General features: G+C 47.7%; 1 protein-coding gene, 3 non-coding genes and 2 pseudogenes across 4 annotated transcripts; 1 reads left to right on the top strand and 5 right to left on the bottom strand.

The window, feature by feature from the left end:
- The first annotated feature begins 4,126 nt into the window (after positions 1 to 4,126).
- LOC144122241 (U2 spliceosomal RNA) lies at positions 4,127 to 4,288 on the top strand (annotated as a pseudogene).
- A 17,952-nt stretch (positions 4,289 to 22,240) lies between these two features.
- Positions 22,241 to 24,243, bottom strand: LOC144119882 (uncharacterized; annotated as a pseudogene).
- Positions 24,244 to 24,267: 24 nt separating this feature from the next.
- Positions 24,268 to 26,289, bottom strand: LOC144119883 (uncharacterized). Its single transcript, XM_077652399.1, has 4 exons — positions 26,257 to 26,289; positions 25,611 to 25,820; positions 25,448 to 25,549; positions 24,268 to 24,483 (listed from the first exon to the last, which is right to left on the bottom strand). Exons 1-4 carry the CDS (start codon positions 26,287 to 26,289, stop codon positions 24,268 to 24,270), a joined length of 561 nt encoding a protein of 186 aa, XP_077508525.1.
- A 24,969-nt stretch (positions 26,290 to 51,258) lies between these two features.
- Positions 51,259 to 51,330, bottom strand: TRNAA-CGC (transfer RNA alanine (anticodon CGC)). The gene has a single exon. It is a non-coding gene; the product is annotated as a tRNA-Ala (tRNA).
- A 255-nt stretch (positions 51,331 to 51,585) lies between these two features.
- TRNAA-CGC (transfer RNA alanine (anticodon CGC)) lies at positions 51,586 to 51,657 on the bottom strand. The gene has a single exon. It is a non-coding gene; the product is annotated as a tRNA-Ala (tRNA).
- A 5,157-nt stretch (positions 51,658 to 56,814) lies between these two features.
- TRNAA-CGC (transfer RNA alanine (anticodon CGC)) lies at positions 56,815 to 56,886 on the bottom strand. The gene has a single exon. It is a non-coding gene; the product is annotated as a tRNA-Ala (tRNA).
- Positions 56,887 to 71,776: the final 14,890 nt, after the last annotated feature.

Raw genomic sequence — 71,776 nt, forward strand, 5'->3', positions numbered from 1 at the left:
ACAATAAGAATTCATGGTGCTCCCCAGGAAAACGCATCATGTCTTTCGCGAAAGGGACGGGTATAGACGGAACCTAACCCTGCCTGCAGGAGCAGAGCATGTTGCACTACCACGTGACGTACAAGGTCTCTGGGAAAGGCATTTTGAAGCTTGGCGGCGTCTCACGGCTGCCCGTTCCAGCCGATGACAACGCAAAAATTAAGTCAGTTGTTGACAGTAACTGCAGGCACAAACTGCCAGCAAAGCAAAATTAGTTCGGAACTGTCTCAATAATATCAGCCTTCACCAGCGAACAGACTTATCTGAGAGGCGATGACTACCAGCTGTGCAGCATTCTCCTGCATTTCTGCAGCCTCGTGATCGCTTTTGAAAAACCTCCCTAGGGCATCAACTTTCCTCACGTCATGCAGGAAACGAAGTAGCACCACAAAAAGAAGTTTTCCGCAACCTAACGGAGCTCCACTAATAAACCTCACTGCAATGCGCGTTATACCAGCTCGCTTAGCTTACAATTTAAAGAACTAATAATTAAGATTTTCAGTACTTACATGTTCATAACAGTCCCTGAATTTAAGAGAATAGAGGGCATTGCGCATTAATCTGCATATTCTGAGATCTTCTTCAAAGATATTTAAACGAAATATTTTAGGCAGCTTCAGGACACACCGCAGGTCAAATATACGTGGACAACAAAAAATGGCGCTCTTTATGGTAGCTGAAGTCAGTCATTCGACGTACATAATTTCTGAAATTTCAATACTCAGTACGCGTCAATATCTGTTGCAGCATACGCAGCTTGTACTGGCCGCTTCTGTAATTACGTTCTGGTAACGTTAGAGAGGCCAGAATGACGACAAGAAAGCTTGCGTCCAACTCGAAAACTGTTTATTGGGCGAACTCGTGTCTCAAAAAGAGCGGCGCAGCGATGAAACAAGTGCTCGAAGGTTAGAAGGACGGTCGCTCTAGGCCTTGCAAATTTAAAGGTGACAAGGAACTTGAAACATAAGACGCCTAATGTGCTTACGACAATTGTGAGCATGAAGAGAGATTTGCGCGTGGCTACAATCATTCCAGAGATGTTTGGTGGCCTCTCGTTTCGCAAACAAGAGCTGAAAGGCCGAGTGCCATTGGCTTCGGGAAGAGAACAATGCATTACAATGCTTCTTGACACTTGCACGCACATTAGTAGTTAGTTTCCTTTGGAGTTATCGATACAGTCCTCTCGCCTAAGAATGTTGTGACGTATACGAGGGTGAAGTAAAGTACATTCAGGACGTGCGAAGAGCGATATCGGCGTAATTATGTACTGTACAATTATCTCTCAGCAATCAATTTATTTGACACTTCAACGTTAGTGTGCATGAGTCTGAGTTTCAGCTCTATAAGTGTCGTCTCAAGCCACCAGCTATGGCGCTATCGTATTTACGGCTTACGCGTAGCAGAGAATTTTTTCCGCGATAGAGTAAATTTCTATGGGATGAGCGCAAAACTTTCGTTCTCTGAGTTTTCATTCTCGTCACGTGAGAATCAACTCGTCATTTAATCACTGACCATGAGATATACGAGAGAAAGCGATCAGAGTATTTCCTTCTGTGTTTAAAACCACAAATGCTCGAGATAGTTCCGAGAAATGTGAGTGATTCCTTATTTTAAATGTTTTCATCGATCGAAGTTTGTGCTGAAGAATCAGCGCACATGTGGACAGTGTTGAAGATACGCAGCTTAAGCTTCTGCATTTTGCTTTCTTTGATTTCGGTGCTGCGCTCACTATGAACCAGCGGGATACAGCGCGCCGCCGCAGATACAGGCGTGGAGCCAGCGGTAGGGTCGTCGCGCCTCTAGCGGCGGCGGGCGGCGTAACTCCCGGAGAGAAAAACGCATTGCTTCCGCGGCGGATGCGAAGGCCGTATGAAAGATCGCGCGCCCCCATCGAGACCGGCCGTGTCTACAGATGGAAAACACGTGTTTTGAGCGGTGGCAGGCGCTGCTGACCAGCGATAACCAGGAGGACCAACGGGCCCTCACACAATAAGTCCGCGGGTCAGCTCAAGCCAGTGGAGCCCTGGAATGAGGGCCCCACCCATAAGCTCGCCCAACTCCCCTTCACCTTAGTAAAATTTTGTAGCGATAGCTACATTACGGTAGCATTTTGAGCCTTCAGCGTGGTGGCGCCGCCACCCTCTGGCTGTCACGTGGTGCGGAGCAGCGGCCGGCGGCGCGGCGCCGTGGCTGATCACGTGGTTGGTCACGTGACCAAGTTCCACTCGGCCAGCTGTAGCTATCGCGTCACTCCAGGTTTAACCAGAGCCAGTGCCTCCGGAGGCACTGCCAGAGCTTAACACCATTTTTTCCCCTCCTCCAGCTCCTCCTCTCTTGGCCGTGTTTCTCGCCTATGAGAGCTGCTTTTCTGGCATGGTGGTGGTGGTGTATCGTTCAGGGGTCGGATTCTATAAGGGTCCATTTCCCAATTCACTTGGCCTAATGTGAGCATCAGGCGAAATTCGCAAGCGAACATTAATAGAAATCACAAAGCAACGAGCTACACACGTCGACGGGGGCGACGGACTTTATCAAAAAACGAACAGAATAATATAAGTAAAAAATAAATACTTGAAATGGCAAATTAAATAGAAACAATTCTTAGGGCATTTAATGTTGAATTCCAATGGCAGATCGAGAGCGCTCCGCCGGATCACAAATGGAGCGCGTAGTTCAGGCGGAGATCACTCCCTCCCATTTTGCCAATGGAATGCATGCGCTCCCGCGGGGGCACTTCAGCGCAAGAATATAGCTCCAAGTTCAGGCAACATGGCGGCGCCCTTCGAAGCGCGGCCTCTCGCTTCACCAGCGATTCGTCTTTGCCGCCACTCTGTCTCTCGCGTTCACGGCAAACAAAAGGCGCACGAAGCTTTCGCTTTGTGTGATGATGCCCGCACCACAAAATTCTAGTGATGAAACGCGCCAAGTTTTCAGATTGCTTCCTTATTTACAGAGCTGCTAGGCTTAGAAAGTTCGCGTCGTCTGACGTCAGAAAGCGCGGGAGGTTCAAACAAGTCAACGATTTTGGTCTAAAAAGCGGTCACAAAGAATTGACCGCGATGGAATTGACATCCTGTTAAGAAAATTATTTGTTTTAACTCGAGCGGACGCGAATAAAACGAAAAATAATTACATCTAAGGGGAATTCAATTTAAAAAAGTCAAAAATACTGCTTGTACGTTGCCCGGATCACCGCGTAGCGACGACAGGAAGTTCGCGTATGCGACAGAACGGATGCAGCCGGTCATGACCGGAAGCAGACGCAGGAAACTAAAACGTCGCGCGGGGTTCCGGTCAAATCTGCCGATTTCGGCGGAGCAAATATCGCTGCTCCACGGAGCGATCCGGGATCGATGTCTGATCCCGATCTGTCATTGGAACAGACATCTCGCACTCCCATTTTGCCATTGGAATACGATTGCTCCCAACAGAGCAGAAAAACTTGATCCGGATCTGCCATTGGAATTCAACATAAGTCTGCTTACGTGGAGAAATGCGAAAGCATGTGTTTTGAGGAAAGGAAGGGACGCAGTAGCTCTCAGGTCTCGACATCTCGGTGGACGCCTCAACTGCGCCTTAAAACATGCAACTTAAGCTGCCTATGCGCTTGGCTACTGATCATGAGTTCCCGGGTTCGAAACCGACCGCGGCGGCTGCGTTTTTATGGAGGCAAAACGCTAAGGCGCCCGTGTGCTGTGCGTTGTCAGTGCACGTTAAAGATCCCCAGGTGGTCGAATTTATTCCGGAGCCCACCACTACAGCACTTCTTTCTTCCTTTTTTTCACTCCCTCCTTTATCCCTTCCCTTAAGGCGCGGTTCAGGAGTCCGCCGATATGAGACAGGTAGGTACTGCACCATTTTCCCTCCCTACAAACCAATTATCACTATATTAAGAGGCCCATGTAATTGGTCCGAACCCCTATCGCAAGCTGGCCTCCAACTTGACTAAAACTTGTAAGCTATATGCAAACAGAAATGCTGTGACACCACCCACAATGCTCTTTGACGAAAGTTGCTCAGAATTTCGCATTCGGGAACAATGCGATCATCCAGTGATGGCATCGCTGGGATTTACTCTGCACCCGCGATATCTCTTGCGCAAGCGCGCGATTGTCCGGACCCGTGGAGTATCTGTTACGGGTCCAAGTTGGACTTATTATTGGAAATGTGGCGGAGAGTTTGAAGAATGCTTCACTCCCGCCACCGGTTGGCCCGGTATTGCACTACCTCCGGGATCGGCCTTGTCTTTAGCGCGTCTTATCTATCCTGTCTTTCTATCCCATCTTTCAACTCTCCTACTATCAGCAAGTGGTAGCGATTGTGGCTCGGCTTGAGCCAGTGAGCAGGCCTGTGCACTTTCCTTTCTTTGTTCCTGGCAGTAACAGCATCTCTTGAGCACCACCATCTTATCTGATACCTGATTTAATATCTGTTGGGGGTCCTTGGGCCCAAGATATTGATCTTATTTTTGGACCGACTGACTGATGTTTCTGAGAGGAAGAAGGAAAAGGAAAGTGCACGGGCCTGCCTACTGGCTCAAGCCGAGCCACGCTCTCTGCCGCGTGCTAAACGTAGGAGGGCTAAAGGATGGGAGAGCAAAGAGTGAAAGAAAAGACTCGCCGCGTTACTATGCCCCGGGCCGATCCCGGAGGCAGGGCAATACCGAGCCGACTCGTGCCAGAGTGCTTTAAGCCAAGCACTCCGCAATATTCCTAAAACAAGTTTAACATCTTAGGTCCAAGGACCCACTGCAGATATTGAATCAGGTATCAGGTATGAGTCACTTATTTTTGGAATATGGCGTAGTGCTTGGCTTCAAGCACTCTGGCACGGGTCGGCCCGATATAGCACGGTTTTCGGAATCGGCCCGGGGCATATTAGCGCGCGCCTTTTCTTTCTATATTTGCTCTCCTATCCTTTAACACTCCTGCTTGCAGCACGCGGCAGCGAGCGTGGCTCGGCTTGAGCCAGTAGGCAGGCCCGTGCACTTTTTTTCAACGACAGCAGCAGCATCTCTTGCGCAAACCAGCGTCGCTGCTTCGGCAGATGCGGTTTTGCGCCGCGCGTCTTTTTACATCATTAATTAGTGATGGCGTCATCGCTTCAGATTATTAACTCATTTTTCTTAATCACACCGATATATTTTGTTTAAAATTACTATTTTATGATGTGACAGCATTCTTCACCAATGCATGCAACACCAATAATTTCTTACTCGTTATTATTAGGCTTTACACTCATTTCCCCTAATGCTAGCTCTTACGTCAGAACTAAGCAAAACAAGTCTGGACGGTTTTGACTGACTACACAAGGATAGTGAAACAGTTTCTGTTCGTAACACGCATACCCTAATGAAAAAAAAAATGCAGCTGTGAACCGTATACCCAAGTGCACCTGGCTCACTTTACGGGCACTGTACTAGCTCCAATCAACTTCTGAACGTGATAAGATCAAACTTACCGAGTCGATTGGAATGGTGTAACACATAGCTTAGCGATATGAGCACGTTGCAGTGTCTTTATACCGTTTTCCTTTTCAATGCGACCTGCATGCTCTTACATGCACGAGCTCCCCTGCCGAGGTCTGTCGAAGGCACACGTGGCGGGCGTCAGTTAACTGGGCCACGTCGAGAGCAGCTTGTCCCTAAATAATAATAATAATAATAATAATAATTGGTTTTGGGGGGAAAGGAAATGGCGCAGTATCTGTCTCATATATCGTTGGACACCTGAACCGCGCCGTAAGGGAAGGGTAAAGGAGGGAGTGAAAGGAGAAAGGAAGAGAGAGATGCCGTAGTGGAGGGCTCCGGAATAATTTCGACCACCTGGGGATCTTTAACGTGCACTGACATCGCACAGCACACGGGCGCCTTAGCGTTTTTCCTCCATAAAAACGCAGCCGCCGCGGTCGGGTTCGAACCCGGGAACTCCGGATCAGTAGTCGAGCGCCCCAACCACTGAGCCACCGCTGCGGGGCCCTAACATACTTTTGGAATAGGTGGTTCCTATCGATTAGGGAGACAAGGGAAATCAGCAGCGCGGCGTTCTATTAAATCCGCTTCCCGCCAGTTGCTTTCGCCTGCACTGTGGAAGCTGCGCTACACCATCATGGCACCCATGACATCACTTCCAACCAGTGCATAGAAAAGCAGCCTGCATTACCTGCTCTGTACTTTCCATGCAAATATATTAATTGTTTTACTGTCGGCGAATCCTATCAAACAAAATACGGGGATTCATTCAGTCTATTGTTCTGAGCGTCCATCAGGCTGCGGATCCATTAAATATCGAAGAATATGGCCCGTGGCCTTTTAGCATTGGTTCAGCTTATTAATTAGGCCTCAGAGTGAAGTATATTTCTGTTAAACATCAAATGATCAGTATAGCTGTTCGAGCTTTGGAGATGTGGTTTAAAAATCTGCAATTATTTGATCAAACCAGAAAACATGGCTGTCATGCATTCTAAAACACTGCTTCTCCAGCTGTTGGGTGGTTTTTCTACGGTTGGATAAAATGCGAAGGCATGTTGAGGAATGGCGTAATTCATTGGAGTGACCACTTACATGTCATCAAGATGAAGCAAGGAAAGTCGAGCCTACACTTGAGCAAAATAACATTTATTTTCTTCCCGATTAAATCCATGGAGCAGAAGCCCCATTCAGCGCAAGCTTCGCCGATCGCCGGTCACGTACGATGTTCACTGCATCGGTGACGGCGATGCTTGCACCCCGAGGTGATGACGCTGCAATAAGTAGTACAGCCACCACAAAGCGGCGCAGTCATCTTGTGCGGTCGTTCACATCAGCCGACGCAGCTTGGCTAATGGCCGGCACGTTGCAGCTCCACGAAAGGCGTCCGCAACCGGTCTCCACTATGGATGCACTGTCGCTATAGGACGGCAGTCCTTGCACGGTTCCATGACGTCAACACGCGGACACTGCAGTAATCCATGAGCAAGAGACACGAACATAAGAGGATTCAGAAAAAAACGACAAGCTTCATAAACTCGTAGCGGCTTGAAATCTACATGACATCACTGATGCAGTCGTCAAGAGGCGAAGGGGTGTTTGCTGACCATGCAATGCAACTAACAGGGAGTGGGTGGTTGTATGTGTGTGCGTGTCGGGGGGGGGGGGGGGGCTGCGCAAGCAAAGCCGGCTTGAAACCTCGCAAGAAAATACCGTAAAGGGGGCAATAAGAGAGGAACAACGTCCGCTCATCAATGACTAGCGGTCGTATACGGTGGTCCCTTCTTGCATCATCAGTAAAGCTTCGTGCAGGGATGTTTGCTTCTGCATGCAACCACAGGAAATGTTTACAAGAACATGAAAGGACGGAGATCAATGCGTTCGTGTGTGCCGTTGCATGTTTATGCGGCTGTATCTGGTTCTTATACTCTGGTAAAACAATTACCTTATTATCCGTTGTCTTTTGTGAGTAGCAACCGCATAAGTCGCTTTTAACCCCTTCACCGGCTTCCAGATCTGCGTGGGTGAGAAGCCGCATAGAAGACACACTCCATCCCCGTACAGCCAACAGTATACACAATCAGTAATAGGCCAGAGCAAAGAGACGCCATTTTCCAATTTTTACTGACTTTGATACGAAACGTGAGGCTCGTGCGTAAAACTATAGCCCTACTACTCGTTGCCTCAAACGCGTTCAAGGCGCGCAATATACGCAAATTCCGAGAAATACGTAACAACTATGCGCGTGCAGAGAGGATGATCAGAAACGACACAATCAGAGGGCGACAATTAAAAACGCACAAAAGCACATCAAATATATCATCGGACAGAACTCAAGGAAATAGCGGCAAATGGGCCCCAAAGAAGTCCCCCTCAGAGAACAGCCCCACGTATTGTGATGACGTCAATGTTATGAGCCTTATGGACCTCCTTCACCCCGCGACGTCACGAAGATGCGGTGGCGCTGATGTTAGCAGCGACTTTCGCATGGTAGGCAAAACAGGTTCCGCTTGCCCGTGCCTACCGCAGCTACGGGCGGCTGCTTCAAGCCTGTGCACTGCAGAAGCAGCATGTATTGACCAGCTGCGTCACTGCTGGATCCGCGTAGTAGCATAGAAAATATTAAATTAGCCTCGATAGGTTTCTCGCGCATAAATGCCGCATTCGGAAACTGGCTAACAGGCATTGGGCCACGGTAGTAAAGCGCGAAGTCTGGGAGTCGATAGGCACTGCCACTCAATGCACTTAATAGCAAGTAAGTTACTGCGTTCATTCACCTGAACTTCAGGATAGTAGGCTGATAATTGCTGAAGGAAAAAAAAGACATATGCAGCTGCACACGTACTTATCACCTTGAGCCGGAGTGCACGGGGCGCCGACAGGTTCACTCGCCCCCAAGGAATGCGTTTTTTTGTTAATAGCACCCCATGTTTTAATGAAGCGTTTTATGACATTTAATATTTACTTCAACTGTTTCTTGATATGACGACGTAATTATTTCATTCGAGTAGAAAGAAGTCTGGTAAGTTGTGTCAATCTTGCGCGGTCGCGTTGGTGTGCTTAGAATAGCGTACCTTAAGTGTGCTAAACGCCATATGCTTTTTCATTGCATCATGCATGTGTCATGTTTCATGAGGTAGTACATGATCGCGAAGCTTGTTTGGAAAGAAGCAGCCGCAGGCGTGCTACTAACAGACACGTGGCGAGATTGAGAGGGGACGTGGCAATGAAAAGTGTTTTCGTTATTCATGCATGCGATATGTAACTAAACTTGTTGCAAATATGAAATTCCTACGCTAGTTTCAGTAATTCCTTTTATTTATAGCAATACCTGGTGCAGTTCTGGGTAATTATAATTAACACCGTCGTCAAGTCCCCCCAAGGTCTCAAATAATTGAGTAGATAGTGCGGCAGTTTTTTTATGCCAGCATGTACATAAAGCCCTGTTCTGTACGATGACGCGATTAGTTCTTTTCCTATATGATCAATACTTATGCATGCATAGTTACATGAAAACGTTTCTTACAAGAAATAACTAACACAGTACTGCACGTGTAGGGAAAAAAATCGAGAGATTTATTACGCTCCTCAACGTCTCAGGAATAGTTTGCGACAAATGGAATCATTTGATTTTCATGCGAATTACGAAGGTGAGTGATCCAGTCGCAGAAAATGTGAGAGGTCACAAAACGAACCTTAAAGTTTGTGGCATCTTCGCTTTCGCTTTGGTCAAAGAAATGCGGCACTCAAATCAAATAAATTACCTCCCAATTTTTGACGACCACACTTCTAAATAATAATAATAATAATAATTGGTTTTTTGGGGAAAGGAAATGGCGCAGTATCGGTCTCATATATCTTTGGACACCTGAACCGCGCCGTAAGGGAAGGGATATAGGAGGGAGTGAAAGAAGAAAGGAAGAATAGGTGCCGTAGTGGAGGGCTCCGGAATAATTTTGACCACCTGGGGATCTTTAACGTGCACTGACATCGCACAGCACACGGGCGCCTTAGCGTTTTTCCTCCATAAAAACGCAGCCGCCGCAGTCGGGTTCGAACCCGGGAACTCCGGATCAGTAGTCGAGCGCCCTAACCACTGAGCCACCGCGGCGGGGCCACTTCTAAAAAGCGTAATTTATAAATTTGTACTTAATATTTTGCTATAATTTTTCGTCACGAAACTAGACTTCAGGGCTAGGAAAGAAATAATTCTAGAAATAAAAAATTTTCACCAAATCGACCAGCTTAACAAGAAGACAAGTCGGCTTGGCTGGTGAGTGGTCATGCGGCTAAAAACAGCGCTAAGCGAGACAGGAGATCAGAGGCAGGACGCAGTCCCCACTTTTCGCACAGCGCGACACGTACGTATGTCAGCAGACGATGAGCGCATGTCTGCTCCGACGAAACAAGTCCAGCACTTCCCCTCACTATTGTCCCGAAGTAAAATCATTCCGGCTAGTGCAGAGTGTCAAAACTTGTTTTATTCAATGCCTAGCGCATAAATAAACGGCAGGAACGCTTTCTACATGTTTACTACTAACCATATATACAATACAGTGGCAAACTATTTCACTTTATAGGCCGCACGTGGCCAACGCGAGCTCGTGTACTTCAACAAATTACCAAGTTGAAAGCTTCGACCACTGCTATGATTCGCAGAAACTGGAAACGCGCCTACAAGCCTAGAAAACCCGTGCTCAACACCTATCCGCGACGCCACTCCCCGACCTTTTGCCTACCACGAGCTCGCTAGCGACTGCAGCGCCACCTCGTTTGTTTACAAACATGCAGGAGGTCCATACGTGACAGCCACGTGCGATGGCATGCTAGAGCGAGAAAGGCTCTTTACCTGAAGACTGCGGTTTCAAGGCTTCCATTGCAGGACATTTGCCGCTGTCCTCTTAGGCAGTACTTGGCTGTACACCAATAGCGAATATATGCTTGCTAATTAGCGATAAATTTCAGTACCGTCGCGTGAACAGCGTAGAAGTTAGAAACGCCTCGTAGAAACTGTGGACTGGGAGAAGCAGGAACTCGGCAGTTCGGAAAGCGTAGCGACTGGCGATGTCACCTGCACGGAATTAATTTATAATATTTTTAAACAGCGGTACATATGCAACATTTACTGCATGCTATACATTATCCAGGCATCACAACTATTGCCAACAACAGAGGTTTCGCGCAAGGAACGCGGGTGTATAAGGTCAGCTGCATTCCTCTGCACGAGTATAATAGCACTGAGCACCGATTTGAAGCTAAGAATGAAAGACGAATGCACAGGGCTTCAACGCTGTGCGAGTGTACGCAAACTACTTGAAACGCCCAGGAACTAATGAATGCTTTGCATATCTTTAATTGAAAAATACCGCAAAACATCGAACAATTAACAAGACGAAACAAATCGACTAGGTTTTGTGCGTCCGATGATCAAGAACGGGGTATTTAAATAAACGCAAGGGTCCACTGAGAGACATCATGTGGCAGCAATGGTGAGACAGGTTTTGGGTTTCATAACAATGTAAATTTAAGCGCTACATTGGACGTTCGAAGTTCGCAGGAGAAATTACTGAAATCGGAATTTAGAACACAAGTTCACTATGCATGAAAAAACTAGCACATAAGACAATACCGCTTCCAGGCACCTTCACGCAAGACTTTTTGAAGTTGGGTCTTTGCTCCCGCAAAAATTGCATTTTTTTTTTGTGCTGAGCTTGCCATGAGACTGAACCACACACCGTGGATTGAACGCGTTCTCCTATCACTCTGTTTATTTTTTGTTTGTCGAGAAGAGCTAGAGGAGAAACTACAAGATTGATCGAAGGAGAAGTTTTGAAGCCCCACCTACGCCTGGTGGCGACCTGTTGATGTTAACTTTAGCCGCGCCTCGTCGACACCTTTGATACTCCTTTTCTACTGTTTTATACTGTTCTTTTGCCTTTATTTATATACCCTCTTATACGCCCTGTTAACGAAAAGTGAAGAAAGCCTGGTGCAAGCAGAAGTCTCCAGGATCTAATAATTATTTCATGGCCGCACGTCCATCGCACACGTGTGCAGGCCAATCACGCCATGTATTGTTCCAGGCGCATACACCGACGCCGGGTGATTGCATCACTTGTGGACGGAGGTCTGCGCAGTGTTAGGTTAACTGCTGTTTCTATGCTTCCTGCAGCGCTGCGACGGGAACAGAAGCAGAACTGCGGCCACATTTTGCCGAAGGCTGCGCCCTCTGGAGAGAACACACCAAGACGCCGTCAGCTTGTAGCTCTTCGTCGCGATCGAAGACGACGGTTCTGCAAAATCCCGCTGACGAGTGTCTCAGCCTGAAAACAAGCCTGTCCTTCTAGCTGGGCTTGCTCGCATGACTGTCTAATTAATCAGGATAAAGTATAATGTTATGATGAATTAATCATCGCGATAATTGATTCGGCACTTAAAAGCCCCTGCTGGTATAGTGGGCCTGAAGGGTGGAAGCAGTACATAAGAAATAGCAGTGGCATATTGTCAATAAAAAAAAGACAAACACACAGCTGCATCGTAAATGAAAAGAGAGTTGTCATTAAAAGAAACAAGCAACAAGTCATGCAATAATATAAAGCATTATGGGTTCTTTAAATCTTATGGGAGCACCCTAAGTGGGAACTGGGTAGAAAAGCTTATTCCATTCTTTGTTCTCGGCTTCTGAAAAAGATTTGTTAAAGATTTAACAACTATGCGCTGGATACACAAAAATTCAATGTTGCATCGCGTCGAATACCTTAATTGGCGGCTTGTTCCGATGACTTCTAAACGCGTTTAGAATAGTAATCGCGTGAAATCCCGAAGCAGCACAAGACTCGCGTCCGATCAACGGCAAGCAGGGCAGAGCGGTTGGCTGGGGTAGGGTGCCTCGATGCGCGAGCCTAAATCCTCCGCTACGTGGAGGGTGGGGACAACCGCGTCTTCTGCTACGGCGTCTCACATAATTGTGCCCAAGCTATTCATCGCGCTTCGTGAGCGCGTACTGGGGCCGAACGCGCTTCCTTTAAAGTGAGCTGCTTTACTCACGGAGCGACACGTATCAATATAAAAAGAAGGCGTATGACTCAAATGATAGCATTCCATGCTTGTGGCCAAGTCAAGGACCTCTGTGGCTGCCTATTATAATACAGTTATTCTTCGGCAGCACACACTGAAGCACACAAACACACAAACGATGCTTGAGAGCGGTATCTGGAACACATTTGTGACATCCAATATTACACGATATTTTTCAAAACCTGTTCATGTAAGATCGGCATTTATCAGGCCTCAATATAATAATTCTGGCTGTAGGAAACGAAAGGCGGAGTAACTCTGGCTCTCTTTTAACAAGACACCTCAACCGCGCCGCGGGAGAAGCAGTAGAGTAGGGAAAGAGAATTGCCGTAGTGAAGGGCTTCAGAACAATTTCGACCACCTGGGGATTTTTAGCGTTCGCTGATATTGCACACACAAAACCCCATTTTGCGTTTTTCCTCCATTGAAACGTTGCCGCCGCAGTCCGGTTCGAACCCCGGTACTCAGGTTTAGTAGTGGAGCGCCTTAAAGGACTATAGGCAGCAAATTTTTGCTTGCGTGTTTTCTTCTTTCAAACGATTCGTTAGACATTCGTATACATGGGGCCCTCTGTGGTATTTGCGTACGACTGCTAAATAGTTTATAACTGAAGTTCTTTTTGACGCTGTTTCAGTTTCATCGACCGAACGACTACTGTGACGTCAAGTTGATGTTTTTGTCACGTGATTCACTACAAAAAGTAATATAATCTCTGACAGGTTATTTTTGTCAATACAGGTCTTGGAAGAAGCTGCATTAAAGGTCGTAGCGAATTAAGACTACATATAAAAGCGATTATATTTCGAGTACACTTTTTATAGTGGATCACGTGACAGAAACATCAACTTGACATCGCAGCCGCCATTCAGTCGATAAAACCGAAACAGCATGATAGAAGAAATTCAATTATCAATTATTTAGGGGATGTAGGCCCAGGTAATCCATGTATTACCTCAAGGTAATCCATGTATTCTAATGTCTAATAATGTCTAATAAGAATAATTCGCGCAATAAAATTAGATGCCGATAGTCTTTTAACCACTGACACACTGCAGCGAGGCGGCGTTGAACAGCATTTTCTTAACCGGTCAAAAAAAAATTTGTTGGAAGCGCAGCTGTTAAAAATTCTCCCAATCAAACGAACAATTATAGGCTATTGAACTATCTCAAACGTCGCGTTAGCTGACTTTTCATTACAGCAAGCCACTTATGTGGCAATCACGGACACAATGCGCAAAAAGTATAGTAGTGATAAAAAGCTTTTCGACACTCCGTAAATGCATTACAACAACATGCGAAAAATATGCAAGTCCTTCTCGAAAAAAAAATTGCATAAAGTACACACAAGCTTTATGCACACTATCAAAATTGTTGTGTCACTTATGAGTTTACTCCAGCATACGTTTTGCTTCCGCGGCCGTTAACTTTTTTTAAAGCTGACGCAGGTGAAAGCGTAACCTCATTTGGGCATAGGTGGAGATAAGAAGCGTCTGAAAGATTGCATTGTGTATTTGGCAAGGCCTCATGTTGAACTTTACTGCTTTTAGCAATGTACGTTACAACAGCCCGTAAAGCAGATTTTACAGTTAGAAGTATTTCGGTCTATTGCGTGATCCCTTGAAAAGTTCCTCGTACTATTTTTTCATACTCATTACTTCGCCACTTGGGGTAATGTAGGTTGTCGTCATGCCGGATGTATCAGAGTATACCACTTCGATACAAGTTCTAAAAACCATGCTGTGGTTTCGGCTTCATGCTTCAGTATTTTTTCTTTCACCAAGTACCGGATTGCAGCGGGGGTCTCTCTGAAAAACACACTGCAAGTCCCGCTTTCACCCTTGTGAAATGTCCTAAGGAAACATGTGCTTCAGAAAGTTCCGGCACGAGCTTTAGCTCCCTTTCTTTTTCGAACTCTAGGACAGCACGTACAAGTTCTAGTTTCGCAAGAAAAGTGGTATGAGGCTTAAAATATTGGAAAAAGTCCAGGAGGGCACTTTGTTGACCTAAAATGCGGTGAGGCGAAGGCCTTTAGCACGGTGTTTGTTGCTGCTTGTGCCACTGATGCCTGGTTAAGATGCTTATTAAATAAAATTGTTACAACATATGCGCTGGCAGGAAGTAAGTGGCGTACAACAAAACACCAGGCCTCCTTACACCTGCATGACCCCTCCTTCCAAACATCAAAAGTCTGGGAGGCACACACATGCATCCAGATAGGGGAGCCAGCTAGGCGTCTCTTGCAGGCCAGCATATGCACGCCGCACCAAAGCGCGTTGTTCACAAAACAAAGATTTCGACGACCGAGGTGATTCAGCGTGGCGGTCCATCATGCGGCTCTTCCAGAGACTAAATACTTCCAACAACATAAATAGAACATATAGCACACTGTTTTTCTCCACAGGCAAAAAACGGATACTGTAGACTTTTCTTTTCGTGCAGTACTATTTCCGTGCAATAATGAAAAAGAGAGGAAGAAAGTGGCGTAGTCGTTAGCACGCGCGGCTGCGGAACGGAAGGATGGTGGTTCGAATCCCACTGTGCGCACGGATATCTTTTTATTATCGAGTGGACGTGATTTGATTGACAGCTATAGTGTGACATTCAATAAAAAATTTTGCTGGGCGAGTTGGTTCATTTTGCTCGAGTTGTTATTCAAAAAAAAAAAACACGATCGCAACATTTATACATTTCCCCTTCTTCTTCAAGAACATAATCACCCGATCCCACATGCGAATGACACGCAAATATCACGCTTGAATCAAATCAGTTTATCTAAAAACCTGTACTCGTTAGAAAACATCGTCACCGAAGGGCTGCGGACGCATTCCGACCCTTTCTTTTTGATATGGAACGCCTCAATTAGTTCACGCGTCAGCGCATCTTTGCTTCTGCCAATGACCTCTGTTCTGTTTAAAAATGTTGAGCATTTGCATGACTTGCAGTGAACTACCATATTTGTTCCGCTCCCATTTTCGAGGCATTTTTCATGCTCGCGCAGGCGCTTGTTCAGGCATCGTCCGGACTGGCCAATATACACTTTGCCACATGAAAGTGGAATCTGATAGACAATTCCCACCTTGCAATCAACATATCGGTGTTTATGCCTCGTTTCGCAATCCTTTTTTGCTTTTTCCTCATTCACCTTAGGACAAAGGCTTTTGAGCTTGCAGGGCGCTGAAAAAACCACAGGAATTTTATATTTATTCGCCACTTTTTTCATGTTGTGGGCCACGCGATGCAAATACGGAATCACCTGTGGCCTTACGTTATTCACCTTTTCTCTTCTAACTTTCTTGTTCTTTTGCAGCAATGTTTCTGCGACCATAACCAACAGGGACAAAGGAAAGCCTGCCGATAGCAGCCTAGAAACTTGGTCAACAAAACTTTCCTGGACAGCATGAATACAAGACTTGTTGATGGCTTCTTGAATGTACATGGTTGCAACCGGCGCCCCTGAGCTCCTGTCGTTGAACAGGCGCTTAGCTTCCAGAGCAGAATCCGAGGACCAAGAACGATGCCTTCTCGACGGTGTGGACAGCCTCTCTAGAACTGTTTCAAAGAACGCGGTGCGGCGTAAGGACTCGGTGCGCAATGTTGTGGCCTATTTCAAAGACAATTCCCTTCGAATCCTGCAGAGTGACAAGGAAGGAGGTATCGTAGTGCTCACAGCGGGGATGTACAACGAAAAAGCCATGTGTGCCGTCAAGAAGAACTTCATTGCCACGAAACGTAAGCCTGCTAATGTAAAGACCGCAGCTGTTTCCCTGTGCACCAAATTTGAGCTGAATAAGCTTGCAAAAAGCATAGCAGATTGCAATGAGAATAACCTAAAAATTTTTTTCACTGCTAAGACTCATAAACCGGGAATACCTTTCAGGAGTATCGTGAGTGAACGACACACTTGGCAGCAAATGCTGAGCCAGTACCTCCTCAGAATCTTGAACCCTCTCTGTGTCAAAGATCCTTTTGAGACCAGGAATTAGCATGTCATAGCTAGTTTTCTACAAGACAACCGTTCAATTGGCAGCATGTTCTCCATAGACGTTGAAGACCTTTATTATTCTGTTCCCCACGAAGAATTGTTTACCTCCGTTCAGAACTGCATTGAAGAGAATGGTGTGATAGCATTTCAAAATTCAGCTGGCATAAATGTTGGAAACTTCATGTCACTTCTTGAATTTTATCTGGGTGCAATGGTGGTTAATTTCGAAGGCAGAGCGTATGTGCAAAAGAGTGGCATATGTATTGGTTCATGTGTGGCGCCTGTGTTGTGCAAGATTTTTCTCTCTTCCATTGACCGCGATTTAGACCAAGTTTTAGACAAGAAAAAAGTAATTAAAGTTTTTAGGTATGTTGACGATTTTTTTAGTGTTTTTAGAAAAACTAGAAACTGTGACCTACCACGAGACTGTGGTGGAAATTTTATCTGCTTTTAGAAAGTTTGGAAGGGGGCTTAACTTCACTCATGAGGTTGCCATAGACAACAAGCTGCAGTTTTTAGATCTACAGATTTCTGTGAATGATGTGCATGCTTGCTGGGGCTATAAGCCTCGTGCCCTCAAGGAAATAATGCCGTTTGACTCAGCCCAGTCCAAGACAGTAAAAAGAGCCGTTGCAACCATGTGCATTCAAGAAGCCATCAACAAGTCTTGTATTCATGCTGTCCAGGAAAGTTTTGATGACCAAGTTTCTAGGCTGCTATCGGCAGGTTTTCCTTTGTCCCTGTTGGTTATGGTCGCAGAAACATTGCTGCAAAAGAACAAGAAAGTTAGAAGAGAAAAGGTGAATAACGTAAGGCCACAGGTGATTCCGTATTTGCATCGCGTGGCCCACAACATGAAAAAAGTGGCAAATAAATACAAAATTCCTGTGGTTTTTTCAGCGCCCTGCAAGCTCAAAAGCCTTTGTCCTAAGGTGAATGAGGAAAAAGCAAAAAAGGATTGCGAAACGAGGCATAAACACCGATATGTTGATTGCAAGGTGGGAATTGTCTATCAGATTCCACTTTCATGTGGCAAAGTGTATATTGGCCAGTCCGGACGATGCCTGAACAAGCGCCTGCGCGAGCATGAAAAATGCCTCGAAAATGGGAGCGGAACAAATATGGTAGTTCACTGCAAGTCATGCAAATGCTCAACATTTTTAAACAGAACAGAGGTCATTGGCAGAAGCAAAGATGCGCTGACGCGTGAACTAATTGAGGCGTTCCATATCAAAAAGAAAGGGTCGGAATGCGTCAGCAGCCCTTCGGTGACGATGTTTTCTAACGATTACAGGTTTTTAGATAAACTGATTTGATTCAAGCGTGATATTTGCGTGTCATTCGCATGTGGGATCGGGTGATTATGTTCTTGAAGAAGAAGGGGAAATGTATAAATGTTGCGATCGTTTTTTTTTGAATAAAACCAGTTGAGAGTGGCGCTTGTCCCGTTCGTCTCTGTCCCTTGTGTTTTTTGTCGCGCTACAAGCATCCCCTCGAGCATAGTGTGACAGATTTCGTGAATGGACGGACGGAACGAAGCATTAAGCCGACGCATTCGTTCATTGATCTTCTGTCGCTGCGTAGCTGGGGAAGTAGCACAACTGCGTTTCCCGCATTCTGAAACTGCATTGAAGCAAGCGCTAAGAGGAAGGTTGCGCGACAGCCCACTCGGTCGACAGCCGCGAGGCGTTTGGCGCGGGGGCGGTGCGCGCGCCGGTGGCGCCACCTCGCGCGTGAGCAGTGAACTACCAATGATGCAAGAGCGTAACGGCTGGACGGACGGCGTCGCGAGCATGAGCCATGAAAGAATTTCGCCTTAATACATTGCTGCACCCATCTTCTAGGCCGGGCCGCCGTGGTGAAGGGACGGTGCTGTTCAGGAAGGTTGGCATTCGGAATTTTGCAAATGGTGTATAAAACAATCACTAGTCTAGTATTAGAACTACTAATTACCACACCGGAGGTAAAAATAAACTCGAAATATTTAGATGTCATTATATTGCAGCTCAACCGGCTGAATCTTAAACTTGAATAATTTGTCGCGCAGCCTTCGCGCATTTACCTGTCATCTTCAGAACCTCGGATAAAATCTACGGTCTAACGATCCCTGATGGACTCGCCTTCTTATCCATTTCGATCAATAACAAAGACATTTGCAGCTTTCGGCAAAGAAATTGCTAGCGGTAGAGGGCTAGAGCGTACCTAGTATCATGCGCGAAATAGAAACGCTTGCCTATAAAAACTCTAACGAAGTTTTTGGCACAGGCGTTGAATATTAAGTTAAAGCAGCACACGTAACAGTGGGGCAAGCAGCAAGGAAAAGAAACAAAGAGCTTTGGCCGGCTTCCACTTGTCACGTTTCACCTTTACAGTCCACAGGAGCTTTTTTTTCCCCGCATCTCTCGGAAACGCAAACATTCTCCAGCCATTTCGGGAGTTATCTGTGCACGCAACTGTAGTGCCTAGAATATTCTAGACACTGTAAAGCAACAGCGCGGCATGTCTTCCTCGTCTTGCGGCCAAGAAAAATTGCAGTCTACGGGAAACAGGCCGCCGAACGTGAACTGATGCTGGCGGGAGTTAGCATATACATGGCTCGCGCTTCTGCCGAGGCGGCTCTGACCCTTTCAGAGGATGTCCCCACCCTCCACGGAGCGGTGCAGGGGGGCGCACGCATCGAGGCGCCCTAGGCTGGGAGTTCAAAAAGCGCCCTCCTGCAAAAATTTTGAATTTCGTCCACTTTTCCTCTCAGCGCAGAAAGCGCTTTGGCCTAAAGCTAGCGGTGCTCATATCACTTCGTTTACGGCTTCCTGAGGTGCTTTTCAACTTCGCAAATTAAAGATGCCATATATGGCCCTGGAATTTCCTAAGGCGGCAACTAAATGCGCCTGCAGTACGAAATGCCAAGCCGTCTCTCGAAGCGACTGTCGGCAAGGGAGGTGTGCATTATCTGTTTCGCTACGGTCACCAGTTTACTTTCAACATTTGACCTTGGATCTAATCCCGATGTGATACACTGATGCAGTTTCTCACCGAACGGACGGCTTCAGGGTGAGGCGGCCTCGTTGACGTCAATGCTACCTCTACGCCGAAACATCGCTTCTCTTTGGCCAACACATGGGACGTAGTAATGCCGCGGCGGGAAAGACGTTGGACCATGGAGGAAAAGGATAAGCGGGGACTTCGTCTCTCGAGCACCACAGCTTAGCTTACCGGCCGCGTTACGCAAAAAGTTCAAATAGCGCGTAGGACACGCTGTGCGCCATTCAGATGATTTCCGAGGAGTGATGAACGGCCGCAAGACGCCAGAGTCTCCTCTGCTAAATGCTGAGGGAGCACTGAGAGGCCGCCGTAGCTAGCATTCCTTGCTACCCGTTCTCTCATGCTGAAAAAAAAAATAATAATACGGGGCTTTAGGTGAAAGCGGCCTCTATGCCACCTAACGGAAAACCTGGTGCCTGCATGGTTATGGCTGAGGCTGAGAGCGCGCCAGTTTTACACTCGGGCCCGCATCCAGTGCTTTGTTAGCAAGTGTTACAGAAGGCACACAACAATTAGTAACTGCAAATTTGTGAATTCTGGCTTTTAAAAACCGAATGAAAAATGAGTATAGCAATATTGGAGGCCAACTGGAGCGAATCAATTGCTAATAGAACAATCTCTACGTCGTGTTCTGCTTAAATCTACGCCGTTCACAAAGGGCGACAAAGCATAATGAATATGCGTTTATTTCCAATGCTGTTCTCAGAGTTTGAAGAAAGTATTGAAGGTCTATTTCTGGAAGCTGTTAGATGCTTTGAACGTACTGACTGGCATTTCGTATATCGGCGTAAGAGTTCCGGGAGGGGATGAGATGGTAGTCGAAAAACCACTGCGTCCTACGCATTATTCGGAAGTCATCAATTTTAAAAAAAAAGTGTATTTCATATCTGAAATAGCTTTCAGTGTGCACTATTAGAATCACTCGCCGAATCGAACAGGGTAATAATTTATTCTGCAGTATTAGAAAAAGAACGACAGAAAACATTAGAGGGAAGAAATAGAAATCGACGCAGCGTATCTGAAAAAAAAAATAGACGCACAAGATATAATAGGTAGATCCCAATTATCGCCACCAAATTACCGGTGCTAATGATCTGTCCACAACTAAACCTGTGCTCAACCGTTTTGTAACGTCTCTGAAACCCATATGGTGTGCCAGACTAGTTGATTGCAGACCATACGCAATTTCTACAGCGACCATGAAAACCGACACAAGGAATAAAATAATTGAAGACCGACAGTTGAATCGGTGTGCGGCGGCCGTAACCACGTCCGAGTGAGCAAGACATGCCCCTTAACCAGTAAAATTACGCCAAGTTTTCAACCTGGTCAGAGATGCTTGTGTGACACAGCATAGGAGCTCTGCCGTGACACAGCGAGCGTGTGCCGACAACTTGCGCCGAAGTTTCATGCATGCGAGAGAGTATTTGTACGCATATGCAGCGCATGAAAGGAGTCGTTTCTTAACGGCATCCCATGTTAGCAGAAGAAAGTATGTTTGCTAAGCTAAGGTGATCATCATGCTCTAAGCTACTGATTAATTCGGTGCTGCGACCAAGCTTTAACGTTTTTTGAGATTCGTATTGAAGGTGCTAAAAACAGGCTTGGCAAATGATTTAGACAAAAGTCTGACCTGTATTTCTGAAGAAAAGAATGATATCTTCGAAAATTCGCTGACAACATGCCGTGGACGGGTTTTCTTTCAAAATTGAATACACAGTCGATCCTAGACAAAATAGCTCTCTACGCTCCGTACGGTTATCGGGTTCATCTGGTGCGTATGGAAGAAAGGGTCTGGTAATCTCGTTACCCTAGCCACCCCCTTCCTTTTCTGTTTCTTCGCTTCTTTCTTCGAGCCATTCACCGTGAAATGTCTTGAATTAACCGCATAAAAGCCACCAGAAGATGCAATACATTTCGCGTTATCAAGGTGAGTTTACGTAGAAAAGAGATGTTTGGATCCCTGAAGAGGCTATGGACATCGAGAAGCGTTCAGAATGCTTACAGTTATGTGCTCACTAAGAAGCAAGATCCATTGATGTACATTCAACAGCTCATTCTGCGTTGCGTCAAAAGGCAGAGCTGGCATGGCTAGGGTGTCTAGAAGGGGAGGTGTGAAAACCGGTCGGGAAAAGCTGGCCCCTTCCGCGTGACTGCCGAGCGGCGGCGCTGTTGTCAGCGGCGCCGTCAGCGCGCGCAACGCGTCTGCTTGCGCGAGCAAGGAGAAGGCTGTAGAGGAAACGAGCTTTATTGAATTTTCGAGGTTTTGGCAGACACCGCAGTTTTTTAGACATTATAAAGTTGAAACGACGCTGCTGTTGACGCACAAACATGGAGAAACTCAACAGTATCTTTGGGAATCTGTGCGAACTTTGCGCGAGTTTTCTGCTGCCGAAGGCGTTGGCCGAAGGCACATATTTTAAAAATCTCTGCTAAAGGCAGTGAATTTTTGTGGTGCTTATCTAGGGTTAAATGCATTCTGCAGAATTGTATAAGCAAATTCTTTTCCTCCTGGGCGAACGCAGTAGGACGCAGTAGGAACGCAGGAACACCGGATTTTTTCGTCCGTTACCTTTTGCGGCGGTGTTATCACGTTCGAAACGGGTGGACTGTTTCTACCTGCCAAAGCAGCACTAAACCATCGCAAGCACGCCGTTGAGAGGTTTCAGGGTCATTTCAACCACTTCTTCCTCGACAATTCGCTGCTTCTGCTGTGGGGGTGTCATGCAGCCTACGTAACCGAAATTAAGCGTTACCCGTACAGGTACAGGGTCGAGTGCTGCGACCACGATTCGTGCACTTTTTATTACAAGAACCAAATAAACACATGCAATATGTTCCTGGACAAGCCAGGTTTATTGTCAGCCAGCAGATCAATTTTGCTCCTTGGGTCACATCGCACAAGGCTTTGTTCTTTTTCCTTTTTTTTCACTCATTTCTTGGTTGAGGCCCTTCAAAAGAAAATGAATCCTGGTGAGGCAGAAAAACCTTACTACAGATTTTGTGAGCTGAGAACAGTGCTCCACACAACCAATCTGTTGCACGTTTGTGCTCACTTTGTTAAGTATGTTGAAAGCAAATCTAGGATGCAGACGGGTTCTGCAGAATTCGTTGGTTAGCCGGCATTCAATAGTGTTAATCAAATCATATAGTGAGGCCGATGGGTACAGAAGCCCACCCAAGTCCCACTCTTTGCACACATCAGCTGGAAGATCGTCAGGAGCAGAGTCCTTCGCCACAAGGCAGGCATCTCTGCATGCTCGACAGTTTGTAGACAGGACACGCTTCCTGGCCACGTAGCCCGCAATGTAATACACGAGGCGAGCATCACCTCTCTTCTCTACACAGTCTGCATGGTCCACTGCGACTTCAACAGCCTCCATGGGAAGTGCATCATCTTGACTATCTTCACTTTCAGCTTCGTCAAGTGCCTCATCCGCAGAAAGTAGAGATTCCAGAAGTCCTGCTGGCACACTTCCACTTGTGGGACTTCTTGCTAGGCTGTAAAATGTCAAGCACCTGCAAATGTTCAAATTACAAGTGTTTAAAAATTTGGTAACATTCATTTTGCAGATACCTTATAATAACAATGAATTGTGCAGGGGTGGGGTGATCATACGCACCGCTGGCCTGCCGTACTATCCCGAACAACCGCTCGAGGCAATCCTGGCTCAGGTGCGATGTCATAAGGTACCTGAGACCAACTTTTTCAGTAAGGTAACGGAGGAGCGCCTTCGTTGAATGCACTGTAACGCGCAAACCTTCCGATGTACTTCTGCTCAGAAAGCCGAGACCCTTTGCATGGGCTTCCCACTTGTCAAGGAGCTCTAGAATTGCATCTAGTGCAGCTTCCTTAGCACTGGCTGGTCTGAAGCAGTACAGGTTTATGCATTTAATTTTATTTGCTTATGACAGATTGACAGATGATATAAAAAACAGACCACGCTGCAAATACCTTAATGCCTCTGCGGGAAATCTGGAACTCGTTGCCTCAATGAGCTTCGCCATCATGGCAATAAAAACCCTCGTTGGTTCAAGATTGGGGTACTTGTCCTCAATCTTCTGTTTGTAGAATCTCATCGCATGCAGTACTGGAGTGCTGAATACCTGAAATGCTAAATTCACCCGCATTTTTTCAAACCCATTCGGGTACATGTGCGACCGTGTTAATTTTGGCGCAACTCTTAGGGCAACAATGCTGCTGTCAAGCTTCCAAGTGGTAGCGACATGATCCCAGTGCACCTGCAACATGAAGCACTTATTAGGCCAATTTTAAACCACAAAACTGCCGCAATACAGGACAAAAACGTCTAAACCATACCCTGCCTATGTGCGTGTTGAATCCACGTTTCATCATTATGTTCCGCACACACTTAGCAAGATGTGGAAAATCTGACTGGAAGTGGAGAAACCTCTCTTTGTCACAAGGATGAATCACCTTGCACCTCACACCTCTGGAGCTTGCATGAATGCCGATGTTGTGCCACATTGCACGGTTCCATGCTGCTCCATCACAGCAGATGTAATCTACGCTGAGGTAAGCTTTCTCGCACAGTATTGTGGCCTCCAAAATGATCTTAGTTAACAATGCAGCCTTTACATTTCCTTTTTATGCAAAGACACCTGTAGAAGACAAAAGCAAAAAAATTAAAAAGAAGCATCACGCATCTGGGGGGTGATAGATACCTATAACCTGGTTCCATTTTCCCACAAATGGTTGAAACATAACCAGGCCATGGTCAGCCTTTGTGTACATGTCCTTCTCTTCAGTAAATGGCCCTAAACCGATGAAGCCTTCAATTTCCATTGATGACTTCAAGTCCAGATGAGTGGAAAGTTTGATTTCATCGACTACTATACTCCGTTTCATACTTAGCTGTCTACGCAGCCAAGGCTACGGTGCCTGTTTGCGATCCTCGTCCGCATCATAATATAGTGCGTCAAAAATAAAAGTAGAAATGAATTGACAAGCAAAGTGAACAGTAGTTGATATTATAGTAGACCGATGGAAGTGTTTTATTTTGCAAATAGATTGATTTTTTCTTTTATGTTTTCCAGAACCGAGTGACGCAGATTTTTCGTTTTCTCAGGCGCCGGCTGTATCAGGTTTTCGCAGCTGAGCCGGCAGGTCTGTTTGTGAAAATGGCGTCGCTGTCACCTGCTCGCTTGTTTTCTTCCCCCGCTTCGACTTCGAAAACATCTCCTGTTCGCCTCTTTTCCAAGGTGAAGTCTCCAAAGTTTTCTAAAGACTGCAAGGCGGTGATAGTTAATGTCTACGCAAGCATAAGGAAGCTCCACCCCGAGAAGACTGTGCGTGACGTTCTCGCAATTGTGGGCGAGATGACCGGAGTGAGCCCTCGGACAGTTGTGAGGTTTAAGAAAGAAGGTCTTTCTGGCAGAGTAAAATAATTGAAGCCACACTGAATTCTATCACCCCACAATTAATGATTCATTGTGTGCAGCATGCGAAAAAATCCGTGAACACCGAAAAACAGCGCCTCTCAGCACGTCCGTTGCCAACTCTCAGTTCACTTTCGTTTCCCTGCGGAAAAAGTTAACAGCACGCTTCTTATTAAAGGAGTCATTTCATTTTGATAACAAAAAAGGCCACTTATATATGGCTCGCATTTAGACTTTCTATCTAGAGATTCGCCGAAAAAAGATAAAAAAAGAACAAACCTACGCTAAGGATCGAACCTGGGCCCCCTCACAAAATGAACAAACATGCCCGCGCTTCGTACCACTCAGCCACGACGCGAGGCGGAGTGACACATTTTGTTAGTTTTTTTTTGACGGACTACTTCCGTACCTTTGGCTGTGTAGACAGCTATGTATGAAACGGAGTATAAGCCGCCATGCCTTTCTGTGTCATCTAGTTGAGTGACCTTTTCCTTCACACAATCAAGAACCTTTTGGTTGAAGCCATACGTTGCTTTGAATGCCTGTAAATCCAAAAAGAGCTTTAGCAGCTTCTGCTTGAACTTGGAGCTCACTGGCACAAACCTTTATGCACTTCTGCAGGCACACACGACTGGGCAGAGCAAGGATTTTGTGGCGCCTTAAGTGCTCGTATAAACGAGGGCTCTTCATTCTTAGAATGACGCACTCCAAAAGCCATTCTTTTCTATATTTGTACCCATGAGGGGACCGTCGTCTTGCAGCTTCGAAGCACGTGCGCACAGCATTCTGCTGTTTGTTGGGAAGCTGACTGATCTAGAAAAGGAACATACGGAATTAGGCACTGTGTTGCATATAGGCAACGAAAACGGGATGCAAATGTTGTACCTTTTGTTCAAGACCAGTTGATTCCAGCGCAGAATTCTCTTCTTGAAGTTTCTGCAGCTCACCACGCATAACACATACCTTCTTGTTTCGGCGTCTCAAGTTACGCACAGCATGTCTCAGCCTCGTTTTTGCACAGCAAAAAAGTGGCCGTTGTACTTTCTTTTTTAATCGCCGCATGCGCATGAGTGCAGTTCTTTTTACTCTTTTGCAAGCAGAGCATTGTTGGGCCGCATGAGTGGACAGCCCTGCATTAAAAAAAGTGAAATTAGCCCACACAAAACAGCATTGCAACTGCTCGTTGCATTAGAGCGTCCTTGCCATTAACCTCTATTTATGAATTCAATGGTAAGAGCAATATAAATACCTTATGACACAGATCCATCACAGGCATTGGCATGAAGACTTTGCCCTGATAATTTCGTCAGACTCGACAGGTCAACTTGTGGAAACTTGCTTGCCCTCCCAATCCCACAACAAACTCTTAGTTTCACTATGTAGGCAAGGGCTTGCTGGGCTTCTTCTTTTGACTGAATGTCGTGTCGAGAGTGCAAAAATCCTGACAGGAAGATGCTGCATTTTACTACGTCTTTTTGTTCTTCCAAGTCGAACAAAATAATCTTCCGAAACAGTACCGGCAGACTCTCGCTGCTGGCATACTCTGCCGTTTGGAAAGAAACTGCGTTTCTATTTCCAAATGTCTGCATCGACCAGTGTTCAGATGGAACTTTAACGTCGTAAAGAAGTGCACGGCAGATTCATCGCCAACCATTCCTCCCATATCTGCTTCCATTCCACCTTCCCGCGAACGTGCTGATGTGCATTGTTCCGTGCGAGTCTTCTTCAATGGAACAGCGTTCTGTGCGTTGTTTGTCCGCCTTTTTCTTTCCTTTGGCAATGTTTTTGAAATATAACTGGGCAGGCTCGGGAAAAGGGTAGGCACTGCACCCTCTTTCAATAGCGGAACGTCGCGCGGTATTGCTACCTCCTTTCCGTTCACAACGTGTTTGAACTCTCTTTGTATATACCTGCCGACAGAAAAAGAGGAGAAAAATCAGTGCGTGAAAGACCCCTACAACACGAACAGTAAGTTTAAAAATGTAGAGCACGTCATAAGAAGTGCTTTCAGCTTTAAGGCGTTGTTGTTACATCAGTTTGGAAAGCATTAAGATGCGTAGAAATGCTGGAACTACGTACCTTGCGTCGAAGTGCTTTTCACAAACAGCTGAATTCTCTTGCAGAAGCTTGTCGGCTCTTGGTATGGCGCGCGCCAACTTAGAGAGCTGATCCGGGCAAGAAGGCGCACGGAAAAGAGACTTTTTCCGAACACCATTTGTAACCCGAATCGCACCCGGGAACAAAACACCACCTCTGAGTTTTTTTCTTTGACGTCGGCGACATTTCTGCCAGCACGCAGGACCGGTATTCAAATAGCACACGCCGAAGATCGCAACGAAATACACAATGACGACTGCCCAAACCACGCCGCGACAACCACCTCCCCGCCGTCTCCTTCGGAATTCTGACAGCGCCCTAGTGTTCCTATACAGGAACACTACAGCGCCCCAGACCGCAGCGCTCGGTTTGGCACTGGCGGCCGTAACGCGCAGGGGACCACCCCTCTCAATGTGCCGCGCGCCGCGTTCTTCACACCTCCCCTTCTAGACACCCTAGCATGGCGCAGTTGTTTTGCATCCCTTTTGTAGCCCTCTCCAATGTATGTATTTAATTTTCATTCTCTTTACTTGACCCCCTCCCCCCCGCGCGCTGGACGGCGATTCGCTCTTTGCAGCGCCTACGGCAGCAGCACCACTCGCAGCTGGGAACGGCGCTGCGTCAAGTCCTAAACGGCTGACATGCGCACCCGGTCGCTCTGCGCGGCAGTTTGCCGAATCTGTTGCCGATGGGTGCCCGTCCCGCTATAGTGGGCCGTGCGCGTAATGCACAGTGACTGGACACGATGCACGTCCGGCTTGTTTACAGTGACCGCTCGACCACGGTGCAGGACCGGGGGCAGGCTTTGCCAGGCTTAACGCCTGGCAAAGCGTTGGTGCTCCAGGCTCAGTCTCTCTATTATGTTGTTATTACATTTTCTGAGAGCACCAATAAAAGGGTTTGAAACCGGTACCCTGGATCAGTAGCCGAGCGCCCTAACTGCTGGGCGACCGTTGCCGTGGGAACGATCCGGGCAGTGGCTACCGTGGAACGTAATGAAGAAAGTAAACTGAGGAGAGGGGCCACCATTTGAACCGAGTGTCGATGGATACTGGATATAATAAATGAATTAGAAGAACAAGTGCGCAATAAAAGTGGACGTAAAAAAATGTCTGCGATGTGTTATGTCATGCAAATGGGAGCTGGAGGGGTTGCTTTTCCTGCAAGGTTCTCGAAAGCACTTGTATGCTGGCGCGATGTAGCCAAAATTTGTTAGGCCAGAGCGCCGAGGGTAACCATGTTTTCGAAAGTCTAAAAACTGATATGAATATTACTTATGATTGGCTACATGCCTCTCAATTATTAAGGGACCTAACAGTGATAGTTAAAAACTTAACTGTTCAGTATTAGTTAACAATTCTGTTAGCTAGCTCGTCTGAGCTGTATTCTGATGTACTACACCGCTGACAGTGCTATGCGAAAAAAAACGCTCTTCTAACCCAAGAAGCCTACATCTAAAAATTGTGTAAAACCTCAGGTGAAACACCCTGTGTACAGGTATATCTGAAGCCTATTAAGAGCACGTCTATGGGTACCCACTACCTTTTACTTTTTCAGCTGTTTACCTGCTGCTTTTCTATCCGAACTGGCCAAATGTTTTGAGTGGAACTCGCAGGAAGCGCAACTCTGCGAGCCTGCACATGCGACTCTGTCCAATAGGCACGGGCATTTTCCTCACATCGAGGACGTTTTCCTCTCCGCGCGGCCTTTGTCGTGTTGAACAGGTACAGTATAACAAAATTTGAAGGCTACTGCATTATTTCAGTCCTAATGGGACAAATAAATTTTTTTCTGACATGGCGATCACTTACCTTCTAATAAAAATGATGCTGTCAGATATAGCAACCAAGTAATTCAATAATCGCATGCACATCTGCCAGTCCTCTTGCAGAAAGAAACTGAGTTAGAGCATCTTAACCGCAGTATAGTTTAAGCTCAGATCGGCTCCGAATCGCGTCGCCCGCCCAAGTATGCTACGCCTGTTACAGGGGAAAAAATGATCCGAAGGCCACAGAAATACTGACTGCTGCAGATCAGCTGGACTTATCCTTATGGCGGCTGGTTGCTTGCGGAGAGTAAAACTGCACACTGTTTCCATTTTTTTTTTGGCGCAGGATAAACGGCGTTCAGGCCGCCGTGCTGGTGGCACTAGTTCTCTCCGCTGCGACCGCTGCAGAGGAGCAGTACTTCCTGGGCTGCCCGCCTGTGGACGACGTCCACGACTCGGACACCATACTGCCCAACCCTCAACTGCTCAACATTTTACACCTGCGCGCAGGTGAGCCAGAATAACCCCAGCCGATTCCGCCTGTTCATCTGTATAGGTACTTTGGACTAATGGCTGCTGTACGAATGCTTGCACCTATACTGGACATATAAGAGTCTCTTTAGTCGGTATTAGCATAGCGGATGCATACTGGCTTCTGTTAAGAGACAAGAAGAGGGCAAAGTGGGCCAAGGATCAAGCACGGGTTAATGACATTCTGGTTGAAATGAAGAGGAAGAAATGGGCTAGGGTAGGGCATGTAATGCGAAGGCAATATAACCGAGAATAACCCCCGCCGATTACACCTAGCCATCTGTATATGTACTTTGGACTAATGGCTACTGCACGAATGCTTGCACCTGTATTGGACATATAAGAGTCTCTTTAGACGGTATTAGCGTAGCGGAGACATACTGGCGTCTGCTAAGAGACAAGAAGAGGGCAAAGTGGGCCAGGGATCAAGCACGGGTTAATGACATTCTGGTTGAAATGAAGAGGAAGAAATGGGCTAGGGTAGGGCATGTAATGCGAAGGCAAGATAACCGATGGTCTTTAAGGGTAAGAGACTACATTCCAAAGAAAGGGAAGCGTAGCATAGGGCGGCAGAAAGTTAGGTGGGCTTGAGGTTGAGAAGTTTTGCGGGGATAGGGTGGCCGCAGCTGGCACAGAACAGGGTCAATTGGAGAGATATGGGAGGGGCCCTTGTCCTGCAGTGGGTGTACTCAGGCGGATGACGATGGTAATGACTGGCTCCTGTACAATCCGCGTGCGTGCTGTGAACGCGCAGAGGTGGAAGGTGCGCATCCCGGCCTGGCAATTGCGCACGCGCGAAAAACACTTGCCTGGTCGGGTACACGTGTCTACTACTAGTCCTCGCTATGCTGAACATCTTCATTATTGCGAAAGGCAGAAAAGTGCACGAAATGTTTCGTTAAATTGCGACTCCTGTTAAAACAAGGAAAGCAGGCGGAAGGGACACAGAAAGCAGTAACTTGTCTAGAGTTGCAGCCAGATCTTCGCGCAAGCTGCGAAAAACACGATGTGGTTGGTGCGATTTAGTTGAGGCAGAAACGAAAAAAAAATCGTGAGAAGTGAAACAACCTTTGGTCCAAAGTTTACAGATAATACCAAACAGAAAAAAAGCGATAAGCTTGTTTACGGCCCGAGTTTTGCAGCTTGATAACGAGAGGCGCACTGGGCCCGACGCACACACGAATGCTGAGCGCACAGTTGAACTGTAAGCAGCATACCAAGGCTCAGAAAAAAAAATTCTTGCTCCGTAGCTCCCATCAATCGTAATCTTTTGCGGCCAACGAATATGCGGAAGTAAACGAGGAAATTCTCTCTAATATCTTGTTGCTGAAACCGATCAAAATTTACCCTGTAACAAATGAGAGTGCTGCTCAGGAAACAAAGGCCATGCGCACCAGTTTCCAGGCCGCATTCAATTTCAAGAAGACAGCGTTAAATGAACTGCAGTATTATGCGGGATTTTGAACGGAGAATAACGATGCCATAAGCTTATCGCTTTGCTGCAGGGAACGCCACTGCTGTTTCATTGCCCGGGCAACTTGCACTTCAACTACGAGCTGCAAGTATGCGACTATCAGGAACGAGCGAACTGCTTTGAGCTGCGGCGGTACCCAGAACCTGTACCGACGGTTCAGCCTGTGCCGCAACCCGAGCCTGAACCTGCGCCTGAAGTACCTGAGCCGGAACCAGAACCGACGCAACCGCCGGTAGAGCTCACTCCTGAACCTGAGACAGAGGCTGCACCGACTCAACTGGCTCCTCGTCAAGGATTAGTGCCTTCTCAAGGACCGGTTGAGCCCGAACGTGAGCCAGAACCTGCAGCACAGCCAGCCGAGAGCACACCTGAGCCTGAACCTGTGCCAGAACAAGAGCGATCCGAGCCTCAGACCCAACCAGAACCACAGCCTGAACGAGAGCGAATTGAGCCTCAGCTTCAGTCAGAAGCAACTGAACCGGCAGCACCGGAGCCAGAACGTGAGCCAGAACCTGCAGTACAGCCATCCGAGACCGCACCTGAGCCTGAGCCTGTGCCAGAACAAGTGCGAACCGAGCCTCAGACCCAACCAGAACCGGAGCCTGAACAAGAGGGAACTGAGCCTCGGCTTCAACCAGAAGCAACTGAGCCGGCAGCACCGGAAACAGGACGTGAGCCAGAACCCGCAGTACAGCCAGCCGAGACCACACCTGAGCCTGTGCCAGAACAAGAGCGAACCGAGCCTCAGACCCAACCAGAACCGGAGCCTGAACAAGAGGGAACTGAGCCTCGGCTTCAACCAGAAGCAACTGAGCCGGCAGCACCGGAAACAGAACGTGAGCCAGAACCCGCAGTACAGCCAGCCGAGACCACACCTGAGCCTGTGCCAGAACAAGAGCGAACCGAGCCTCAGACCCAACCAGAACCGGAGCTTAAACAAGAGCGAACCGAGCCTCAGCTTCAACCAGAAGCAACTGAGCCGGCATCATCGGAGCCCGAACGTGAACCAGAACCAGCAGTACAGCCAGCTGAGACCACACCTGAAGCACAACCTCAGCCTGAACAAGAGCGAGTCGAGGCTCAGACCCAGCCAGAACCGGAGCCTGAACAAGAGCGAACCGAGCCTCAGCTTCAACCAGAAGCAACTGAGCCGGCAGCAGCCGAGCCCGAACGTGAGCCAGAACCTGCAGTACAGCCAGCCGAGACCACATCTGCACCAGAACCAGAGCCTGCACAAGAGAAAGCCGAGCCTCAATCCGAACCAGGGCCTGAACAAGAGCAAGTGGAGGCTTCCCAAGCACCAGCCGAGCCTGAACGTGAACCAGAGCCTGCAGTACAGCCAGCTGAGACAACGCCTGAACCAGAACCAGAGCCTGCACAAGAGCAAGTCCAGCCTCAGCTTAAACCAGAGGCAACTGAGCCGGCAGCAGCCGAGCCCGAACGTGAGCCAGAGCCTGCAGTACAGCCAGCCGAGACCTCATCTGCATCAGAGCCAGAGCCTGCACAAGAGAAAGCCGTGCCTCAACCAGAACCAGGGCCTGAACAAGAGCAAGTGGAGGCTTCCCAAGCACCAGCCGAGCCTGAAAGTGAACAAGAGCCGGCAGTACAGCCAGCTGAGACAACGCCTGAACCAGAACCAGAGCCTGCACAAGAGCGGGTCCAGCCTCAACCAGAATCAGAGCCTTCGCAAGGGCCAGCCGAGCCTGAGCGTGAGGCTAAACCTATGGTGCAGCTAGCCGTGGCCACTTCTGCACCAGAAGCCGACCCTGGACAAAAGCAAGCCGAGCTCGAGCATGAACTGCAACCTGCCGGAGAAGTAGCAGCACATGAGTCGGAGCCAGAACAAGAGGCAGCCACTCCAGAACGTGATGTAGAACCCGCTGTGGATTCAACTGAGTCCGCCATTCTAGAACCTGCGCAGGAGACAGCTGAGGAGCTACTTGAGGCTCAGGCTGAATCTATGCCTCAGAGTAAAGAACCCGTGCCAGAACCGGAACATGAAGTAGAAAGGCAACTAACGCAAACTAACGAAGAGACTCAGGGCTCACAAGAACAAGCTGAATCCGTGTCCGAAGCGGCTGAAGCTGCTGCTGATACAGCACGGGAACCAGAGTCGGCGACAACATCACCTGAGCCCGTAGCTGAGCGTGTTGAGGCTGCCGCAGAACCACAGCCACAGCCGGCAGCAGCAGTAGCTGAACCAGAACAGGAGGCAACTCCGAAGCTCTCCGCCGCTTCTGAAGAAGCAGCGAAAGTTGTGACCGAAGTGGTCGACCCTCGCCTGAACCACAGAGGTCTACTGATTCCGTAGTGGCCAATAAAGAAGCGGCCTTTACTGACGACATTAACGGTGGCGCTGACGATCTGGCAGGAGAGCCAGCCTTGGTCGATGACGTCGAGACTCCGCCGGAGGAAGAAAAAGGCAGAGCGAGCAGGGCTATTGACATCGACTACTACGCCTAGGTACGGCTACAACGCATTGTGGCGCCCAACTGAGAGGGAAACAGATGAAAGAAGATAGACTGCGTGCCCTCTGCCCCTTTTCTATGCGTGGTTCTGGTTTTATTTATTCAAAAAAAAAAAACAGTATTAAACTTGTGCTCTGCATTTTTCTGTCTTTTAATTAGTGTTTCACGTCATGTGTGTCGTAACAGCACGAGAATAGCATTACTCTAGAGTCTTTCAGTTCGCAGTCACGCACATCATAAATGTAAAAAAGAATCTAAAATATTATGAAGTCTGATAGTGCAGGTCATCTAACGAATAACAACCCACATAGTCCAAGTGCAAGCTCAAGTTTATTCAGCATTGAACTTAGAACCAGGACCCAAAGTGAAAAGTGCCTCAGGGAGCTCCAACAGTAGGCACATTGAAGGCTGATACAAGATGCAGCAAACAGTGGTGACATTAGTACATTATCTGAATTTTTAAACCAGCAATAGAAGGAAATAGCCAAATGAAGTGAAGTAAGAAAACTAATTATTTCACTAAGAATCAGCCAATTTACTCCTGAAATAATGCGTATTATGACGTTGAAATGAATTTACAGCACATTAATATTTGATTTCAAGGGGTGACGTGTTCAAGAATGGTATGACGGCAAATTTAGCAGTACATTTTTCACAGCTCTAACTCTAAGAAGAAAATTATAGCCCTACGTAAATGCACACAGGGCGGACACCAGGGTCACGATTTCTAACTGCCATTCGAGACCGCCTCATCGCATGCAAGGCAATAAGAAACAGCACATCTCGCGGTTTATTACATAGGAGGCAATTAGTCCCCCATGGCAGAAACACGCCTCTCTTGTAGCCAAGTTTTTACAAGCAACGTGTTGGTATGCAGTTTGAAGAAAAAGGTTCTAGAAACATGATGTCTATTACTCGTATATATGAATTCACCTGCTTGCATTTCACATTGGTGAGGTACTCCATTGAAAATTGCGCTGTCAGAAATCTACAAGCACTCACGACTTCCCTCAAGTACCCGCTAATTCTGAGGCCGTCTTTAGAAGAGATGATTACGTTTGGAAGTGCAGACAAGAAGCGCAGCCGCAGGAACGTTCGAGGGAAAGGGTCACGTCGGTCTCTGAGAAACAAAAACCCGGACACCAGTTGTTTAGAATGAGATTAGGTAGCGCCAGGCCTCCATCAGCTAAAGGCATGAAAAATGTTGTCACGGCTTGTTCTTATTGACAAACAAACGTCGCAAACACTCGGTGAATTTTCCTTACATTCGCTCGATTGCAAAGCAAGACCTACAGGGTGTACCACAATTTGGCAAATAAGAACACATTGCAAATGACCACCAGCGCAGATATCGGCAAATCTCCACCTCCCCATTTATTCATCTGCTCTTGTAGTTGCCAGGTTCTCGCGTTCCAACGGGGAATTATTCTTATAATGAACCAAGGGAATCCCAAGGCAAGTGAACGGAGTATGTGAAAACTTGACATTTTCGTAAACTTCAGAAGGGCAGCTTCAGTCGCCATGCCACAACCCAACACATTTATGTAGTTTAATGCGACAACCGGCCAGATCACAAAACCTTTGGGCCAGTCTCATTGCATTACTAACGTTCAGTTCAGTTCAGTTTATTTCCTTAAAGACCCCAATTCAGGGGTATTACATAAGGGGTGGGGCTACGGATATAACATGAGGTTCTAGTCTAACATCATCTGCGTTATCTCCTGGTGGAATCTTGATGGACAGGTAATGGCGGCGACTTGGTGGGGAAGGCCGTTCCAGTCAGATGCTGCTCGGGCAAAAAACGAGGCCGAGAATGTAGTAGTACAGGAGCGTGGACGGACAACTTGGAGCGGATGACCAGTACGCTGAGATATGTGCATGCGGCGTACGATGTAGGGTGCTTCGTGCAATGAACCGTTGAAGAATTTGTGAAAAAGGCAGAGGCTAGCAATGCGCCGGCGATGGGAAAGAAGCGACAAGTTAATTTCAGCTTTCAAAGACGATACACTGATGTCGTATGAGTATGCGGAATGAATGAATCTAACAGCGCGATTTTGAACTCTTTCGAGGTTAGCCTTCAGATAGTTTTGATGGGGATCCCAGATGGCTGATGCATATTCAAGTTTAGGCCTTATCAGTGACGTATATGCTAGTGATTTCAAGTCTTTTGGTGCATCACGGATGTGGCGTTTGAGGAAACCTAGTTTTTTGTTGGCCGATGAAATGATGTTGACAATGTGCGCATTCCAGGATAGGTTAGTTGATAGTGTGATGCCTAGGTACTTAAATGTTAGCACAGATTCTATTGGTAGGTTGTCTATTGTGTAAGTAGAACGACTTCGGGTGAATGACATGAGCTTGCATTTGTTAGGGTTAAGAGTCATTAACCACTGATCGCACCATTCTTGTACACTGTTAAGGTCAGTCTGAAGAGCGTGTTGGTCTGGGATGTTAGTTACTGTACGATAAATGACACAGTCGTCAGCAAACAAGCGGATTGAGGAAGATACATGCAAGGGTAAATCGTTAATGTATATTAAGAAAAGAAGGGGACCCAGGACGGATCCTTGTGGAACGCCTGAGGTTACGGGTAGGGGGCTAGACGACTGGCTGTTTATGAGCACAGATTGAGTACGATTAGTAAGAAACTGTTCTAACCATCTTAAGACATGAGGGTGTAAATTTAGGAGGGAAAGTTTTAGCAGCAAGAGTCGGTGGGATACTTTATCGAATGCTTTAGCATATCAGTAGAGTTAGTTCTTGGGCTAGTTGGTATTGTTGATTGAAGTTCATAGTTCTTCAGCGCAACGGCACGTTTTAAGCCAAGGAAAGGAAGACAGAAGACAGAAAAGAAGAAGGACGAACAGGGACGAACACAGCGCTGTGTTCGTCCCTGTTCGTCCTTCTTCTTTTCTGTCTTCTGTCTTCCTTTCCTTGGCTTAAAACGTGCCGTTGCGCTGAAGAACTATGAACTTCAATCAACAATACCAACTAGCCCAAGAACTAACTCTACTGAAGTACATTTCTTATACATCGGGCTCGCCTTTCCTCTGTGTTCCTGGTCTTCAGGATGTGAATGTGCTCCAGACCAGCATTGCAAGAGCGACGTACCGTGCTAGGTTCCTGGCATTCTGCTTAAAGAAGAGAGTGACGCCCCCAGAAGTGAGTGCCTTGTTTGGTGCTGTTCCGCCGTCGTGGGGGCATGTGAAACGCGTTTGAAAAAAAAAAAAAAAAGAAGTGAGTGCCTTGTTTGGTGCTGTTCCGCCGTCGTGGGGGCATGTGAAACGCGTTTGAAACAAAAAAAAAAAACAGCGCTGTGTTCGTCCCTGTTCGTCCTTCTTCTTTTCTGTCTTCTGTCTTCCTTTCCTTGGCTTAAAACGTGCCGTTGCGCTGAAGAACTATGAGCTTTAGCATAATCTAAAAATACAGCGTCAGTCTGGATGTTACAGTCAAGGTTTGCATGCAGGTCATGTAGAAAAAGTGCCAACTGTGTTTCACATGAAAATCCTTTCCTAAATCCATGTTGTGAATGATGAAAGAAGTTGCTAGTATCTAAGAAGTTCATGATCTGTGAGTATATGACATGTTCCATGATCTTGCACGGCACGCTGGTTAGTGAGATGGGACGATAATTCAAAGGGGAATTTTTATTACCTTATTTGTAGACGGGAACGACCCTTCCCACCTTCCAGCGTGTGAGGCAAAATACCTGTAGACAATGACTGCAAAAATATGAGGCACAAAAATTTTGCAGAGGTATGTTTGATATTCTCTAACACTTTCGAGTTGATTTCGTCGATGCCGGCCGATGATGAGAGTTTAATATTTTCAATTTGGGAAACAATACCACCTACAGAGAAGGTTATGGCCGGCATGTTATTCGTTATGTTTCTGGGAAGGGTAGACGCAGAAAGTATGCCGGTATCCTTAGTGAATACAGATGCAAATGCGCGATTGAATACGGCAGCACTGTCAGCATCTGCGATTATTTCATCACATTCGTTAGTGAGAATAACTTCACGGGGCTGTTGCGGGTGTATTATTTTCCAAAATTTTTCTGGGCTGTGACGTAGGATGTTAGGCAAATCATTTCGGAAAAAGGAGTGTTTTGCGTCGCGGGTGGCTGCTAGATAAGCTTTTTCGGCTGCGTAGTATTTATTCCATGCTGAAGTGCTCGGCCTATGCTTGGCTGCGCGGAAAAGTCTTTTTTTCTTATTTTCTATTCGTTTTATGGACCTTGTGAACCATGGTTTGTGGCGATTTTCACGAAAAGTGGTTTTCGGAATGAATTTGTTTGTTAGTTCGTGTACCTTAGTTTTAAAGATAAGCCAGTTGTCTTCAGGAGATCTGTTATGAAATGATGCTGCAAAGGATGGAAGAAAGGCAGTTAGTTCATTATCTATGGCCTCATAGTTCCCTTTGTCGTACAGAACAATAGTTTTTTTGTGAGTGACACGTGGTGTTGGAACAAAGGAAAATGTGGCATGGATAACCTTGTGATCATTGATCTCTGGTAGGAAGCAAATAGACGTTAGGCTTTCCGGATGGTTTGTTAGTATCAGATTTAAAATACTGGCGGAGATTTTTTCTACACGTGTCGGTTATGTAATGAGTTGCGTAAGGTTAAAATTAAGACACACGTCAAGAAAATAATTTGATTCAGTGTTAGCAGCCGTTTGGGTACACCAATCAACGTTTGGAAAGTTAAAGTCACCGAATAATAGAATATGTGCGTTAGGGTGTGATGTAGCAACGTCACACAGTATTTTATTTAATTTTGTGCAGAAATCAGGATTGCTGTTTGGAGGGCGGTAGCAGACGCCAAGCAATACTGTTTGGGGCGAGGCTCGAATGAGAAGCCAAAGAATTTCCAGATCTGAGGCAAGGCTATGTGGCGTACATGACAACTGTTGGCTTGCTGCTATTAACCCCCCCCCCCCCCCCCCCACCTCGTGTTTCCTTACGATCTTTGCGATAAATATCAAAACCAGGAAAGTCTGTCTGTATTTCATGGTCGCTAACATCGTTGGTCAACCAAGTTTCTGTCCGATAGCAACCAAGCAGGTTGCTATCGGATGATGACATGAGGTTGAATACGGTATCGCGTTTCGGAAGAAAGCTACGAATGTTAGTAAAGATAACGGAAAATGAGAGCTTATGCTGAGGCGTGGGATGAGAACAGTTTCTTACTCTGGTATCACGAGATGATGGCTACGAGATTTCTTTGACTGTTTCTGATGATGCATCGTAGTAATAGCGCTTGGGGCCAATGAAGAGAGTTTTGAAGGGAAGGGTGAAAGCTACTTTTTTGGCTTTTGCAAACGCAACATGGTGTTTGCGAGCAGTTCTAACAGGCCGTGAAAAATCTTCATCGATACTAACATTGGTACCCTTCAACTTGCGTCCATTAGCCAGGATAAGCTTTTTGGTTTTGTGGTATGTGAGCTTTACGATGATTGGACGGTCTGTGCTGTCAGAGTGGCGGCCGATTCGATGAGCGCGTTCGATTTCTTTTGTGTCTAAATTTATGTTTAAAAGGCTACTGCATTGATCAATGATTAGTTGTTCCGATTGCGCCGAGGTTTCAGATGGGGTTGTATCGCGTATGCCGTAAAATATTAGGTTGTTTCGTCGGGATCTGTTTTCTAAATCATCAATACGGTTTTATAAACTGCATATGAGCTGGGCAGTTTGAGCTGTATCACCTTTGACGCTGTGAATTTCTGTTTGCAGAGCCATTAGGTTTTCGTACTGACTTTCTACTTGAGCCATCCTTTGGCTCAGATCAAGTAGTTTCTTATCTGTAGCTATGAGTTGGTGCTTCAAATCTTGCATTTCCGCGATTAGAGTGTCCTGGCCGGCATTTAATTTCTGTAGTTCAATTAGTACGGCGGCATTGTCATTAGGGCCGGGGTTGGTTTCAATATCCCCCGACAATAACAGCAATGAACGAATCACGGATACGCATTCAGTTATAATGGCAAGACAGATCTGAGGGCTCGGTAGCTATATCAAAGCGTAATTGCTAGATTTTTTAGAAAAGGATTCCGTTTTACTAACCTGCATGGCGAAAACCATAGGGTTAGCTGGCAGTGTTGTGGCACAGCCACCGAGCCCACAGAGTGTTGCTGAAGGTCGCTGTTCTTTTATATGCTGCTGGTGGATTGCTGTTCCTGTCGCTTGGGCCGCCCAACGTCGGTCGAGTTCCCAGGCATCCACGGATGTTGCTTGAGCACGTGTTGCAGCGGCGATGACAGTCACGAAGTCGGTGTCCAATGTGCTTTTTTTCCACTCCGGCGCATGCCTCGACGGCACACTCCAGTGCGAAGTCAGCAGAGCAGGCAACACGCAAGTGAATGCGGCGATGAGCACCTGCATGGCGAAAACCATAGGTTAGCTGTCAGTGTTGTGGCACAGCCACCGAGCCCATCGACACAAAAATCAGCCAAGTGACCAGCATAGCCTAAAATTTTGATTTTGTATGATTCTATAGTGTAAAACATCGTACATTATCACTCGCAGTTATTCCAACGGTTCCATGTATAACGAAAACAAAATGGGGGAGAGGGGGCATCCCTGCCTCACTGACGAGCGTTCTGGGATGATTTCACCTAAGTCCTTGTTAATAATTAACCTTGTGGTGTATTCGTTATAAGCCATGCGAACACCTTTTCAAACAAGATCTCCGACACCTATGTGTTTAAGAATCAAGAAAAGGAATGCTCTTTCCAGATCTATTTGCACCATGGCAACTCGTCGGTAATCAGCATCGCAACATTCCAGAATACTTTGCGCAACATGAATATTAGTAACGATGCTCCTTCCTCTGATGCCGCAAGATTGATGCGGACCCACGATGTCGGAAATCGCGTACTGCAGTCGTCTCACCATGAATTCCATAAAAACCTTGCAATCTGTGTTTGTAAGTGTAATCGGCCTATAGCCAGATGAGATTTTAAGTTTCGCGGGTCTGACATTTTTCAGAATGAGCACTGTGCCCGCCCGGCCAAAGGAAGGAGGCAGAGAACCAAACGAGAAAGGTTCGGCGAGTAAACTTTCGAGAATTATTGCTATGTCACCTTTAAAAGCTTTTAAAAAATCTGCAGTAAGCCCAGCAAGGCGAGGTGATTTGCCCACTTTGAGATTATCTATTACCGCTTCTATTTCAGACGCACGCAATTCCTCCGACAATCGCTCTCCTTAATTACAGTCTAATTTTGGCAAAAATTTCAAAAACTCCTCCTCAAAACCATTTTCCTTTAACTTCTTCGTCTCAAAAAGCTGCGTGTAGTAATCTGTTAAGGCGTGCTAAATCACTGCCGGGCCGCTTTCGATTTTACTCTTAGGTTCAATTTGAGTTATTTCAATTTAAAAAGTGGCACATACAAATGTTATAGCGTGTCGTAAAGCACTGCACCACACGGTCCGCCTGTTCTTGGCTTTGGACTTTTGTCTTCTGTACGGCGATTATGTCTAGTTCATTATCGAGGAAGATCAGGCTTAATTGGTACTACCTTTTCTTTTAATCCAGTCCACTGACATTGTTGCTTTAGGCGACGGTGTAATAGTGTCGGAGCCATCTAATTTAGGTACAGGAGCCGTATGGTGCCTACCTCGGTTAACATGGCAACAATGCAGGGTGACTTGCCAGTCCAAGGTTGTCGGTGGGTACAGCGCCGGTATTCCTACGTCTCTTGAACCGTGCACTGTCTCATGCGTACGGACTGGAAGCACAGTCGATGCACTCCACCACCAAAAGAGGTCAGTTCGTGTCCACAGAAACCCTTCACAGCGCAATCCCATAACTCTAAGGCGGCGGCTTAGCCGCTCGTGGACCGGATGGTATGTTCGGCCGCGGTTTCAGCGTCGCTCGCCTTACTCCAACAGTCTTGTGCGGTGGCTCGTCGCCCCCGCTGACTTCCGGCTCACCGTGCCCACTGTTTTCGCGCGATCGCTTCCCTGCTTGGTTGCTGGTAGACACATCTGTCACATCCATGCTGTCCCCATGCCGGGGACCCACGGAACCTGACGCCCCGCTGCCCAAGAAGCCTTAGTCCATTGACGCCTTGAATTCTGCTGGCTGCGCTACCTGTTGCTGCCGCTTACTGCTTAGCTTCTATGCGGTTGTGGATGTTTCCGGAGGAGACACAGCTGAGAATTTTTCCTTCACCAGCCCGTAATCTGGCTCTGCTGCAGCGTCTTCCGCGTCAGCCTCGTCCACGACAAGCTCGCACGAGATGTCAGTGTTGACTGGGACGGCAGCACTCGCGTACGTGCGTACGCAGCTGCTATCTTCATGGCCCGTAGCGGCGACAGGTGCCGCACCGCGGAACCTTGCACTCACGGCGAATGTACCCAGCACCGTGGCAGCGCCGACAGAGCGGAGCTCTGCTCGGTACAACCACGAGAGCCAGATCACCGCCAACCCTGACTTCGCGAGGGAGGTCTTCCAGCTTCACGCCAGGATTGATTTTCAATGAAACGAAGCGCGTCGTTGCTCAGCGACATCCGGAACGCGCCACCATTCCTTGGTGACATCGCTCACCTTGCCGTACGAGCGAAGGCTAACCTCATGTCCTCGTCAGGCACGTTGTGCAGCAACCAGCGTAGCTCGACGCGGGCGTCCTGGTTTGCCGTGTCCATGAAAAGACAGCGGCGGTCCTTGACTTTAAATTCGCCGGCAGAGACAATCCTCATCACTGCTTCGGCATTCGTGAACGTAATATCCCACACATTGCTCTTGCGATACGCCCAAAGCGATAACCTCGGGGAGCAGCATCAGCCCAGCCCGCGTGTTCGTGAGGGCGGCCCCAGACGTCGACATGCGAAAAAAAACAGTAATTAACAAAACACGTCCTCCAGGAAGAGAAGGCAGAATCACCTGGTATTCTTCGTCCGTTGAAAAAGGCCAGTTTCCGCGGGCAGACATAGCAGACTACCGCGGCCGAAAGCAGAATCCCCTGAGCTACATCCCCAGGACGAAACAAACGACGCCACTGCTGCAATCGCAACTGTCACTGAGACACGCTTCGGGGGAAACAAAAAGCAAATGAGGCTTCATTGTATGATTCCCACAATGCAGTCCCCATCACTCCTTCAACAAGCATTATGACCTGCACAACTCTACAACCCTTCTACTTTCGACTCGCGCCTTAGCATGACCTCAGCGGAGCGAACTTTTCGCTGAAACGCACACGTTACACCTAAAGAATTAAAAGGAAACGCCTTATCTTAAGTAGTCACAAGCGAAGCGAGCACGCTACCACTGAGCTACAACCCCAGGGCTTTTGTTTCTTCATTGCATGAAAACACATCCACACTGACAGGCTTCAAGCCCGACTTAACCGGGTCGAATCTCGCACCCTGTCATACCCAGTCACACCAGCATCGTGCTCTTTGCTCGCACATCAAAATTCCGGGAGACACTCACATGCATCGAGTAAAGGCAGCCTGGCAGGAGGTCGATCCTGCGCAGCATATACCCCCACACCATAACACACTGCTCTCTGAAGAGAGACTTCGATGAAGGGGGCGGCTCTCGCGGCGAAATTTCATGCGGCTCTTTCACAGGCTAAAAACTTCGATGAGCACTAAAATATCACATGGAATCTTACAACCATTCATTTTAGGCAAAAATCTTATAGTATAGGGCCTAATGTCAACGTCCTTTTTGAGGGTCCGTTGAAAAATTTGCCAAAAGAAAAGACGGCAACACGACAAACCAAACAGCAAAGATCATTAGTTTACGGCAGCTGACAGAAGCGACAGTTCACAGACCATGGCACAAAAGTCACTTTTCACGAAGCCACGCTTTGACAGGTAAGGTTGACGGGTGAAGTTTAAAAAAGAAAGTCTTTCCGGCCGACTGAAGCCACACTCGTTGCACCCGCCTTAATACGCTCTTGTCTGGAAAAGAGAGGTAAGGCTGCCAATACATTGGTAAAGGAAACAACGTCTCAATCAGAACTTCTGTCATTTGTCTTGTGTACAGGCTGTATAGAAATTCTAAGGAAAACCGTACAGTGAGGGAATTGAATGTGTCGGCGACTTGTTTAAGAAAACCCCACAAAGGCCTATCACTCCTATGAAAAGTGGGCGGAAACAGAATGGGCAAATGGGCACTTGATCGTCTGTTAAACACAGCTAAGAGGAAGGGATGGTTTGATGTTTGAAAGAAGAAAAACCTTGAAACAAGCTAATGAAGGCCAGCTCCATCAGGGAGAAACAACTGTCTCGACGCGTAGGCTGCCATTGAGAGCCCCACACAAAAGCCGCAAAAATTCTTCACAATGCAACCCATACATGAAATAGATAAGCTTCGAAACCAAGAAGATATTCCAAATTTGTGCTCGTGCAAATAGAGACTGCTTCCTGAACATCCAAGCCTGGGTTCGTCCCGTAACTAACGAGAGCTGAGAATTGGCCCACTATTACGAGACTGATACAAGGGAAACCTAAAATACTGTAAGTCTTCGGAGTCCCACCTGATGCCGCCAGAAATCCTGGTTTTGTACCCCAGTAACCTACCCAGAACCCCTTTGATTTATCAAGTTTAAGAGACGCACTCAAATTATCACAAACCTGCTCAGTTACACGCACAACGTCAAGCACACTCTATCAGAACAGAAAAGGGCAACGCCATCAGCACAAGCCAAAATCGTAATTTCTCATTGCGATAGTTGCAAGGCACGAAATGTTGTGTTCTTGATGATACTACGACATAAGGGCTCAAGACATAAAACGAATAACAAAGGCGATAACTGGCTGCCCTGTCGAACAGATGTCTTAAGTGGAATAGGTTTGGTAACTTTTGATTAACAATCAGTCTTGTAGTGGCCGCTTTATTACATAGCTTTATCTTTTAAGCAAGACATCACCAATGTTTTCACACTCTAATACATCAAATAAAAAATCACGACGCACCTTCTCAAAAGCTTTTGCCAGATAAATCTGAATAACAGCCACTTGACTGACCTCATCTGACCCTATATCTAACCGGAACGTGCGCTATGGTTGTGGTTTGGATGCTACGGGCTTTGATTCCGCATACTTGGTGCGGACCTAATAAATCTAATGCCACAAGCTGCAGACGAGAACAAAGAACCTTCGCGAATATCTTATAATCCACGTTTCATACGGATGTCGGGCGATACCCTTCAACAGTTTTCGACTGATATGCGAATGTGCTTTTCGGGATTAGTATGATGTGGCCAGTGTAGAACGTGGGAGGCAGAGTGCCCATGTCATAAGCTGCACCGAAAACTTCCAACAAGGCAAGTGCTAAGCTAGGTATAAACGCTTTATAGAACTCACTACTTAGACTGTCCGGGCCAGGAGACTTCAGGCCCTGTAGAGAAGATTTATTTTTATGGGGAATTTAACGTCCCAAAGCGACTCAGGCTATGAAGGACGCCGTTGTGAAGGGCTCCGGAAATTTCGACCCCCTGGGGTTCTTTTACGTGCACTGACATCGCACAGCACACGGGCCTCTAGAATTTCGCCTCCATCGAAATTCGACCGCCGCGGCCGGGATAGAACCCGCGTCTTTCGGGCCGGCAGCCGAGTGCCATAACCACTCAGCCACCGCGGCGGCTCCTGTAGAGAAGAAAAATCCGATTTGATCTCATCTGAAGTAATAGAACCCTCATTGACTGCATACTGCTTATCTTCAAGACGAGGAAATGCTTCTTTTAAGTGACTGAAATCGGACCCCCTGATCGGGCTAATACTACCACCAAAGAGCCGCATATATTAGTTAAAGAAAGCCCCACGAATGCCTGGTGTGTCGGTGTACGTATCACCCCTGCAACGAATTTTCAAAACCTCCTTAGGAAGAGCAGCCTGCCTTTCGTCATTAAACGCGCGGCGAGACGGTTGTTTCATTTCATTTCATTTCATTTCATTTCATTTATTTACCCTCAGGGCCGTTAGGCGTTACAGAGTTCGCGACCTAATCAAGGCACCCTGATGTTTTTCTGCGCTAAACTGTTGTAACTGCGCTTTAATATTGTTAATATCATCAAGCTACGATCCCGGAGCAATCCTTTCCGACTGATGCAATTCGTTCAGCGTGCGTTTCAATTTACGAAGGTGAAGGCGCTTCAAGAATGTGATCCGTGATGATGCTTCCGTAGCTAAATTCTTAACCTCCTGTTTAAACAGATCCGATGAGAGATCTGCACGTTACCAAGTATCTTTGAGGCAAGCAGCTACAGCGCACTTAAAAAAAACATCTGAGGAAAGGGAATTATTTAGCTTCCATAGCTCCCACCGCTGTTGGAGAAGGCGCCGAGTGCACCTACCTACCTGAACAGACACCATGCAGTGGTCGCTAAAAAATATCATAGCCGCCGCGGTGGCTGAGTGGTTATGGCACTCGGCTGCTGGCTCGAAAGATGCGGGTTCGATCCCGGCCACGGCGGTCGAATTTCGATGGAGGCGAAATTCTAGAGGCCCGTATACTGTGCGATGTCAGTGCACGTCAAAGAACCACAGGTGGTCGAAATTTCCGGAGTCCTTCACTTCGGCGTCCCTCATAGTCTGAATCGCTTTGGGACGTTAAAACCTCATAAAGAAATATCGGCCTCAACCAATATCCATGCACAGTGGTAATGTGCCAGCAGAAACGTAAATCCTCTCAAGTCGAGCATTCGAAGACAAGTGGAAATGTGTGAAATGTATACCATCCCTTTTTAGTCGGCAAATGTCAACAAGGTTGTGCTCACAAACTAAGCTGGTGAAAACAGCAGAACTGGGGTCATAACGTCCGCGATATACTGATCGATCTTCATAGTTACATACGCAATTGAAATCTCCCAGCAGTAAAATTTTCCGATCCGTGCGCGCGAGGTTTGCCAATGACAAGAAAAACACTTTTCCATCTTACTGCTCTAAAGGCGCATGCGTACAAATAATTCGCCACTGATGACCCGAAATGGCGAAGCCACAACATATGAGCCCCCTATCATCATCATTGAAATACGATAGGTCATTCAAATCCAGTGTATTGCTCATAAAAGCATGCACCCTCCAGACGAGCCTTTCGAATGTCTGACGATAATATTGTCACGTAGTGGTAACGGCAGTCCGGCGTGCAGGAAGAGAGCGAAAAGGGTTGCCAAACGGATCTTTATTAGGCTGACTTGCGCCCAGAATGAACTGAATGACTCGGCGGCGGCGTAGCAACAAGCGTGTTCGGCGGTCGTCGAATAGAACAACCGCCGCTCTCGGCCGTGCTCAATTTAAAGGTGATAGCGAACTTTTGAGATACGGCGTGGAAAGCTACTACAAAATTATGAAACAATCTAGAATCGGCTCCTCATAGATGCGATCAATCGAGATAAATCTGGTCGCGTCTTGCATCCCCCCCCCCCCCCCCCAAAAAAAAGCGATAAAGCGGCGTGCTGGCATCTTTGAAGAATGAACACACAAACAATACAAATATTGGTGGCATTACTCCCCTCTCAAAGAAGCATCGACCCGATGCTTTAAAACGAATAACCGGGCTAGAAAAAAAATGGATTGAGCAGAAATGCACCGAGTGTGAAAATACAGCGTCCATTAGCGCGCATAATAGTGCTTTAGACGGACGACATGGACAACTTCTGGTCGTACGCCGCGTCGCTGGGATGCAGTCATTTCGTCAGGGGCGACTTCATAGTCCAGTTCACCTAGCCGACAAAGAACCCTGTATGGGGAAGCTGTGCTGCCAAGGTGGCACTGCAATTGTTCCATTCGGTGATTCAAAACTGCTTTTGTGAGCCGCTTGGGCTGCTGCAAACGCGAGAACGCATTCTGCGCGATTAGATACCCGCGTTTGGCTGACAGCATTCATTGCCCAGCTTCTGTCGGCGTAGCCCAGATAGCTGACGCACGGCACGTGCGCCTTCGACAGAGCGCGGAGGCTCACGCCAAAGAGCGCCTGAAGGTGGCGCGGAAAAGTACTCCCAAAACTGCTTGCTCTTCTCGCTAGGCAGTGTGTTATGGCGCTACAATCGGCACCGCAAACTTCAGCGCAAGTTCCCCATAAGCCGAAATAGCGGCGCAAAAGCTTTTCACTCAATTCGCGGCGGCGAATGGGCGTCCAAACCTAGACTCGGTCTCCTGGCCTGTATTCCGCGTTGCGCTGGCGTCGGTTCGCTGCTTGTATTTGACTCGTAATCCGGCAAGTCTTCGTGCTTCTTCTGCGCGCTGAAGGTAGGCGGCGACGTCGATGTTATCTTTTTCGGTAGCATTGGCCACCATGGCATCTAGCGTGGTCGTGAAAGGTCGAGAAAGAGCCCCTATATGACAACACTAGGGGCAGTGGACTGTTGTGCGAAGCTAGGAGCGGTGTGCTTCGCACCCGATGTCTTCGAGCAAAGTACACGGAGAGTATGAGCACGACGTGTGAACTTTGCGGAGGCGCTGATGAAACCATCGAGCACATCGTGTTGCAATGTGCAGGCCTCCACCCGTCGGTTTCGGATGCCAAGGACAATTTCTCAGTAGACCCCATGCCACCTGACGCGATCAGCGGACCCAACAGCCTCGGGGCACTAGCGATGGCACTCGGTTTTCGCCGACCGGACGAACCACCGCAATGGAAGCTGGTTGAGCGAACGAAGCGACGTTTGGAACATTGGTGGCGCACACGACACGGTCACGCTCCTTGAAGGCTCAGGGGACCAAAACGTGCCATGAGCGTGTGTTTGGTGTTCTTATTCTTCAATTTTTATTTTTTGTTACCTTCTTGGCTTGATCCGGTTTTTAGTGCCGTTGATTTCCCGATACAAAGGAATAGCCAGTATCATCATCATCATCGTGGCCTCCCTGCATGGACGAGCCTATAAGCGTCATCTGGGTGGTCTCCCGCATTGCGGTGTTGTAGGCGAAGATGATGTAAGGCAGGATGACGTACCAGGTCCTGTGCACGGTATCTACATACATAGCGAGAATGTCAGCGATGGTTTTGTTCAGGCGCTAGGTCAGTCCGTCGGTCGGCGGATGGTATACAGTTGTCCTCTGGTGGCCGGCTTGGCTGTAACGTAGTATGGTTTGCGTCAGTTCCGCCGTGAACGCTGTTTCTTTGTCCGTGATAAGCACATCAGGGGCGCCGTGTTGCACAAGAATGCACTCCACGAAAAACTTGGCGACTCCAACCGCTGTGCTGTTCGGTAAAGCTTTTGCTTCGGCGTAGCGGGTCAGGTAGTCGGTCGCTATGATGATCCACTTATTGCCAGACGTTGACTTCGGAAAAGGGCCAAGCAGGTCCATGCCGATCTGCTAGAAGGCTCTTGAGGGGGTTTTAATAGGGTGCGGAAATCCTGCTGGTTTTAATAGGGTGCGGAAATCCTGCTGGTTGGGTGGGAGGAGTGTTTAGCCGCTGATAATCTCGGCAGGTTTTCAGAGAATTTGCGACATCGCAAGACAGTCGGGGCCAGTAATACTTGTCTTGAATGCGCCGGAGGGTGCGAGAAAACCCGAGATGTCCAGCTATCGGCTCGTCGTGTGACGACTGTAGAACTTCTTCGCGGAGATTTGCAGGTAAAACAATGATGTAGGCTGTTTTGTTTTCGGCGTAGTTTTTCACGAGGACATCATTCTGTACACAGAAGGAAGACAGTCCTCGCTTGAATGAAACGGGGGGTGAAGAAACCTTGCCTTCCAAGTACTCGATGAGGTCTTTTAGGTCGAGGTCAGAGCGTTGCTGTTGTGCCGCGATAAAGCAGCGCGCCGGCAGCATTGAAGAATGAACAGACAAACAATACAAAAATTCGCGGCAATATTGTGTGGCAGTACAAACACCTAATCTGTATCCTCATTCGTAGTCAGCTTAGTTTCCTGAATTGCAGCTACATTCATGCTACAGCTTACAAATAGGTACTTTAATTGGTACTTCCGCCGCCGATTCCGCCAGACTCTAACGTTAAGGGTAGCGACCTCGAAAGCTGTGATCTCCGCTTTTTTATACGTACATAATTCAACTCATCTGCCGAGCGCCACCGGCGAATTGGCAGCCTTTTGGGCTATCAATGCCCCCCTTTTACAAGCCAACCTTCCTTTGTCCTCCGCCACTGATACCTTGCTCGGATCTCACCTGACACCATGCTCCTCATCCGCGCGACGCTTCAGAGGTGCGCTGCTGGTTATGAACATCTCAAAGCTGTCTGAGGCTTCCGCCCATGAGGTCTGGAGCACCACCTCACTCGCGGCTGAAAGGTCGGCGGGGAGCTCTTTGCAGACGCCGGTGGTTGACCCCAGACGCGAAGCACTACACCTAAACGAGGCACTATAACGAGACAGCAGCCTGGAAGCGCATCCGCTGGCTCCTTGGCAGCCTCCGGTGGAAGATCTTCAGATACTTCTGCGGTAGAGCGACGCTGTTTAGCCAGCTCAAGATCAGGTGCGCCTTGCTGAAGCTGTCCAGAGTCCGGAGGCTTGGGGTCGGGGGGTTTAGTAGGTGGCGGCTTGATGTCTTGCGAGTTATTAATGGACATTGCTTCACGTAGAACCTAATCGTTGGGCTCTACGAAAGCGTCCACAACATCCGAAATGTTCATGATGTGCTCTGACACTACATTGTTTTCTTTAAACCAGGAGCCTTGAAGTAACCTATCGGCATACGTCACGACACAGGTACCCACTGTATGACCAAAACGACGACACTGGGTGAATCGCGGCGTATGGAACTGCCGCCGGACGTGTCCAACTCTGCTGCATCGAAGACACAGTGGAGGCTTGCCCGGTATGACAACCAAGGCCTGAATCCCGAATACACTAAGGATGTGGGGAATACTGGAAGATGAAACTCCACCTTTCAGCGTGATAAACACTTCAAGGTTTGCTGTCTCAATGTGCCCCATCACAGTACAGCGCCACCTTTCAAACCCTACTGACTGAACAGCTAGCGCCATACGGATCCAAAGCTTCCACAATACGATGATACTCAATGTGGCACGTGAGCCAAAGCAGCTTCAAATTAATGTTTCTTGCTTCCGGATCAAATATCATGCACCTCAGCCCTTACACGCGCAGCACCACCAACTCCCCAAGCTTCTGTTTTTAAAGGTATTCTCAGAAGTCAAAATCCAAACATGACTCATTTGATATTCTTCAACGCAAACAATAGCACGAAGGTGAATAACACGGACGAGGGCATCCCTGAAGTCAGGAGCTCGATACGGACGGCCACTTAAGTCACCATGCAAAAATACGGTGTTGCCGGACGGCAGACGAGGCAGCACTATCTTGTAGGCGCCCATGTCGCTTTCAGAGTTTGCAAGTCCTCGTCCAAGGGCCGATGCGCTGTGTACAGCAAAAAACATAGTGCTGTTGTTGGTGTTGCTCTCATAAAACCGCACATACCCAACAGAGAGAAGGGCCATAACCAGACGGTGGCTACCTGTATTGCAAAATGCATGCGGCAAAGTGAAACATGGACGTTGTTGTTGTTGTTAGTCTTACAAAGGATGGAACATGCCCTCACTGGGGGGTCGACCAAGAATCGGAAGGCAGAGGTTGCCATTCACCTGTACACAATGAAGGCAAAAGAAAAGCACGCAGGAAAGCAACCCCGGTGAATTATACTTCAAGTAGGGCACGGACTGAAAAGGGATAGCAGTTTGTATAAAAAGAGAGACAGAAATAGACCGAACGCCCTCTTCTTCCTCCCTCTACGTCCACAGGACGAAACAAAAGATGCCGCTGCTGCAGTCACAACTGTCACTGAGACATGCTTCAGGGGAAATAAAAAGCAAATGAGGCTTCATTGCGTGACCCCCACAATGCAATTGCAATCCCTGATTCCTCACGAATTGTGACATACAGCACTCTGCGACCATTCTGCTTTCGACAAGCGTCTTAGCATGGCCTCAGCGAAGCGATTTTCTCAGTGCAATCCACATGTTACACATAAAAAGGAAAGGCCTTAAGTGGAGGTGCCGGGGTTTGAACCCGGGGCCTTTCACATGCGAAGCGAGCGCTCTACCACTGAGCTACACCCCCAGGACGATAGAAAACACGCCACTGCTCCAGTCCCAACTGTCACTGAGACATGCTTCAGGGGAAATAAAAAGCAAATGAGGCTTCATTGCATGACTCCCACAATGCAATCACAATCACTGATTCCTCACGAATCGTGACGTGCAGCACACTGCCACCATTCTGCTTTCGACAAGCGTCTTAGCATGGCCTCACGGAAGCGAATTTCTCACTGCAGTCTACATGTTGAACCTAAAAAATAAAAGGAAAGGCCTTAAGTGGAGGTGCCGGGGTTCGAACCCGGGGCCTCTCACATGCGAAGCGAGCGCTCTACCACTGAGCTACACCCCCCCTTTTTTTTCTTTATTCCCGGTAAACAATACATAAAAATCTCTAGCCACACTTTGGCCGAGACAATGGGTTAAAACTTTTTCATGTTAATCAGTTCATCCATAACTGCCACCCAGTCCGGCGGCTGGGGTTGACTGCGGAGAACATCTCTCAGGAAAACTGCACTTTCTATAAAGTTTTCTCTCACTGGTCGCACATTTGCGTCGGCGTGCCTGACACCATTCTCGTTTTCCAGATGCTGTGGAGGCCCAGTAGCATAAACATGTCGTAAGGAACCTCCTCACTTTCTATAGGTAGAAACCGGATGCCATAAGGAGTTACAGGTAGTTCTTTCTTCAATGTTCTTTGCAAGATGTCCCAGTGGAAAACCGGGTCCCAGTAGTCGATAAACACATGTTCGATGGTCTCGGGTTTTTTGCAGAGTATGCAGTCGGTGGTCCAGGGCACAAAAATGCCTTTATCGTTTAGCCATGTTTTCACCGGAAGGGTACCGGTATGAAGTTTAAAGAAAAAGGATTTGACAGTCGGTCTTACCGGCATCTTCTTAACTCGCTTTAACACATCTTTGCCTGGGCCTCCGCAGCAAAAGGAACGGTATAAGGGAGCAGGTATAAATATATCTAGAAATCGTTGTACAGTTTTCTCCTGGGTACAGCAGATAGATACTGTGTAGAAAAGTGAGCGCTCAAAGTGCGAAAGGCTGCCACAACTTCACGCAAAAAACCTGTTACAGCACGATTCGTGGCCGGGTAACTGGACACAACAAATTCCGGCAACACGTTGCCTAAGCGCACCTGCAACATTGTGCGCAACAAGGGATCGGTTTGATCACGTAGAAACAAAAATCTTGAGACAACTTGCTTCAGAAACAAATTAGAAAGTCCAAGGCCGCCCCTTTTGACCGGAAGGAACAGATTAACTCGACTTGTTCGCTCCCAATTTGAGCTCCAGATAAAGACAGCAAACACTCTATGCAGCTTCTGCAGGTTTGCTCGGGTAATGAGCACGAACTGCAATATATACCAAATTCTGGTTATTAAAAATACATTGCACACACTTGCGCGCGCGAAAACAGAAAGGTCACGTCCTTTCCAGCCATCCGCTTTTCTCCTTGCACTCTGCGTTATCTCACCCCACAACTCCGTACTGCTTTTATAGTGCTCCAAGGGTACCCCCAAGTACTTCGCAGGGGCGGTCGTCCATTTCATGTTAGCAAACACGGCAGGTGTGCTCTCCCAATCACCGTGCCAAAAACCTATGCACTTATCCCAGTTAATTTCGGACCCAGTCTTTTTGCAATATTCCCCCGCAACTTTCCTAACTTCTTTAACGCTTTCTTGATCCGCGCAAAAAACAGCAATATCATCAGCGTAAGCAAGCACTTTTACTTGCGCCGACAGAAGAGTGAAGCCGCAGATCCCATCATTGTGCAACAGTGATAACAGAAAAGGCTCAAGGTAGATCGCAAAGAGCAAAGGCGAGAGCGGGCAACCCTGCCTGACCGAAGGACACACAGGTACAGGTTCAGTCAGCTGTTTGTTCACTATAATTCGGGTAACACAGTTGTCGTACGCCATCTGTACACCTTGTATTATCACAGAGCCGACGTTGGCATATTCTAGAATGGCGAAAAGAATGTCGTGCGACACTCGATCGAAGGCCTTTGCAAGGTCAAGCTGTATCATGGCAACTCAGCCCCCGAAGGCATCGCAGCATTCAAGAACAGTTCTAGCAATGTGCACATTTGTTCCAATGGTGCGACCTTTAATACCGCACGTTTGGTGGGGCCCTACAAGGTCCTTTATGACCTTTTGCAGTCTGTTGGCAAGAATCTTCATAAACACTTTATAGTCAACGTTGGTTAGGCTTATCGGCCGATAAGCCCCAACGGACAGAAGTTTAGCCTGGTCCTCACTCTTGGGTATTAAAACCACGTGTGCTGTTTTAAATGATGGTGGCATTTTCTTTGTCTCATAAATTTCGGTGAAGACGCAGTGGAGAGCTTGGGTGAGTTCGGCTTTGAACTTCTTATAAAATTCACTACCTAAGCCGTCAGGACCGGGAGATTTTCCGGCACTCACCTCTTCGATTGCTCTTCCCACTTCGCTTACGCTGATTGGTACCTCCAGCCCTTGTTTTATATCGTCTCCTAGTTTTGGCATACGGGACAAGAACGTGTTTGCAAACCCCTCTTCTTCAAGCCGTCGCCGCCCAAGCAATTCCCTATACTGCTCAACAAACGCCAACTGAATCACTTTGCTATCATTCGTTACCTCGTTTCTGTACCTGATTTGTCTTACTTCGTTCTGAGTCGCGTACTTCTTTTCGTCACTAAGCGAGCGTTTAGTAGGTACTTGGTCAAGCCAGAGACGTTCAGCACGGGCCCGTATCATGGCAGCTGTATACTTGTCTTTTTCGATAATCTCAAGTTTACTTTTTGTATCTCTTATTTCTTTCTTATATCTTGCCGGCTGGGAACTTTCCAGGCTTACGAGCAAGTCAAGTTGGCAATGTAGTTCTTTTTCTTTAACACGTTTATCGTGGCATATGATGCTTGCCCTTTCAATCGCGTTTATTTTCACTTGTTCTTTGAAATCTTCCCACCTAATTACCCAGTTCCCAGGCTCTGCTGATAGCAATGCTTTAATGCATTCATTAACTTTAATGTCAAAGCGTTCATCCTCGAGTAATTGTGCGTTAAACTTCCACAGGTCCCACGAGAAACGAGATTTCTTGTCTTTGTTCCCCAGGGCAAACGTAACTAAGCTGTGGTCGGTAAAAGACATGTGTTTTACCTCGTAGCTATTCCACAAAGCAATCAGATCAAGCGACACATACGCTCTGTCAAGTCTCGCGTGACTTTCACCCTGGAAGTGAGTAAAATGCGGCGCTACCGAAAGAACTTCAGCAACATCATCTAAACCATTTTCTTGCACAATCGAATTCAACAATTCCGCACTTTTGTCACGAAGGAGTCTTTTTGTAATTCTATCTTCTGCTTTACAAACGCAGTTAAAGTCGCCCAAAAGCACAATTAACCGCTCACAGCACACATATTGTTCAACGCGCTCAAAAAATTCCTTGCGCTCGTTCTCTCTGTTAGGAGCATACACGCATATGACTCTCCACAGCAAATTGCAATAAAAAAATCCACTACAACCAAACGGCCAGTTTGACACACAGTTAAATTCTGCTCGACAATCCCCAGAGAATTCCTAATAAATACAGCACAACCGCCCGATGTGCCAGAAGAATGGCACACACAAACATTGTAGCGTGCCGTAAAAGGCTGCACCATAAGGTCCGCCTGTTCCTGTCTTTTGACTTTCGTCTCCTGTACGGCTATTATTTCTAGGTCATTATCAACGAACAGCCGGCTTAGTTGGTACTGACGCTTCTTGGAAGCCAGTCCCCTGACATTAATTGTTGCAATGCGCAACGCTCTAAGAGGTGTAGAAGCCATCTAGTTTAGGTACAGGAGCCATATGGTGCATACCTCGGGACACAAGGCGACGGTGCGGGTGACTTGCCTAGTCTGAGGTGCTCGATGGGTGCGGTGCCGGTAATCCAAAGTCTCTTGCACAAGTGCCTCTTGCGTATGGACTGGAAAATCAGCCCATGCAGTCCGTTACCGAAAAAGGCCATCGCACGCCCACAGAAACCACTCACAGGGCACTCACTCCAACTAAGGCGGCGGCTTAGCCGCCGCTCGTTGATCGGCCTGTACATTCGGCCGCGGTTTCAACGTCGGTCGCCTGACACCAACAGTCTTCTGCGGCGGCTCGTCGCCTTCGCTCACTTTGGGCTCTCCATTCGCACTGTGCTCGTGCGGTCGCTTCCCTGCTTGGTTGCTGGTAGATGCATGTGACACTTCCATGCTGTCACCATGCTGGGGAACGTCGGGAGCTGACGCCCCACTGCTCACGTCCGTTGGCGCCTTGACTTCTGCAGGCTGCGCTACCTGTTGCTGCCGCTTACTGCTGGGCTCCTCTACGCTTGTGGATATTTCCGTAGGGGGCACAGCAGGGGCCTTCTCCACGCTGTCCCCTGTCTCTGCTGCAGCGTCTTCCGCGTCAGCCTCGTCCATGACAAGTTCGGACGAAATGTCAGTGTTGACTGGGACGGCAGCACTCGCGTACGTGCGTACGCAGCTGCTTTCTTCGTGCCCGTAGCGACGACAGGCGCCGCATCGTGGAACCTTGCACTCACGGCGAATGTGCCCAGTACCGTGGCAGCGCAGACACAGCGGAGCTCTGCCCGGTACAACCACGAGAGCCAGCTCACCGCCAACCCTGACTTCGTGAGGGAGGTCTTCCAGCTTCACGCCAGGATTCATTTTCAATTAAACCAAGCATGTCGTCGACCCCTTGCTGGAGACACCCTGGAGGCGCCACCGTTCCTTAGTGACTTCGCTCACCTTGCCGTACGGAGCAAAGGCTACCCTCACGTCTTCGTCGGGCACGTTGTGCAGCAGCCAGTGCAGCTTGACGCGGACGTCCTGGTTTGCCGGGTCGATGACGAGACAGCGGCGGTCCTTGACTTTCAGGTCTCCGGCAGAAAGAATTTTCGTCACCGCCTCAGCACTCGCGAAAGTAACAGCCCATACATGGCTCATGCGATACGCCCCCAAGGCGATAACCTCGGGGAGCAGCATCAGCTGAGCCAGCGCATCCCTGAAATCTTCGACCCGATAAGGACGGGCCCGCACGTCAGCGTGCAAAAAAACTGTGTTCAACACAACACGTCCTGTAGGAAGGGTAGGCAGAATCACCTGATACTCTTCATCCGAGGCAAAAGCCCTGTTTCCGCGGCCAGACATGACCGCTGTAGCTGCTCCAACGGAGCCCGTCATCGCACGTCCGTCACACTCGGTGGCCGGAAGTCGACTGAGCTACACCCCCAGGACGAAACAAAACACGCCGCTGCTCCAGTCCCAACTGTCACTGAGACATGCTTCATGGGAAATAAAAAGCAAATGAGGCTTCATTGCATCACTCCCACAATGCAATCACAATCACTGATTCCTCACGAATCGTGACGTGCAGCACGCTGCCACCATTCTGCTTTCGACAAGCGTCTTAGCATGGCCTCACGGAAGCGAATTTCTCACTGCAGTCTACATGTTGAACCTAAAAAATAAAAAGGAAAGGCCTTAAGTGGAGGTGCCGGGGTTTGAACCCGGGGCCTCTCACATGCGAAGCGAGCGCTCTACCACTGAGCTACACCCCCAGGACGAAACAAAACACGCCGCTGCTCCAGTCCCAACTGTCACTGAGACATGCTTCATGGGAAATAAAAAGCAAATGAGGCTTCATTGCATGACTCCCACAATGCAATCACAATCACTGATTCCTCATGAATCGTGAAGTTCAGCACTCTGCGACCATCCTGCTTTCGACAAGCGACTTAGCATGGCCTCAACAGAGCGAATTTGTCACTGCAATTTACAGGTCATACCTAAAAAATAAACAGGAAAAGGCCTTAATTGGAGGGGCCGTGCTTCGAACCCGGAGGAAGCGAGTGCTTTGCCACTGAGCTGAATCCCCCTTTTTTTGAAACATGGTATTACCTACACGATGTTACGCATGTGCAGAAAGAGGCTATATGTAGATTATTTACAATGCACGCAGCTAATGACTGCACTGCACTAGCCTGACAGAAAAACAGCACAGCTAAAAGGGCGGCAAAGATAGACACCGCATGAACAGCGGAAACCAATCCGGTAGAAAGTCTCTTTCATCATAAATATCCCTGAGTTGCAGCATCATTCGACTGAAATGGCTTCTGGCTGAAACAAGAACCCGCCGCGGTGGCTCAGTGGTTAAGGCGCTCGTCTACTGAGCCGGAGACACCCGGCTTCGAACCCGACCGCGGCGGCGACGTTTCGATGGAAGCGAAACGCAAAATGGCGCCCGTGTGCTGTGCTAGGTCACTGCACGTTTTAAACATCCCTAGGTGGTCGAAATTATTCCGAGGACCTGCACTGCGGCACCTTTTTCTTCCTTTCGTCATTCACTCCATCCTTCATCCCTTACCTTAGGGCGAGGTTCGTGTGTCCACCGAGGTATGTGAGATAGTTACTGCATCACTTCCTTTCTTGAAAGCCAATTTCCTATTTTTTTAAACAAGAGGTTCAGCGTTGCGGCCCAGCATGCGCGTTTTCCACAGGCTATGAAGTCCAACGAGAAAAAACGTCATATGGTTCGCAAACAGGTTGAGCAGCCGCAAGTTAACGAACATTGCAAGAATTTATAACAAAGTATTTCTTAAGCGTTTTCACCAACACATCCCAAAACAAAATCACATCCTTGCAGTTAATAAAACAGTGTTCAATGGTTTCAGGTATACATTGCACAGACGGCAATTAACGGAAGGTGCAAAAATGTTTTTCCTATGGAGCCACGTGCTAACAGGTAGGGTTTCGGTACGTAATTTATTGAAAAACGTTTTGGTGCAAGCAGGAATCAGTATCTTGCAGACTCGCGTTAAAACACCATGACCTTTGAGGCCAAAGTACACAGAACATTACAATGGCGGCGGAAAGAGCATCGTTATCAAATCCCTGTTCGTATTCTTGCACGAAACAGAAAATAAGTACTACTCGTTAGAAAATCAAACTGTTAATAGCCCCACAGATGTAGTACCTACAGCACAACCGGCGGCAAAATAAGTCGGAACATGCGACAGGCGGCCAGAATAAGATAAAACTGCATCGCCGCACCGTGCGACGTTGCACTTCTCGGGTCGAGACACCGCAGTGAGCGTGCGCGTCATTTCATGCTCGCAGCCGTATCTTCTCGCTTGCAGCGGACCGTCTGATTGCATGCAGCGTTTGGTAGTAAGGGTCGCTTTCTTTATTTACAGCGTGACGCTCACAGATCGGCGGGCACCCGCCGGATTGCGAGCGTGACGTAGTGAATAAGGAAAGCGACCCCTACCGCCAAACGCTGCATGCAATCAGGCGGTCCGCTGCAAGCGAGAAGATACGGCTGCGAGCATGAAATGACGCGCGCGCTCATTGCGGTGTCTCGACCCGAGAGGTGCAACGTCGCACGGTGCGGCGATGCAGTTTTATCTTATTCTGGCCGCCTGTCGTTTGCCAGAGTTATTTTGCCGCCGGTTGTACAAACTTCCTGCATAAAGTCCAGTAAAGAGGGGTGCTCAGTAAAATTTGAAGAAACCACTAAGTTTGGAAACAGTGCCATGAAATTAATCTGCAAGAATGCTCTAATAATAGGATGGGAGCAATCACGAAAAAAAATGAATGTGGTTTAGCTCTGGTTAAACCTGGAGTGACGCGATAGCTACAGCTGGCCGAGTGGAACTCGCTCAGTCGAACTGTAAAGTCAGTCTTTCGCCGTTGCGTTTCGCTGGGCGTTCCTTTTTCATCTTTGTCCCTGGACGTGGATTCACTCTCCCCCCTCTCCACTCCTCCCCCACTCGGTTTAGCCGGCGCGCCACGCCGCCGGCAGCTGCAACGGTGGCCACGGCGCCGACACGCTGAAGGCTCGAAATGGTAGGCGCGCGGCGCGCACACCAGCTGCTTGCTTTGACGTCACTCCGCGCATGCGCACAACTGACGAGGAGGCGTCTGCTCCGCAGTCGGCGCAGCGGCGATGCGCGCGGCGCGCACACCAGCTGCGGGCTATGACGTCACTCCGCGAATGCGCACAGCTGACGGAGCGGTGGCGCCATGGCTCAACGCGCAGCCAAGCTGACCTCGCGAAGTGGCTGGCGTAGTGTATCGCTACAAAAGAAAGAACTGGCAACTAAGTGTCTTACATACAGATAAACTAAGCCCAATAATCCTGCACAAACAGACTCCTAGCATCCCCCTAGCACTCATCTAGCACAGGGTCGGAAGCAACCACTGCTCTAATAAAAACTGTTACAAAGGGATGGCTCAACGGAAACATACAAATGGGGATTCATTTCATCTCCCAGCAAAGCACTCGCTATCCCCGCTTCACCTCTCACTCTCCCCTGCGCCCCCTGGCGGCTGTTTAACTCTTCTCACGAAGGCTGCACTAACAAATTTTTATCTTCCACGGGCCAGTATCCACAAAGGAAAATGTGGGAGAGGAGCAGTATGTTATATATCTATGACTACTTCAATCATTTTGCCGCCTCGGACGTAGCAAAAGTCAAACGATGACTGATTGATGGTGACTCTTGTTAGCTATTGAGGAGACAAGGGAATGGAAAAGGGGACCCGTTATGACATGCATCATAAAAGGCAAAAATAATGTGATTAATAAGCCCCTCTTTTCCATTCCCTTGTTTGCTCAATAGCTAACGAGGGCCTCGATTCTGGCAGTCTTGAAGCCGTAAGTAGCATAAGAGGGTTCTCGCACAGCTTCCGCCCTCATTGTTTGATCACGTTCCCTACGTGGCCCTAGCGGTAATACAAGAAGCACTACGTCCGCCGCTACGAACGAGGGTGGCGCTGGTGAACACTTTCAGGGTTCGGGTGCACTACATATAAATACGCCCGAAAGCAGAATATTGGACAGCCGTCGCCGTAGCTCAGTCGGTAGAGCAAAGCACGCAAAATTCGGAGGTCGTAGATTCGGATCCCACCGGCGGCATGTGGTTGTTTTTCTTCTGCTTTATAATCAGTTACCTTTTAAAAAGTAATCCCATTCTAAAACTCCTACTGATGAATACCACGAATTACAAAGAAAAGATTGCCTATGGTTCTTGATTTCGGAGACTCTTGCCTTCCGTAATGGATGTCATAACGAGCCCCTCTTCTCCATTCCCTTATGCGCAGAATATTCAAGGGTTAGTGTTGAGCTGATGGACGCCCAGTCGTTGTTGAGCGACAAGAGCTAGTCTGTATAAAGACACCAAGAAGTCTTAAACCGATAACGTGTCTTTCATTTGGATCATGCGTACTGCTTTTTAGTGTCATTTCTGTCGTTTTATTATATCCATTTAAATCATTGTTCTTTATGCAAACTGTTTTGTGAGGCCTCGAACGGAGGCTATCCGCATCCAGGAAAATGATTAAACTTGCTTCAAACTTCTTCGGAACTTAGTTCACAACATCCATCAACTCAGCGGGCCGCACCCAGTTGGCTTCAAGCTGGTGATTGTTACTCCCTTACTACCTCCCCGCCCACGAATATAGCAACTTTGTGCCAGTAGCGCACCAAAGCTCGTAAATATTATATTTTTTACCATCTAAATTCATCAAAATTGGGATAGCGCGCGCTGAAATTGTTCTAGTTCATCAATCAGCACTCACATTTTTCTTCGAACTTGCGCTTGTGCATAGACGTTGTCGCTTCCTCCATGCTACTAGGATACCTCATTACCTAGCGTCGAGCTTCAGGGCGGGGGCCACGCCGCCATTTTGGATATCTACGCTGCGATATTATACCGGGAATCAGTATTTTTGGCTCCGTGGGCCAAGACGGCGTGCTATGATATACTCAGGCGATAGGCGTCGAAGTCTTAACATAGGCGGATTTGGAATCTTCGTGACCATGGATACAAAAAGTATGCACAGTCTGTGAGCCCCACAACAGGGTCTGCATGCCGACCGAATTAGATTTGCAGTGAAAGGCTAATTTTAGGCATCTCCTTCGGATCGGTCCTCCTAACGCGTGCCAGTTTCTCTTCTGCCTGGCATGTTTCTCTGTAGATTCCTAAATAGTATGTACGTGAATATTTCTGCGAAGGCAGAAAAAAAACTTTTTCCGCAAGGCAACACTTTGTCGCTCACTTTTAGGCCCAGACCACGGACCAGCATCTTAAGCGTCACTTGATTTCCCAATCAGAAAGGTCCCTGTCCGGTTATACCTAATCCGCCTAGCACTCCCAGAAACGGCGAAGGCGAGATTAGGTGGTGATAAGCGGATTAGGCACGGTGCTATGTCGATTTTCCTAACCAAGCTACTTGGAGGTCGATATCTGCTATAAGCGCATCTCTACGCGCTAGTGACCACTGCTTCTATGAGGCTGGACGTTAATCAAGTGTAAAAGCCGCTTAAATATGAAACAAAATAATTAAGCCCCGAGAGAAGAAGCGGGTTATCGATTCTTTGTAAAATGGATCTCAGCATTCCACATCATCGCACAGTACAGACAGGTTTATGCAAAGGCGCCTCTAAAGCGGTGTTCTCGAGATCTGAGCCTGTACGAATAAGAAACAGATATGCGCACGTGGATTTACTAGAACCTTTAAGTTTGCCGTACGCAACAGGCATACGTACGCAGGAGCTTTGCTGGTCGCGAGTGCGCATGCGCAGAATGTTCCGCACCGCTGGGCCGCTTGCGTGCGTACGCACGTATCGTGTCGTTGCGTGCGCACGCTACGCGCAACGGTCACGTTACGCGATGCGTTGACAAGATGGCGGCGCCCAGCTGGCCCACTTCAGTATAAATACAAGTCGCCGCTGCATTATTCGACGGGATAGCTCGTTCACATGGAAGCGGTTCGCTTTTATTTCGCACACTCTCGCTTACACGAGGATGCATTGCCAACGAAAGGCACATTGAGCAAAAAACCATCTGGTGCAGGGAAGAGCACTGCAGAGCAAGTAGGCGGCCAGCGAACGCGGGCAAACGTGACGAAGAATTACAAGCGATGAGCAGTGAAGCTCGAGGAGGAGGTGCAAGAAGATTAACTAAATGAATTAAAGGTGAAACCACTCGGCAATAGCACGAAACGACGGGAAAGCAAGAATGCAAGGATGTGGACTAAGAGTAAAAGGAACGGACGGAGGTCTTGGAGAAGATAAAGTGAAACGTTTGGATAGGTTTTATGGGGTTCAACCGGGGGTTTAACCTCGTATCCTGAGTCGCTATTGGGACAAGTGACTCGGGTTAAGAAGGTCTCCGTAGCCACTCTGGATAATTTTGAACCCCTGGGGCACGTTCTTTAATGTGCAGTGACATCGCACAGTACACGTGTGCCTTTATAGCACTTCGCCTCCATCTAAAGATGCGACCGCTGTGGCCGGTATCCAACCCGAACCTTTCGGGCCAGCAGCCGAGCGCGCACTACAACCATCGATTAGTCATCGATCATGGCGGCGAAATAAAAGGGAAGCGCGAAAAAAAAACACAACAAAGCAAGTGCTCATTAAGCAGGAAAGACTGCTATGCGAAGAGACAAACAGATTAGAGTCCTACGTCCGCCGACGCGGACAGAAACGACATTTCTTTTCCTCTGAGAATGAAAGGGGCTCGCTGATGCGGCAGAAGTGATTTGAACGGTTTCAGTTATTTCTTTGGTAAGGCGGCCCCTATTAGTGATCACTGAGCAGCTCTCAAAGACTGGCCACGGTACCTTTGAAGCACTCTTTCCATCGCTTGAGCACCAGTAAAACGAGGAAACGGGGCAGTTTCCTGCATAAATGTATCCTGTGAACATTACAGCAGTTATTTTATTTGTGAATACGTCATCGGAGAATGTACGTCCAAGAACGAAATTAATTCTCTATTAAGAGCGGAAGCTCGAACGTTGCGTTGTTAACTGCATCAAAACTTAGCATTTTATAATTATAAAACTGCATTTATTTGGCTTGTGGTTACGTTAACGTTTAACTTACATTTGAAAACCAGTCATTTCTATGATTAAACAGGAGCGACATGGAACTCAATTATAAGGTGTGCATTAATTAATTATACCGTAGAGAAAAACAAAGCTTTGAGAAGCTAGTATTAGCTAGAAGAACCAGCAACAGTATCGGTTGACCATTATAATTAATGGCGCAACCTATTTAAGGGAGCTTGAACAAAGAATAAGCACTGACACGATGGGTATAAAATCGCGCACTATAAGGCGATTTGCATGAATGGCCATCATTAAATAGTGGGCGTCGTACTCCCATGCAGCTGATGCTACATTCGCCCGTTCCATCAGCCATGAGATGACCAACAATGGAAGGGTAGCTGTAAAATCTCCTTGTTGCGTTATAAGAACGACTTGAGCGCATGATATTTTAATAGCATTATAATATTTTCACGAATAAAACTACAGTCAGAACGGTGGTGAATTATTGCATAGGAAAAAAAATTAAGGATTCGGTGTCCTGTGTTGTGAACTTCAACGAGTGAGCGAAACAGTAAACGGCACTTGCGGACTCATCGTTCAAGCGCTATCCTATTTCGTCTGGAAGGTATTCCACCTGACCTTTCTGAAAAAAAATAATGAAACAAAACGACGTAAAAACCAATATTGACACTTGCCTTTTTTTTCAAATAGAACAAACTTGCAGCCAAAAGTTATAGGTTATGGTTTTAACATTCCAAGGGCTGCCCAGGGTATCCTATGGGAGTGGCGTACGTCGAAGGGGGAGTTAATTTTTGGGCATTGTTCCTCTTCTAGACAAAATAAAAAGAACAAATTGCGACATTGAGAGCGATATATTGGTTTCACATAACACAACACGAACATTAAGCCGCTAGGGTGCTTGCTACCGAACAAAATCAATTCTTCCAGTGACAGAAAGAAACGCCGGGCAAATTTTCGAGGTTGCGGCCGCCATCCCTTGCCTCCCGTTGGCGCCATCACTGAAACATAGCTACTGATTTCCCAGTGAAAGGTTAAAAATATATATTCATTCGTTTTTTTTTCATCTTCATTGGCAGCCAAGCGCTGGTGCATTAAAAAAATGGGACACTTATGTGATAACGCCATAAAAAACAGCGGGGCTGTCCTGTCGGCCCATCGTAGCCTCGCAGCGCGCGTACCGACGACGCGATGTTTCTGCTCCAGGAGTCTACGCCAGCGCCGCGCCGCGGCAACTGCTTCTAAACCCTCACGTGGAGAGCGCCGCTTTTGCCACTACAAAATCTTCTGGAACACTGTGACCTGACGAAGCACTTCTCTGGGTTTTAGTCAGTTGTTTCATTTTCTTCTACTTGCACAGTTTTTCTTCTTGGAACAGAAAAAAAAACTCGCAATGCAGCCGCCTTTGTTATCAGTAATTACGGATCGGACAACATCCACCGAGTCAGAATTGGCCGCTCTTCGTGCGGCTGTGCAATACGTCGGTGCACAAACACCCCACAAATGGGCTGTGTTCTGCGACTCAAAAGCAGCCCTACAGTGTCTTAATTCTGCTTTACACCATGACGATCACGATCAACTCGTAGCTGAGTTAAGACATCTCCAACACCAGGCGCAGGAAGAGGGTTATGACATCGTCTTCCAGTGGATACCGGGAATTGTCGGAAACGACGCAGCTGACGCTGCAGCTCGAGCGGCTCACGGCAGTGCCAACATTTTCCAGATATCGTTGACAAGAGCCGACGCAGCAAGACATCTGCGAATGCTTGGCCGAAGAGAGCTTTTAGCGTCATTGTCTTCTACTGGCAACTCCACATGCCGTCTGGCCTAGACCCCTTACTTGAACTCAGTCCTCCGTCCGGCCTCTCCCGCTGCCATGCTACGCTGTTGTGTCGCCTGTGGCTGGGAGTGGCGTTCACAAATGCCTACTCCCACTTAATCGCAATGGCAGACTCTCCTGCGTGTGAGATCTGTGGGTGCGACGAAACTATAGACACCTTCTATGTAACTGCCCTCGGTTTCAGCCTGAGCGTGCACTGCTGGCTGCAACACTCCGCCGTTTAGATCCTCGGCCCCTTACTGAAGCGAAGATTCTGGGTCCTTGGAGTAAGCCTTCATTGCAGAGGACAGCTTTGAAGGCACTTTTCAAGTTCTTAAAGGGCACAGGGCTGAGTGCAAGGTTGTGAACTATCAGTGTGTGCACCGTGTACCCTGCAAGTATTGGCCAACGCACATGTGGAAAAGTGATCATTTCCCTTTGTTCTCTCCCCTTTCTATCTCTCCCTCCGTTCCTCTTCCCACGTACAGAGTAGCATACCGGGCGCTGCCTAGTTAACCTCGCTGCCTTTCCGTTTGTCTTTCTCTCTCTCACGGATTAAAATTTCTGCAGCCCGGCGTTGATGTGCATTGACGTCTTGTCACTAGATGGCGCTACTGTTTACACGTGCGCTAAGGGACGCTACGGCGCTGCCAACTAAAAGTGTCGTGTTTACACTATTCACAGCGTACTCAACGCAGTAAAAGATGCATACGCAAGCTTACTGCGTATGCCCAACTAAAAGTGTCTACTGTACTGAACCCCAACGTAGAGTTCCGCTTTTTAACCGCGCGTAAGTGAAGGGAAGAAACAAACAGTTAAGAAGACATGGGCTAAATTTCTAGTTACTTGTAATTAGCAGCAGCTACCGAAGCGGACTGCGCATGCGCGCGGTAGCTATTCTGTGTCTGCTGAATGGTAATCAGGTCGACGCTCAGTGGTAGCGTGCGGGTTCCTGATGTTTTTCCGTCCTGCAAATTACTTCCTCTTTTGCTCTCTGGCATCAGTTGCTCAAGTGCCCAGCAATTTACGTCACTGAACGCAAAGCTGTTCTGGCTTAGCTTGAACTGTATACCTAGCAGTGCTTTAGCACGTAGAATATAGTAATTATCAGGCAGGGGTGCAACGCAACAAATTACAGAGAATATTAAGGTGCCATTGTTAATGGCACCGCAATGACACCGGCTTTGCCTGCGTAAGTAGTTACGAGTAAGTCAGATAGATGCTCTTTACCGAAAAAAAAACATTAAATAAGAACAATGAAGTTGTTCGGAATGTGCACGTCTGCAAGTCCACGGTTGTTAAAACTGATCGCAGTCATTCACGCCTTCGTTCCTGAGAAAAACTTTCCGCTTTCAGTTTTGTTTTTAAGCATCAGTTACCATCGGGATATCCAAATTGTTGCGTTAACTACCTCCACACCTGAGACACGACTAAGGGGCACTAACTGCTGCAGATTTGGCACTTTAGTGGTGTGAAAAGATAAGTCGTGAGGCAACATGCAACCGAAAAAATAAGTAGTGGTCCTTTAGATGAGGGTCACAAATTTTGAGATTTTCCCTGCCTGCGTGACTGCAATACCGATGCGCGCATAAATGAGTGCTTCGAAAAGTATAGAATAGAGACCGATGATTAGCGGCTGCAAATACACAAAAGAGGATAAAAAAAAGGAATCAGTCCACTTCCCAGTTGTGTCGGATCCTGCTGGTGAACCTGAGCAGCTTCACGAGGATCAGCCACTTGCGGAGGTCCCCTCGACGACGCAGCTCCTGGATCTTGAGGACGGCCAGCGCCTCAGCCTCTTTGACGTGCAGCACCATGAAGAAGACAGCACCTGCAGCACCTGCGACGACACTAGCACACCGTCACAGAGACGACAGCAGATTGAGCCGCTGGTCTTGGTGTGCACGTACAGCAAGGGTTGCCACGTGTCCTTCGCAGCCAATCAGAGACGAGATTGGGGAGAGGAGGAGAAAAGCTCCTCTTTCTTCAGCTCTGCATCATTCCCAGTAATTCCCTAGCTGCCCTATATGCTTCCCTTCTCCCCAACCTGTCCGGCGCCTGTGCTGTGTTGAAGTCCGTTGTGCCCCCGATTCCCTCAGCCTTGCTGTCACCTTCATGTCCGGAATGTTCGCCGCATTTCGCGATGGGCACTTTCACGCGCATGCAAGGAGCTTGCTTCGCAGCGTAACACGAGCTACTGTTTCTTCCTGACCATGCGTTTGCCCCTCGGCAGAACCGGTCTTTAAGTGCATCTATACTATATGATTCGTAAAAGACTGCTTTGAGGTTGACATTGAATCGTTAAATGATCGACTCCATCAGAAAAGTATCTGCGCCCCAGAATCATTCGTCTGAGCTGCGAAGGCTAAAACTGCCGTTCTGAATCATGCCTAAGTCACTCGAAAATACTTACTTTTAGTGTTCAATCAATCAAGGAAGCTTTATTTGCTCTTCCATGAAATATTTGTACACAGCTCTTGTACCGATAGCCTACATGGCGGTCCAATACAATACAAGGCATTTGGGCACCCGCAGTATGAATGTGTGTCTCTTTATTTTGCAACCGTTTAAATTATTTTTATACAGCTCAAGTATTGATGCCTTGTGGAAGTTAATTTTTATTGCACAGTTTTTAGCACAGAGTCTTGCTTCTGCACTTGCCAATATAATGCAAAAAGAAAGCGCTTTAATCTGATTATCTGTTTCAAAAGAGGGAGCGTTAGATTCGATTCTTGCGTATAACTACGTCTGGGATCTGTTTTTTTTTATCAGTGTAAGGCAGCACCCGGACGCATGCACTGGATATCCACTTCCGTCGGCCTTGGTTCATTCCGTCCATAGCACTGCCGGTTCCGTGCACACCGTGATCTGCACCAGCTGTGCTATTGCCTTTATACCGTCAACTCCCCGACCTAATCTTACCACCATGCGTCACCGTTGAGGACACCATTCAGTCCCGCCGCTACCATTACCAGATTACGCCCTGCCACATTCTTTGTCAGTTTGCTTTTGGTCTCTCTCAAAAATGCACTAAAAGTTATTCTGAGCTCGCCTTTATCCCGCGAAAAGTCGACCTGCATGCTCCGCGCTTTCTTAGAAACTTGGAATTATTGTACTGTGTTTTTTTTAACTCACCTCCGAAAAGAGGAGGACTCAGCCAGCCGTGTGGAGGCGTGCCGCTCAGACATCGGCGGAGTGATACGTTGTAACGGGTGAGGTGATCTGCGAAAGCAGAGTCCACGCGTATTTTATGTCGAAAGCCTTTAATGGCTCATACTCGCGCTTCCGGTGTGACGCTGTCTTCCACGAATAACGCCGCAGCTAATCAGGATAGCAGAAAATGGATGATTGCTTCAGATAGAGGCAACAAAATATAACCCCCTGCCAAGTTTGATGACTGTAAACTGAATAGATAATTAATTATAGCCAAATATAGCTAAAACAAAGAAAACAACCAAACGCGTCGATACAGCGACCGGAGAGGGTGACGTCACACCCGAGGTTGTCACGGTAACGGCGCGCGTGCTGGTGGCGCCACCTGCGCGCCACCACCAGAAAAGCCAGATTTATCTCAAAAACTCTCTGTACCCCCAATTCTTGGCCAATCCCTCTGGGTGTGCATGTGCCATTGTGCGAGGGTGACAACAACAACTTTGGGAGTGCCACTGGTATGGGTACCTGCGAAGCTAGAATCGCTGTAAGCAAGGCTAAAGGCTTTCGCCTTGCGGCACTTTAATTGGCAGAAAGCTCCCATAATTTTTTATATTTCCGTGGGCCTAAGTTGCTGCTATGTAGCCTTCTACACAAGTTATTTATTCACGGAAACTTAAAAGCAAAGTACAAGCGAAGCGGCCACAGGACTGGATGAAAGGCACTACACACGCTTGTTGACTCCTCCTACCGTCAACTTTGAGTTAAAAAAATGCGAGAGCTGGGACGTTTAATCTCATTTAAATTCAGGAAATCGGCCGCACAGGACGATATTTCGCAGTTTCTATCTATCAATTCTCGGAGAGTGAAGATCGAGTTCTTGCTGTAAAAAGACGACTTCTGATTCCTGTTTAGTGCACTACAATTCTGGGCAAAAGCATTTTTGAACGGGAACCAGTTTACGAACGCTGTTTTTTCATACATTGCAAGATTTCACTATAACAATAAATATATATCCACAGATCTCCAGTCGGCAGGATTGAATTCTTTTTCTATTCACGTTCTTGCTATCGTCAAAAGCGTTCTCTATTGGTTTTCTCTTGCAGGCTTAACTGCTCGATGCGAGCGATGGAAACACTCTAAAAGGAAGACTTTGCTACACATGGGAAGAATGGTCCAATACCTTCAATATTTTTGCAACAATACCCTACAATATTCACAATTTTTTCCCAAGAATGTTAGAGATGTTGAAGGTGGATTCGCACTGATGCGTTGAAGACATCGCGTGACCAATATTAGTCGGTTAGATGGGGCTTCCGAAGCATCAGGAAAGCTGGGATGGAGCGTAGCGGATCAATTTAAACCTTTCGCATTACCTCCGCGACTCACCACCGTGAATTCAATTTCCCATTGTGTTTCACTGTCCTTTGTGGGGAAAATCCCGTCTGATACTAGCCATATATCATTTACTGGCTCTGTTATGGCTCCTGCGCACATCCAAGTTTTTGAGTCACTGGCGATAAGCACCCTGTTGATTTCTTCCTCTCCTAAATTCAGGTGTCCCCTTGCTGTTATCAGTCAGCAACTTTTGTCCTGTTTCCAAAACTTGCTGAGACCATGACCTCCTTTTTGATATTTACTGTCTCCCCTTTCTCTCTATCACTTCCGGGATTCTTATCTAACCCATATGAATAGCCCTTCCTGTTCAAGGAATCTTGAGCTACTTCCTTATCTTCGTTGGCCACGCCAAAGCAGACCTCTTCCATTGTCGCTTACAATGGCTGTGGTAACCACTTACTCCTCCTTTTCTGCCACCCTTTCTTCGAGTTTCCGGTTTTCTACACAATCTCCTCCGCCATCTCTCCTTCCAGGGCATTCACTGGCGCTGCTGCTGCATGGCGATTTCTTCGTCAACCATGTCGTCTTGAACTTATACACAATGACTGCACATAAAGCCAGCACCTTCAGCCTCGTCTACCCACTCAAATTGCGTTTCTTTTATGTTTACCAACCCCTCAGAGTCCCTATGTCTAACCTTCCTTTGCTTGGCCATCCTATTTCTACTTCATTATTAATATCACAGAAATAATCAGAATGCGCACAGCTTCAAACACCGCGTGCGAACACGTCTCAGATACGACAGAAGTCGGACACACGGAAAAGAAATAACTAAGTATCGGTCACGATATTTCTTTTTTATTTGAAAGATACACGAATAAGCGCTGAAAATGCTAACTGCCGGTTCGAATACGTCGTTTTCGCGGACCGAGTGACTCAGGGCTGCTGTATCCTTCGCGCATACAAGCCTGCCGATTCTGAGATAATTAGCATGGCACCTCCCCTAACAATACCGCAGCCCCATCGAATGACGCATTCCCCATTCCTTCTGACTAGTGTTCCTGTATATGCTCCCGCAGGGATCAGAGTTGCGCGAAGGTCCGTCATTTTGTTCCAAGCTCTGCGGGAAAGGTTCTGCTGTGGCAGGAGCCTCACGGGAAGGCTGTTTAGAGGCGCCCCTCCTCGTCGCTGTGGGGGCTTCACAATACCCCCTCAGTCGGATAACAAAGCAGACAGCACTCAAGATACGGAGCCCCTGGCCGCATCCTCGTCCAGGTGGGGCCTCCACAATAAATACCCCCCCCCCCCCCCTCCCGTCGGATAACAAAGCAAACTGTGCTCAAGATATGAGGGGGTAGCATATACAGCAACACTATGCCTGTGAAGTCAGCTTCCCCACAGAAAGTTGAACACTTGACGTCACGAAAATCATGTGATCGCCTCTCGGCGAATGGCGTTCGGAGCGGCGAGGGAAAACAGACGCGCAACTCTGCTCCCTGCGGGAGCATATTCAGGAACACTGCCTCTCACCCGGTACTGCCACGGCACCCGAAGTGCTTTCCTCTTCACTCCCTTTCTCTCTCTCTCCATCTGCTGGGATAAACACCTTTTTCTCCATCCAGCCAACGTGTTGAGAGGTTCCTCCCTGGTGAGGCTGCCACGCCCCGAACTAACATCAACTTTGAACAGAATACCCTTTCTTCTTGAACAATAAACAAAATCCTGCATCCCCAGCCATCACCTGATCTAACCAGCCTGCAACTAAATGCACCTACTAGAATATTAAAGGAAAAGAACTCATCTACTTGACCTTTGCAGGTCGGTCCCGCCAGTTAACTTGTTTATAATCCAAGAAGGAACATGCACTTGAAGCTAAAACTTTTGCCGAGTTTTTGTGGCTTCCCTCTACTACCGCCAGGGACAATTTATACTTACTAGATCGGTAAGTTGGCGCCGCGGTAGCTGTGTGGTTATGGCGCCCGGCTGATGAACCGAAAGGCGCGGGTTCAATTCCGGCCGCGGCGGTCGTCTATCGATGCAGGTGAAATGCTAAAGGCCTGAGTGTCGTGCGATGTCAGTGCACGTTAAAGAACTCCAGCTGATCGAAATTTCCGGAGCCCTTCACTACGGCGTCCCTCACAGGCTGAATCGCTTTGGGACTTAAATCCCCCCATAAACTTAGATGCGGAATTATTTTTTTTGCAGTTGCTTGCGCAAAGCCGGCTGGATTTTGAAAAATTGCAGGTAATGTACATTTTTCCAGCACCTCTAAATGTTAGCGTTAGAAT

This window comes from Amblyomma americanum, chromosome 2 (genome assembly GCF_052857255.1).
Source record: "Amblyomma americanum isolate KBUSLIRL-KWMA chromosome 2, ASM5285725v1, whole genome shotgun sequence".
Lineage (NCBI taxonomy): Eukaryota > Metazoa > Arthropoda > Arachnida > Ixodida > Ixodidae > Amblyomma > Amblyomma americanum.

Bases quoted from the DNA above. Each gene is read 5' to 3' on its own strand.
- LOC144119883 (XM_077652399.1), bottom strand. From the start codon at position 26,289: ATGCCAATGCCTGTGATGGATCTGTGTCATAAG. The intron at 25,550-25,610 runs GTTTGTGCCAGT...TTGGATTTACAG, and splicing joins GCCTGCAGAAGTGCATAAAG to GCATTCAAAGCAACGTATGG. The intron at 24,484-25,447 runs GTTTCATACATA...CTGCGTAGACAG, and splicing joins GGCATGGCGGCTTATACTCC to CTAAGTATGAAACGGAGTAT.